Raw genomic sequence first — 71,486 nt, 5'->3', positions numbered from 1 at the left:
AAGGACGTTACATTTTCCGATAGATAAATTTGAATTAATTAGTATCTAAATTATTAAAAAAATATAAAACAATGATTATTGAGATTGGATATTGCATAAATATTTTCAATGAATACTTTAATCATTGTGAGAATCATTGGATATTACAATCTTGTGTGTTTATTGTGAGAACCTCTTTATATGAATATAATTCATAAATTTTATTGAACATTAACAAATAAATTAAATATATAAGTATTCAAATTTATTTAATTAATTTAGTAAATTATTGAAATTTATTTATTTAATTTTATATATATATAAACTCTTGTGTACAGTGCAGAAATAGATAGATGGGATCTAAAAAAATTTCAGTATAAAAAAAAAGAGAATATTTATAATTTACTTTCCTCAGGTGATGAAAACTTAGAACGGCGTTCCTTGGGCCCATTTGACGCGTGCATCTCTCACTAACGACTCGGTTTGTCAGAAATCAAAAGCAGAACTTTTGATAGGATGGATGGGACCTACAACAAATTAAGCCATATCCTTTTCAAAGATTAAGAGATCGAGCAGGATTTGGAACTAATTTGAGTGGAAAGCGAATTGATTAATCGAAGAAAACAATAGCAATTAAGCCATATATATTTTTTTCAAATTAAGAGATAGATAATCAGCTCCTGACCCAATTCAGTTTTCAAATAGAGTATATCTCAACAAATTAATACATTTTTCATAGAGCTATATATCCATGCGACTGAACTGATTATTACTTCGACGGGAGGGAGACATGAACAACAACATTTGAAACTAGCTAATTACATAATAATTAATGATAAAGAACACACCATTTTGATACGCAACTGGCTTTAATTTGATATATAGCTGCTAGCTTCGATTTTTCTTTGAAAACTTGGAATTGGGGAGAGCAATGTTTCTCCCCGTTCGGATCTTCTGGACCATTTTTTACAGTTCAGGATATGGTCCCTAAACATGTATTGGTGGAGATAAATAGTCTCCACCTATTTATAAATGGGGGCTATGTATTCCATCAATACATGTTTAGAGACCATCCTCTGGACCGTAAAAAACGGTCTAGAGGATCTGCCCTCTATTTCTCTGGACCGATTATTTTGGGTGCGTAAGAAAGCAACCGGATCCTCTGATCACCTTGTCCTGATCCACTCTTGGACCGGGACAAGGGAATTGATGGGAGACTGGCCCCCCACCAATGTAAAAATTGGATCATGAATTCATCTAATTTTTACAAACAAGAGGATCCGTCCCCGTGTAGGAAGAGTGGAGAGTTCTGGACGGGCCTGAGTGGCTAGATAGAATCATAGAAGTGGCTCGGCCCAACTGAATAAAGTGGCCGACAGCGTTCGGCCTAGCATATCTGTTTCGGCCCCACCTTTCCTATCATTTCCTCTGTTTTTAGGAGAGGAAAAGGAAAAATTAAATAAATAGGCATGCAAGTGAAAGAGAGAACGAAATATGTCTTTGTATACATAATTGTAAAATCAATGTATAAAAAATAACACTAATCCTCGTTTAAAAGCTTTTATCTCTAATTCCTTCAAACACGAGAATTCTTATTGATCGCGTCGTTGGAGAAGAAAAGAGGAGCATCAGACTACTGAGAAAACATCAAAGAAGAAAACAGAGTCGAGTATAGAATTTATTTTTTACCAAATCACAATATACACACATTTGAATCCCCACGAGTTAGTATTCAAATGGGTGATTGATCCTAAAATTTATAAATTTTAGGATTAATTTTGAACGGATGGTAAATATCTCACTGTGTGTCTTATCTCTCCTATTTTAAAGGTCGCTATAAGAAACATATTCCTCGTAATATACCTATACTATGGGACTATCTTGAGATGACGATTAAGATACAACTTCACTTTTTACTTTAATATATGTACATTTAAGCTCATATTTTAAATTTCGTAGATGATTAAAGTTTTATAATCAAGAAATGATTATCAATTTTATAAAAGATAGCTGCTTTTCTCATCCCGGCTGACATCCTCCCCTCCTCGGACCCACCACAAAATAGAATAATATTTATCCTTCTATCCTTTTCCTTATTCCTCATTCATGTTTTTTTTTTATTTTAATTTTTTAAAGTTTTGTTTTTTTAACTAATTTTATTTTTTATCAGTTTTATTTTTTGAATACATTTTTTATTATTTATTTTAATATTTGTTTATTTTTTTATCTATTTTAAAAGTTATTATTGGTAAAAATTTAAATAGTATAAAAATATGGATTAAAATAAAAATTATATATATATATATCGTTTTATTTTGTTTTGTTTTATTTATTAATTTTTGTTTTTTAAGCAGTTTTTTATAATTTTAATTCTTTTTAAATTTTTTTATTATATATTTATAATCTTTTATTTATTTTTTAGTAGTAGATTTTCGCACACACTCCCTTCCCAGTCCCATCATATTATTTACCTTTGTGCCATTTTTTTAAAAAAAATTTTAAGTATTTTCTCGACAAAAAAGTCATACTTTTGTTTTGTAATATGAGATTGGATCTTTTGTCCCTAATTTTCTCTGTCCTCTTATCCTACTCGTCGCCTCAAGCCCACTACCGGCAGCCTCTGGTCGTCGCCCCGACCAGAACTATACCCTAGGGGAAGATGAACCCGGGGGTCGCTATCAGGACGATCAACGTCGGAATTCGGCCGAATTTATGCAGGGGCTCAAATCGTCGACAAAGGAAAGTTTACTCAAATCCAGGCGAATTTCGGGGTTGATCGCGTCGATGACGACCGCATTCACCTTCCCCCTAGGATATAATTTTAATCGGGGCGACGGCCGAACGCCTCCGGCGATGCCGCCGCCGATGGGCTGGGGCAATGAGGGGGACACGGGGACAGGTGATATTGGGATAGAGAATTCGATAGCTTATAATCTTTATTTTTTAAAATAATAGATTTTAGGTGTTATTATTTATAAAAAATTTAAAATTAAAATACGGATAAAAAATAAAAAAAAAATTAATGAAGAAAATAATAAATAAAATTTATTTTAAAAAATAAAACTAAGGAAGTAAATAAAATTTAAAAAAAATAAAACTAAAGAAAGTAAATAAAATTAAAAAAAAAAAATAACTTGTTATTTTAAAGGGAGGGGTAAAAAAGTCATTTAACAGGGGTGAGAGAGGGGGGTGTGCTGTCAGAGGGGGGGAAGCAATTTACTTTATAAAATCTCGTGTGCACTGTGCATGTCTATCACAATCTTATCAAAAGATCCACGACCTTTGATACGAACGGTTACGGATAGACCCAGTTATAACATAGTAGTTAGAGTAAAGGGGATATAATAGTCAAAGTTAAGGTGAAATGATGGTCCAAGTTAAGGGAAAGTACCAGTTAGGGGGCCACTCGTAACAAGCCTTAGTTCCTCGTCTAGCACTAAGGCCCTTAGTATAAGGAAGCTTGACTAGTAGGTCGGTCAGACCAAAGGAGTCTAGCACTCTCCGCTTGTCATAAGACGTATATACCTGACTAGCCATCATCCATTCGGGTTCAAGAATGTCCCGACCGACCACAGGGTCGGCCAGGAATAAGATTCAGACAAGACCCAGGGACCTAGCACCTTGCTCTGAGTGTCTAGTATACAACCGGTTAAACATACGAGTCTTCACTGTTCATTCTCCCGTCCTCCTGTATATAGGCGGCCGGATAAACAACTGACTAGAGTTATAAGGCTCAGTATCCTTATCTTCGCCAAGTAAACATACAAGGCAAATCTCAGAAGAAACCTGCCCGAATTTTCAGAGTTCAAATATCACTTTAAAGACAAGCCTTCTAGTACAAAGACGATTGGATGAAAGTACCGATCAGGCCTCTCGGGGGCTCAATTCTCCATTCTTCAGAAACAAGTATCCTTGCATATGTTGGTCGATCTTAAGAACCATCTAAACCTAGGAGACTTAGTTTTCCATTACTTCATAATGAGATCTCCAACATTACACAATATATATCCAAACGATTTTAATAGTCAAACGTCCTACCATACTTAGTACTCTGCTCTCATATATACACCCGGTCGGCTAAATATCTGGCCGAGATATCTTCGAGGGGCCACATTGTTGGAGAATTGCAACGATTTTTCAAACACGAACAACTGTTTGTCAGAGAATATTCTTCTGTTAGTAAATGAGCATTTAATAGAATATTTCTTGAAGGTGACTCTACATTTTTCATTAGCCGAGACTTTATGACAGCATATTCCTTCAACCGTCTCATTAATGGCGTCAGTTACAAAAAGGGTGCACACAGGTAACGGAAGATTTCTCGGGCAGTGACTATACGCCTCCCAGAATATATATTTCCTTATTTGATAGCTTATGACACCCGACATTCTCTGTCACCTCATGATTGTGGAGTGTATTAAAGGTGATATATAAAGGAGGTTCTCTCCGATGATAAAGTATGCTTTAGTACTCTTTAATATGCTTTGAAACATTCTCACTACGCACATGCTTAGCTACATATCTTCTATTCAATTTCCCACTTGGGTATTACACTGACTTGACTGTCGGAGGACCTTCGCTAGATCCCCTTCCCTAGTTTTTGGCACTGACATTTGTCTGCATGTTTGAGTGTGCGCAGAGAGGATCTTCATTCCCATTCACTGCCCCTGCTCCAATCTAAAGTCTTTATTCAGTCAACCTCGCAGCCACCACCTGCCCAATGTGTCATCTCTCCAGCTTTCAAAAAGGATCATATTTGACATCGTCTATGAGAATCTTTGCATGAATATGAAACATAGGGATGGAAGAAATTGAACACCAACCAATTCCTCCGGTGGTTGGCCTTGTGTTGCCCTATATTCCACCAGTCAACCAACCGCCTATACCCTAGTTGTCTACTTATCACCGAGTGTTATTCCGCACGCCGCCTGAGCATATGGGATGAGAGGAGTGGCCCCAAAGATCGTCTTTTGGGTACGTACCTATTGAAGCAGAAGTTATTCCCTGTTGGGATGGCAGACCATAGGTGAATTGGAATTAAAGATCTGGGGCGAGATAAGAGGGTGGTCTATAAGAAGCGCTTGGGACAAGGCTCGTCGATGGAGCCGCACGGGTGGAAGATGAGGGCCTTGTACTTATTCTGGCAGGATAAGGAGGTTGCTCAGAAGGTGAAAGCCCTGTCAGCCGAGTCTATCGAGCGAATGTAGGAGGTTTCGGAGAGGAACCAGTCGACCTTAAAATAATGGGGGTTAACCAGAGGATGATCAATTACGATCAATTGTTTTCCCTGAGCAAATGAAAATGAAGGTGTACCAATAATGATCTACTCGGCCATTGGTCTCTCAGACAAAGCTGAAACATTCCGTCAACGCCTTTTATGTCGGAAGCTAAGAGGCATGCTAGAATCTAATGACTTAAGAGAGGCGACCGGTTGCAGAAGGCCACCTGAAGATAAAGATATTAGCTCTACCTCACGATTCTACAAGATGGCTTCACCTAGCTTGTTTAGGGTATCTTCATTGATCCTGTCTGAGAGTGAGTCGACAGACGCTAAGGAGGTGGCGCTCACGTTAACTAGATGTCGACTGAAGATGACGTGGACCTCCAACGAGTGAAGCCTGCAACCACAAGTGGTTAATGCCGAGCCAGGGAGGGGTTCCCCGGCGATGGCCCTCCGACGCTCAAGTCAGTCACCGACGGTAAATAAATGAAGTAGAGAAGCAAGGAGCAGCGTAACTATAGCTACAATAGTGAACATACCTCCGTCTAAGCCTAGGGTCCTTATATAGGGCTCCCAGGAGACGTGCGCACGCTTCTTGAGGTGTGCACGCTTCTCAAAGCATACCTGAAAATGACGTGTCAGAAAAGCGTGTCTAACGTCATACCTTAACAACCCGAGCATATCCCTAACGTGACAGTGGAAGCTTCCACCATATGATTCTCTGTCTGACCATGCCGCCTGTCGATGACACTGGCCCCTAGGAAGATATCGCTAACTGCCTTTTTTATCTTTTATTGGGCCGGGCAGGAGAGCTGCTCGACCAGTCTGTCGTCTGGGTGATACAATGGCCGGGCCGAGCGTCCGCTCGACCCATGATTTGTTGTCCGGCTCCAACCTGTCGGGCGAGGGAGCCCCGTCTGCCAGGTCGAGGCAGCGCCCACTGGCTAGCCGAGCGGGATGGCCACTCAGCCTTCGTCCCTCCATGCTTTGATCTTTATGAGCGTTGAAAACTCGGTGTCTGACCGAGATGTCAAAGTATCGGCCCAGCTACTCTTCCTGCTGATCCGGAAGGTAGTTCCCCCAATCGGACGCTTACCTAGGACATTGACCACTTTGACCTCCTATCGGGCGGGCCCTACCTTACCACCGAATCACGTGCCTTCCCCTCAAGTCTAGTCGAAGGAGACTGCAAGTCCGACTGACTAGACAAGTAACCTGGTGACCGATTGGCCGATCAACCAATGGGTGGGTTGAATCCTGATCGGCCCATGTAGGACTGATCTTTCTTTGCCGGTCGGCGCATTGAGCCCTTGTACTTGGATGTTTTTTTCCTCATCATTCTCGGAGGGGCACGAGTCGGGCGGTCAATATTGACGTAGTCTGAATTTCCTCGAAAAATGTGCAAATCACCCCCATTAAGGTCAAGCATGTGCCCACACCCATTAAATGCTGCCCTATGGGAAGGCGCCAGGTGTCGCTGCCGCAGCCGTCGCATGTCCGAGGTGACAGCTGCGGATATGACGTTTGGCAGTTCGAATTCAACGGCTGGATGTGCGCTTTGATTCCTGTGCCCTTGATCGGATGACTCCAGTCGGCCGAGCCATTCTTTATAAAGTCGCGGTGTCGGCTTCTATTTCATCATCTTGCGTCTGTTATGTGCTCCAGCGATTGTGCGTTTGCTTGCTCTGGCGAACCTCGGCTCTTTGCGACGACGATCCACTGTTTCCTGCGGTGGTCCTCTTCCGCCTGTAAGCTTTCCCTCTCCATTGCTACTTTTCCGTTGCTCCTTTTCCGCCATTGTTCCAGCGTTTGTCCAACGTCTGTTTTGCGTTTTTCTCCCCCTTTGTCCGTCGAACTCTTTGCTTCTCAGTTTCGCGGCAATAGCGAGTTCTTCTCAGCCTTCCGACCCAGCTCCCGATCTCTGGTATAATGCCATGGAGACTCGGTTCGACGCGGGCGACGTCGCAAGCCTGATAAATGCCTTTAACCTCCCTTCCGACCATGAAATAGTCATGGCCTCCCTGTCCGACCGGCCCAATGATCCGCCGATCGGCACAGTTTATTTCTGTTGGGACCGATTATGTAGCTAGAGGGAGGTGAATAGCTCGGTCTGCTCGTCGTGCTCTTCGTTGCTTGTTTCTTCAAAGATATACAACGGAAAATACAAAGAAAACAAACACAACGCTAACACTAAGGATTTACTTGGTATCCATCTCAAGAAGAGGTGACTAGTTCAAGGATCCACGCACTCACACACCCTCCACTAATAAAACACTCCTTTTCGGTAACTACCGAAGGCGGAGAAGCCCTACAAGTTCACACTACAAGAAGAAAGAAAAAGGGTACAAAATACAAGCAAGAGCTTACACGTTTGCACAAGGAAACCCTAACCCTAACTTTCTTCTTCAGCTGTAGATCCGCCTCTTGACTTGGAAAAACCTCCAAGAACCTTCAAGAACTGGCGATCTGAACTTTGTGGAGAAGCTGTGGAGTTGCTGTGAAGATCTGAAATGAAATATAGAAGTTGTACCGAAGGAATCGAATGCCTGCAGCTAAATATGATGCCAACGGTCGGATCCTGATTGATTGGATTGCTCCCAATCGATCGGGGAGGCTTTGGATCGATCGGTCGATCGATCCAGAGCGCCTCTGTGCTCTTGGGAAAACGCCTGGATCGATCGGCTGATCGATCCAGGGCTTATCGCGTGAAATCGCAGCTCCCAATCGATCCACTGATCGATTGGGGGCTCTAGATCGATCAACCGATCGATCCAGCGTTGTTCTGTGCGATCGCGCACTTGTCCCAATCTATCCACTGATCGATTGGGAGGAGGCTTATCGCGAAGACTCGCCCAATCGATCGGCCGATCGATTGGGCATGAGCCAATCGATCGACTAATCGATCTAGCTCATAATTTCTCCTAAAATCAAGTCTAAATCCTCCTAAACCAACATCTGGTCAACCATGACCTGTTGGTTCATCGTGCCTAGCATCCGGTCACCCTTGACCTGCTAGGACACCCTAACCAAGTGTCCGGTAAATCCCTTTGACCCACTTGGGCTTTTCTCCTCGTGCCAAGTATCCGGTCAATCCCTTTGACCTACTTGGACTTTCCTCCTCGTGCTAAGGATCCTGTCAATCCCTTTGACCTACTTGGACTTTCCAACACCAGATGTCCGATCAGCCTCAATCCATATGGATTTCCTCGTGCCTGGCTTTACTTACCAGGACTTCCTTCTGCCTAGCTTCACTCACTAGGTCTTTCACCTGGCTTCACTTACCAGGATTTCCTTCTGCCTAGCTTCACTCACTAGGTCTTTTACCTGGCTTCACTCACCAGGATTTCCTTCTGCCTAGCTTCACTCACTAGGTCTTTTACCTGGCTTCACTCACCAGGATTTCCTTTTGCCTAGCTTCACTTACTAGGTCTTTCCATCTGCCTGACTTCACTCACCAGGACTTTCTCCTAGCTTCACTCACTAGGATTTCCCATTGCCTAACTTCCCAGTTAGGACTTTCACCTGACTTCACTCACCAGGATTTCCTTCTGCCTAACTTCACTCACTAGGTCTTTCCATCTGTCTGACTTCACTCACCAGAACTTTTCCTAGCTTCACTCACTAGGATTTCTCATTGCCTAACTTCCCAGTTAGGACTTTCACATGGCTTCACTCACTAGGATTTTCCCCGTCAAGTATCCAATCAACCTTGACCTACTTGACTCTCCTTCACACATGAACAAATGAACCTGCAATCTTCATGTATTGACTATATGTATTGTCAAACATCGAAATCACAACATCAAGACTCGAGCTTGACTCAATTCAAGCTCAGTCAAACCGGTCAACCTTGACTTGGGGAATATTGCACCAATAGTTTCTTCCGAGACCAATTCGCGGCCGACCTTTAGTTTCCCGTCCACCCTTTTATAACCGAGGTATGCAACTACTTCCGTATCCCGCTCGCCCAGCTTGTCCCTAACTCCTTCCGCCTGTTGTGCGGTGTGGTAGTGTTGTTTCGAGTGCACAACATTCCACTGACCCCTCAGGTCTTCCACTACTTCTATTATCCCAAACAGTCCGAGCTGGGCACTTACCCTTTCCAATCTCGTATCGGTCTGGTCTTTTTTGATAAAATGTTCACTTCCAACAAACACTGGAAGGAGTAATTCTTCTTTCTGAGACTCCCCGAAAGGCCAAGCTTCCGGACTAAATGGCAGTTCGGGCTTCCCACTCAACCGGACTTGAAGAAGTATAAGGCCCGACTGGACTACCTCCATGCTGCCAACATCTTAGTCGGCCTGAAGTTCGACATCCATAAGTTATTGTCGGAGGGCATGATGTACATATTCGGGCTGAGTCCGACCCGAATAAAGCTCCTGAGCAGCCTAGGTATGAAATTTCTCAACCTTCTTCCATTGAGTCTAACTGATTCTTTTCTTCTTTTGCAGCCGACATCATGATGTACGCTCGGGCAGCCGGCATAATGAAGGCCAAGCAGGCCGAGATTGAAGCAGCTACAGCCAAGGAGATAGAGCTGCTCTGCTTGACCCCCGTCGGCTCACAGGAGGGTACAGTTAGGGAAACCCTAACTGTGGGTGAGGGGGCAGCCGAATGGGCGCCCAGCATAGGAGGGGCGGCTGACCCACGGCCGGTCCAAGAAGTGCCACCCGCCGTCCATACTGAGGGTTCGGGGTCCTCGGATGATGAGGTACCGCGTACTCACAAGAGACGTCGAACGGACGTGCCCTCCCGCTCCGCCACTTCGGCCATACAAGCTTCCACGGGGGGAGGCATCCCGTCTTCAGCCGCTCCCGCAACAGTGGAGGCTACTTCTTCTGACCGGATTCCATCTTTGGCTGAGCTACCAGAGTCGTTCGTCGTTCAGCCGATCACTTCTTTGCCTCCGGCCAGGCGGAAGGTAACACGGTCCGCTATTCTTCCAGTCCCCCCTGTCCAAGCTTCCGGCCCGACAACCTCTTATCAATCGGCGCCGAGCGGGTGACGATCCATCACCGCTACTCTTCGCTTACCGACGGAGGACCTTCTTGCGCCGGGCGACCAGCCCAGCTCTCCCTAGCATCAAGTCTATATTCGTGGTCAACTCACTCGTATCTGGGAGTAAGCAAGGGCACGAGCAGCGGTGAAACCCCCTGTTGCGCTCGTCGATTGTCATCTGGAAATGTCCACCGGGGTTAGTATTCTCAACTATCAATTTATGAATTACCTCTGATCAACACTAATGCTTGCTTGCAGTTCTGGGTGGAGAACATTGCCATGTGCCAGCGGCTGGCTCAAGTGGAGGACGAGCTGAAGAAGCTCTAGATTTTCGGAGAAGCCTCCTCCTCCCAGGGCTACCGATCGCTCGTCTACAGGCCGACCTGGAAAAGGCCCAACAACTTCTGTCAGCCGAGTAGCAGAAGTCAGCTGACCAGGCTAGTAGGCTGGGCCAGATTGAGGTGCAATTAAAGAATTACGATCGGAAACTCGATCTGGCTTCCACAAGAAAACAACGGGCCATCGCCGACCTGGAACAGAAAAATAAGGAGGCTCGGCAGTTGACCAAGAAGCTCAAGAATGCGGAGAACTCCCTGGTTGCCGAGCGGGAGAGTCATTCGGCTAAGGAGGCGGAGCATCAAGATCAAGTGAAGCGCCTTGAAGAGGATTTGGAGGCCTCCCGTGCTGCACTAACAGCCTACCAGGCGACTAAACCGGGCCGCTTCGCGGTCCTGAGACAACAATACCTCCGCTCGGACCAATTTCTAGAAAAGGTGACCAATCGGATTGTCCGATCGTTTGAGCTGGCCATCGACGCGACACTCGGCCAGCTGAAGGCGAACGACCACATCTCCGACGCCCTGTCTGGCAGTGATGTCAACCGCGTCGAGCTCCTCGACTCCATTCCCGACGAGGCCTTTGACTATATCGAGTGAGTGAGGGATTTGTAGGGAGTGTTTTTTGGAAGCCTTAAATGTATTCCTGCCGCTCGGCAGTGTTCGACTTATTATCAATGAAATCTTTTTGTGATTTTTTTTCATATGTTCGTCTTTTGGCTAGTATTTGGCTGTATAGTCCCGATCGGTTGTTACAATCGTACTTTCGTTATTGACAGATTCGCTAGGATCATACCTCCGGGGTTTATAGTCGCCGCTCGACTCTGGGGTTTATAATCGCCGCTCGACTCTGGGTTTTAACGTCTCCGTTAGATGATCTTCTAAGGCAGGAGTTTAAGGTCGCCGCTCGACCGTCGATGGAGACCTGGGTTTAACGTCGTCGCTCGACGATTTAGTGAAAACCGAGGTTTAAGGTTTCCTCTCGACTGTCGATGGAGACCTGTGTTTAACGTCGTCGCTCGACGATTTGTTGAAGACCTGGGTTTAACGTCGTCGCTCGATGATTTGTTGAAGACCGGGGTTTAAGGTCGCCGCTCGACCGTCGATGGAGACCTAGGTTTAACGTCGCCGCTCGACGATTTGGTGAAGACCGAGATTTAAGGTCATCGCTCGACCGTCGATGGAGACTTGGGTTTAACGTCGCTGCTCGACGATTTGGTGAAAATCGGGGTTTAAGGTTGCCACTCAACCGTCGATAGAGACCTGAGTTTAACGTCGTCGCTTGACGATTTGGTGAAGACTGGGGTTTAAGATCGCCGTTGGACCGTCGGTGGAGACTTGGGTTTAACGTCGCCGCTCGACGATTTGGTGAAAACCGGGGTTTAAGGTTGCCGCTCGACCGTCGGTGGAGACTTGGGTTTAACGTCGCTGCTCGACGAGAATTTTGGTAATCTTTCGTTTTTTATTCCAATCTTGCACTCAAAGGAAACAGGAAAATGGAGAGTACACCTCAATTACATTAGCGCACCTTTCATCCAACTCGGTACGGCTGGAGATGGTTCGCGCTCCAAGGACATTTTAGTTGCCGCCCGTTTTCATCCTCTAGGTAGTAGACGCCTAAGCGGAGCTTCTCCATGACTTTGAATGGCCCGGCCCACGGAGCTTCTAGTTTGGAGACGTCGGCGACCGACTTCACCTTCTTCCACATGAGGTCACCGACCTAGAACGACCTCAGGATTACTCGCTGATTGTAGTTCTGTCTCATCCTCTACCTATAAGCCATCAATCGAACGGCTGCTTTATCGCACGTCTCATCCACAAAGTCCAGTTCCAGAAGCCTCCGTTCGACGTTGTCTTCGTTGTAGTGTTGTATTCGATTGGATTCGACTCTAAACTCGACCGAGATGACCGCTTCACCATCGTACACCAGGTGGAATGGGGTTACCCCCGTGCCTTCCTTAGGGGTCGTGCGGATTGCCCATAGCACGCCGAGGAGCTCATTCACCCAGCTCCCTCCGATGTGGTCGAGCCGAACTCGTAAAATTCACAAGATATCCCGATTGACGACTTTAGCCTGTCCGTTGCTCTGAGGGTATGCTACGAAGGTGAAGGCTTGCTAGATGCTATACCCCTCGCACCACTCTTTGAGTTTTCGTTCGGCGAACTGCCTACCATTGTCTGAGATGAGTCGATGCGGAATGTCAAACCGACAGATGATGTGCTGCCAGATGAATTTTTGGACCATCTGCTCGGTTATTCTCGCCAGCGGCTTGGCTTCGACCCACTTTGAGAAGTAGTCTACGGCGACGAGCAAAAACTTTCGCTGCCCGGTCGTCATGGGGAAGGGTCCCACAATATCCATGCCCACTGGTCGAACGGGCACGACACAGTGGAAGCCTTCATCTCTTCGGTCGACTAGTGGGAGAGGTGGTGGTACTTTTAGCAGGACAAGCAATTAGCAACTGTCCGAGCGGCATCCTCCTGTAGAGTCGCCCAGAAGTACCAGGCCAATAGAATCTTCCTTGCTAGCGACCGACCGCCCGGATGCCCTCCGCAGAAGACTTGGTGTACTTCTCGCAGTATATAGTCGGCGTTCTCCGATCCGATGCATTTAAGCAGTGGCCTGGAGAAGGCCTTCTTGTAGAGTTGGTCCTCGACTAGGGTGAAACGACCGGTTCTCCTTCTCAATAAGCGAGCTTCCTCCCGATTGGACGACATAGCTCTTGATCATAGAAACTCTACTATGGCCATTCTCCTATCACTAGGGAAAGTGAGCCCCTCCATCCGATCAACGTGCGCCACCAAAGATACTTGCTCAATCGGCTGAGTAACGACGATCGGCAAGAGTGAACTTGCCAATTTGGCCAGATCGTCCACCGCTTGGTTCTCTACTCGGGGAATCTTCTGGATGATTACTTCCTGAAAGTTTGGCTTCAACCTTTCGAAGGCTTCGGCGTACAGCCTGAGCCATGTATTACTGATCTCGAATGTCCCAATCAGCTGCTGAGCGGCTAATTGAGAATCGGAGTGGATAAGAACCTTGCTGGCGCCGACATGTCGAGTAGCTTGTAGTCCGACTATAAGCGCCTCGTACTCAGCTTCATTGTTAGTTGCCTGATACTCTAGTCGAACGGACAATTGCACATGCTCTTCTTGTGAGGAGATAAGCAGTATGCTGATCCCACTACCCTGTCGGGTGGACGACCCATTCACATATACTTTCCAGATCAAGTCGAGTTCAGGGTTTTGTACCTCCGTGACAAAATCAGCCAAGGACTACGCCTTGATGGCCATTCGGGGCTGATATTGGATATCGAACTCGCTGAGCTCCGTTGTCCATTTGATCAACCGGCCGAACGCCTCTGGATTAAGCAAGATTCTTCCCAAAGGGTTGTTGGTCATCACAATGATAGTGTGAGCGAGAAAATAAGGACAGAGCCTTCGAGCGGCGAGTATTAATGCAAATGCGAGCTTCTCCAGACCGGTGTAGTAAGATTCAGCATCCTTTAATATATGACTCAAAAAGTACACTGGTTGTTCTTCGCCGTTCTGCCGATCCAGCGCCGAGCCGATAGCATGCTCGGTCGAAGACAAATAGATCCAGAGCGGTTCGTCGACAGTAGGCTTAGCTAGTACAGGTAGCGAGTTCAGATATGCTTTAAGTTCCTCGAAGACCTGGTTACACTCCTCATCCCACTGAAACTTGGTGGCTCGGCGTAGAATCTTGAAGAAAGGAAGGCTCTGGTCGGACGACTTGGAGATGAACCGTGATAATGCTGTTATTCAGCCGGTGAGGTGATGAGCTTCCTTCAAGTTTCTCGGTGGTGACATATCTTGGAGTGCCTTCACCTTGCTGGGGTTTACCTCAATGCCCCGCTCAGTGATGATATATCTCAGGAAGCGCCCACTTTTCATACCAACAGACACTTATGAGGATTTAACTTGATTCCATACGCCCAGAGAGTCTGGCAGGTCTCCTTGATATCTACACAGAGATCGGCGGCTCGGAGGGATTTAATTATTATGTCGTCGACATATACTTCCATGTTGCGGTCGATCTGCCGTCGAACACCTTGTTCATCAGCCTCTGGTAGGTGGCTCCTGCATTCTTCAGGTTGAACGACATTACATTGTAGCAATACGTACCGTCGGCAGTGATGAAGCTGACTTTCTCTTAGTCTTCATGGGCGAGCGACACTTGGTGATACCCTTGATATGCGTCCAGTATGCATATCAGCTAGCACTCGGCCATGGAGTCTACCATCTGATCTATCCTAGGCAAGGGATAGAATTCTTTTGGGCACGCCTTGTTAAGATCCTGGAAGTCAATGCAGACCCTCCATTTATTGTCCGGCTTGGAGACCAGCACCACATTGGCGAGCCAGCTCGGGAACTGAACCTCACGTATGTGGCCGACCTCCAGTAGCTTCTCAATCTCTGCCCGGATAATTATATTTTGCTCAGCGCTAAAGTCTCTCTTCCTCTGCTTCACCGGCCGAGTCTCCAGTCAAACGGGGAGCTCATGCTGCACGACGCTCGGGGAAATGCTAGGCAGCTCATGCGTTGACCATGCAAAGACATCATGGTTCTGCCAAAGGCATCTGATCAACTCGACCTTCTACTCGGCCTCCAGGTTAGATGTTATGAAGGTTGTCGCTTCTGCTCGGCCCAAATGTATCTGTACTTCTTCCTTTTCTTCATAAACTAAAGGAGACTTCTCGGTTATGGCACTTACCTCCAGCCAGGGCGTCTTCCGAACGGACTTTGCTTCCGTCTTGACCATTTCGACGTAGCAGCGCCGAGCAGCCAACTGATCTCCTCTTACTTCTCCGACCTGATCCTCCACCGGGAACTTGATTTTCTGACAGAAAGTCGAGACGACCGCTCGGAATTCATTGAGGGTCGATCGACCCAGAATGATATTGTAGGCAGAGGAGGCGTTTACCACGATGAAGTTCGTGGTCCTCGTCCTTCTGATGGGCTCCTCCCCAAGTGATATGGTCAACTTGATTTGGCCGCTCGGCTGGACCTCATTGCCGGTGAACTCGTACAGTGGGGTGGTCATCGACAACAACTCTCCGCGATCGATTTGGAGTTGATCGAACGCCTTTTTGAAGATGATATTGACCGAGCTGCCAGTGTCAACAAATACACGGTGAATGGTATAGTTGGTGATTACCGCTCGGATAATGAGGATGTCGTCGTGTGACACTTCAACTCCTTCCAGATCACTGGGGCCAAAGCTGATCTCTGGTCCGCTCACCTTTTCCCTACTGCAACCTACAGTATAGATCTCCAACCACCGAGCATAGGACTTTCAGGCCTGGTTGGAGTCCCCGCTGGTCGGCCCACCAGTGATGATGCTGATTTCGCCTCGTCCGATGTTACTTCTATTTTTATTCCTCCCGAGCGGACGACCTGCTTTAGTCGTGTGCGGCTCTGGTCAGATCGGCGTTTCTCCGATGAGGTTGCTGCAAAGATCTCCTTGTGTCTTCTCGTCGATCAAAACGATGATGCTCGTATCATCGGTCAGGAGAGGGGGACCGACGATGATAACTCCTAGGCGTCTGTTGGGTGATCGGGTTGAATCCACGATAGTCACGGGTGTTGTGATTTACAGACTGATGGAATGAGCAGAACAAAGGGGTCCATACCTTCCCCTTAGGTCTTCGTCGCTCGGCAGTAACATGCTGGACAATGTGTGGCCTTGCTTCCTGGTGTGAGCATACTCCTTCGGCTCGGGGCCCTCTCGGAGGTTGATGGATGATCGGCGGCCTTCGTTCGGTCGCCGAGGGCAGCTCGAGCGGTGCCTCCTTCCTTCTTGCTGCCTGAGCTTTCTCGACATTGATGTATTCGTTGACATTCTTCAACATGTAGTCGTAATCGCGGGGAGGCTTCCGGATGAGCGACCTGAAGAAGTCCCCGTCCACAAGCGCTTGCGTGAATGCGTTCATCATGGTCTCGGACGAGGCCGAGGGCATATCCATTGCCACTTGGTTGAAGCGCTGGATGTAGGCTCGGAGGGTCTCCCTCTGGCCCTGCTTTATGAAGAACAAGCTGACGCTTGTTTTTTGATAGCGTCTGTTGCTCGCGAAGTGGTGAAGGAAAGTCGTTCGAAAGTCTTTAAAGCTTCTAATCGACCCGTCCGACAACCTCCGAAACCATCGTTGCGCCGAGCCAGAGAGAGTGGTGAGGAAAACTCGGCACTTGACTCTATCTGTGTACTGATGAAGAGTAGCGGCGTTATCAAACTTACCGAGATGGTCGTCCTGGTCGGTCGACTCGTTATATTCTCTGATCGCCAAGGGAGCGTAGTGCCTCGGCAGCGGATCCTGCAGAATGGCCTCAGAGAATTGTCGGTTGATCCGTTCCGGCGACGAGTCAGCTCGGGGCGCTTTGCCCTTTCTTGCGTCCCGCACGGGAGCCTCGTCTGAAGAAGAACCCCTGCCCTGGTTGGCCTGAGCAATCTATGAGGGCATTTGAAATAACGCCCGGTGAAACGGAATAGGCACTGGTGGAACCTCTCTTGGAGTGTCGGTCGGCATCTTATTCTGTCCCCATATGGAGAGTTGCTCCAACCGATCTTCGTGGTGGAACCTCTCCTGGAAACGGAATAGGCACTGGTGGAACCTCTCCTGAAGTGTCGGTCGGCACTCCAGGAGAAACGGAATAGGCACTGGTAGAACCTCTCCTGGAGTGTCGGTCGGCATCTTATTCTGTCCCCATATAGAGAGTTGCTCCAACCGATCTTCGTGCGCTGCCCGACCCCCCGAGGCCGACGTCACTTGTTGCGCCAGCCGATCGGCTAGTGCCTTTTGCTGTTGCTGCTCGTCTATCTTTGCTGCTCATACTTGAATGAGCGCATTGAGCTCCTCTGGAGTGAGCGTCACGGTGTGGAGATGTCCAGCTTCCTCCATCTCCTCGGCTCGGATTCAGGTACGTTCCCACAAACGACGCCAAATTTGATCCTGTCCGAGAGTGAGTCGACGGCCGCTGGGGAGGTGGCGCTCATGTTGACTAGATGTCGACTGAAGATGGCGAGGACCTCCAACAAGTGAAGTCTGCAACCACAATTCATTAATGTCAAACCAGGGAGGGGTTCCCCGGCGATGACCCTCCGACGCTCAAGTCAGTCACCGGCGGCAAATGAATGAAGTAGAGAAGAAAGGAGCAACGTAACTGTAGCTACAGTAGTGAACATACCTCCATCTAAGCCTGGGGGTCCTTATATAAGGCTCTCAGGAGGCGCGTGCATGCTTCTTGAGATACGCACGCTTCTCAAAGCATACCTGGAAAGGACGTGTCAGAAAAACGTGTCTGACGTTATACCTTAATAGCCCGAGCATATCCCTGACGTGACAGTGGAAGCTTTCACCGTACAATTCTCTGTCTGACAATGTTGCCGGCCATGCCGCCTGTTGATGACACTGGCCCCTAGGAAGATATCGCCAACTACCCTTTTTGCCTTTTATTGGGCCGGACGGGAGAGCCGCTCGGCCAGTCTGCCGTCCAGGTGATACAATGGTCGGGCCGAGAGTCCACTCGGCTCATAATCTACCGTCCGGCTCCAACCTGTCTGGCGAGGGAGCCCCGTCTGTCGGGTCGAGGCGGCGTCCACTACCTAGTCGAGTGGGATGGCCGCTCGGCCTTCATCCCTCCCTGCTTTGATCTTTATGAGTGTTAGAAGCTCGGTGTCTGACCGAGCAGTCGAAGTGTCGGCCCGGCTACTCTTCCTGTTGATCAAGAAGGTAGTTCGCCCGATCGGACGCCTGCCTAGGACGTTGACTACTTTGACCTCCTGCCGGACGGTCCCCACCTTACCACCGGATCATTCATCTACTTGGATATTCTGGAAAAGGAAAGCTCTGGAAATAGTTGTTGTATATGTAATATTTTTGAGATGCAACAAAAATGGGAGAGGAGTCTTCATGCGAAATATGCAAAGAGGGAAAATATTACTTACCAAAGTAGGAGGTTAGTCCAATGTTAACTAGACTTAATCTGAACATATATATCAACTCCTCTTGAAGCAATACAGAGATATCAAACTTCAGGTCGGTTAATTTTAATATGGCCCTACAGAGGGAGGGCTCCCTGTCAAGATCACCCAGGGTTAGCATGGGTGGAGGGTCCTGTCACCAAGCATGTGGCCAAGATACCAAGGTAGAGATATGGATGAAAAAGTATTTATCCTTCCAGTCACTGCTTTAGGCGGGGGTCCTCTCAAAGAGGGTGATTTTCGGCCGAGTGTAGAAGCGAAAAACATCCTCAACTACTCGTTGAGGATAGAAAAAATAATGGAACGAGCGGGGGAAAGAGGAGCCCCGAATAGGCGGAATACGATGGCCGCTCCGTACATAAAATGAATGCATTGGGGAAATAATGATTGGAGGGTAATCTGAAAGTACTAGCTCACTTCAAAGAAAATAAAGGGATAGAGAAGCGTAAACGGTCCGAAACTTGTTCTTTGAAGATGGTTACATAACTAGGGGGTAGGTGAGGATGGTTTCGCTCAGTAGGTATGATTATGTGCATGGAATGGGGGATTCATATAAAAATCGGAGATGGTCTAAATCTATCCCTGTAAAACTCAATGCAAGACCAGAATATCATAAGCCGAAAGTAGCCATGGTAGAAGTCAAGAAGGGAGGTAAGAAAGTTTACCAAAGTTCATGAAAGAAAAAAGTTTGTTAACACTGATGAGGAAGAAGACAAAAGTGTTAGGATTTTTATGGGTTTCTAAGAAAACCCTTCAAATCCCCTTTTAATACGGATTGTTGGATCGCGGGGACAAAAAGGTGAGTTAACAATCATGGTAGTTAGATTAGAAGTTGAAGTGACGTGCATCTGAAGAACTGTGCGTGGACTGTTGTGCCAGAGGAATAAGGTGTGTGAACACGTATCATGAATCAAGAACTCACATTGATCTTTGCATAGTCACGTCAACGACCAAACCTCATCAGTCATTCTTTCTTCTTCGATTTAATAGGGAGGAGACATGTGATGTGCCTTTCAATCTCCACCCAGGTATACATATCCAGACGGGTCTAAGCATTCTCACCAGAGACATGACCAGGAAGGAAGTTCACGACTTGGGAACATCCCCAAAGCAGCCTAGTAGCCAGATTGCTTGAGTGTAGAAGTGGTGGCCCATCTATCTTGTTCAACTAGCATGGGAACATCCCCAGTTAGGAACACCCCCAAAACATCGTCCGAGCTACAAGAACTTCCTTTCCCATGAAATTATCCCCTGGACTCTTACTATCCCATGCCTGGATTCCTACTGTCTTAGACTATGAGAACCTCCTTGCCCGTGGAAGTCCCTCCTAGACTCCTACTATCCCATGCCACGAAAACCTCCTTGTCCGTGGAAGTCTCCCCTAGATTCCTATTACCCCGAGCCATAGGAATGTTCATTCCCATGGAAATCTTCTCTTAACTCCTACTATCACAGGTCATGAGAACTTCCCTGTCCATGGAGGTCTCCCCTGGACTCTTACTATCCTAGATTGTGAAAACCTCCCTACTCATGGAAGTTTCCCCTGAATTCCTACTATCTTAGGCCATGAGAACCTCCCTAACTACATGAGTCTCTCTTAGATTCTACCTATTCTAAGTTGAGAGAGCCTCGCTACTTGTGGATGTCTCCTCTAGATTCTCACCCCTTCAGTTATCCTATTTTATTATTCTCACTAACACCTCTCTAGCTAACAGACTATCGAGTGGTGTTGTTACCTAGGTTGTGAGAATGTCGTTGACCGTGGAGCTTTCCCAAGGATCCCAACACATATAGCTACCTTGCTCAGTCGTTCCTGCCAATCTTACTTGGATCAAGGCTTGGGTGGAAGGTTGATGGAACAATAGGGAGTGATGTGTGCTGATGATAGATAACAGTTTGTGAGGGTAAGAAGTCAACCCAGTGCAAATTTTTTGTACTAATCCATCCCTTTGAATAATCGAATGTGGCCATTTTCTTGACACAACAGGACGTGTCAGGCACACGCCTCCCTCTCCCTACCTAATCAGTACACATGAAAGTAAGAGGTAGCTAACGTAGAGGCCCAACTCAAGATTATATAAGCAGATGGGTGTTGGCTGAAGCAAGAGGCGGAAACTGAATTCAAATTCTACGAGTAATTCTTAGTCAAAGTAGTGGTTGACCAGCTCAACCATTGTTTTTCTTCTTCTTCCCTTTACTAGAGCAAAAGCCCTTCTCCAATGGAAAACACCTTTTCTTGCAGCTTGTAAAGGTTTTTTCCTAGTGGAAGGTCTCTTTCTTTTCTGCTTAACTCATTCTCTTGTAGGAGGTAAATCATATTTTCAGCATTGTGCTTACTTAAGATTTGGAGGGATAAAGCCGACACCATCGTTCCCTGTTGATTTATTTTGATATCTAAGATCGAAGGCTTACCTAGCTATGATGGAAGACTATTGGGGGCTAGTTTAAGTTTGGAACGGAAGAAGCTCTATCAGTGTCAACCCAACTTAAGTGGCATTTCAAAAGAAGAGGTCCAGAGTTGCGAGGAGGGAGATTCTGACCACAACACTATTTGACTAATCAAATCACTTGGTCAACAAACAAAGCTTCGAATGACCCAACTAACTTGATTGACTTGGTCAACTACATTGTAACTCTACCCATATTATATAAGGGCATCTTCAATGCAAGGTTTATGAGAGATTTATAAAATCTAAAAAACTGAATACAAAGTTTTGAATTATTGTAGAAGTGATGTTTGAGGTTTATAGTTTAAGAGCAGTAGTGAAAATACAAACATGCTCTTTTGTCTCAAATTTGATGCAATATGTATGAAGTCATCCAACTCATACTATAAATTGGATCATAAGAAAGTTTATTTAGAGCTTTAACTATTGAAGATATTTTAATGAACTTTCATATTGTTGATGTGACATATTAGGATCCTGAAAAAAACTCATTTAGAGCTCTGATCATTGGAGATCCCTTAATCTGTCATGCTTGTTCGGCCTACTTGACTCTTGAGCACATTCAACTTACTCGACTTATCGATCGAGTTGTAATCCATATGATTTGATTCGGATTAGGTCAAACAAATATATTATTTACAAAAAGAATAGTTAAATTATCCCCGGAATAACTTAGAAAATAATTATTCTTTTATCATAACTATTATAAGAAATAGCTATAAAAAAATTACAATAAAAAATAAAAATAATTATCAATGGAATCAGTAGAATAAGCAGTTGAATGACTTATTATTAGTAATTAATTTAGATGTTTAGAGTTCATTAATTTTGAAGACAGATGATTTTTTGTTTAATTCGTCTATCAGATAAACTCAAACTATAACTTATGGATACGTGAAACTAACCTTCGAGACATTCACTTATTCATATTCTCCAACAAGTTTACTTCTCCTCTTCAAGGAGAGGAACTCAAAGATAAGCATTACATATACACCATCTATTCAGTTGTGGCTGGATGGACTAAAATTCAACATAAATCAAGTCCATGACGATCCTTTCCTTCTCATCAGATTTTCACAAATGCAAGTTAGAGAGAACAGATAGAATAAAAAAATATTAAAGAGAAAATCAAAATTATTCCAATTTGACGATATAAATTTATGACAATTATGATACATACAATAAGAAAAAAAAAGAAGAGATTAACAATGTTAAAATAAAATAAAATAAAATTTATTTAAATTTAAATAATACGTAATAAGAAATAAAATCCAATGACATAGAAATAAATTAAAATAATATTTGATTGTTATGGCTGTTGTTGCAAGTAAACACACTACCTCATTAACTGTGAACAGTGTCTCAAACCCTAATTCACCTGCCTAGCTTCTCATTCTGTTGTTATACAAACAGCACGTACATCACCATTTTTTTTTTGTTCCTTTTTTACTCAGAAAACATATTAATTATCTCCCCAAGCTTGATCACAGAAACTGGCAGTGGTACCTTCCCACTCACTGTGTCACTGCCACCTCCCAATTCAACTCTGGGGCGCACCTCACGCAGCATTTTGAGGCCACAGGAGCATGTGAGATGCGAAAGTTGTCTGATCCTTTGCCTCAAACTGTAAACAACGCCCCCATTCAATGAACACACCTTCCAACCTTTCACTGTTTTGGAATGACCAGACCACGCATCAAACTCCCAAAGCTCACTTTTCTTTCCTTAACGGAAAAGCCACACCATCTCCCTCCCTTTCCTCCCTCTCCCATCACATCACACCCAACTTTACTATTCCACTCTCTTCTTCTTTCTTCTTCACAAAGGGAAAAGGAGGAGGAGGAGGAGGCGTCGCAGAGAGAGAGGGGAGATGGGGAGAGGAAAGATCGTGATCAAGAAGATCGAGAACCCAACGAATCGTCAGGTGACTTACTCCAAGAGGAGGACGGGGATCATGAAGAAGGCCAAGGAGCTCACTGTGCTCTGCGATGCGCAAGTCTCCATCATCATGTTCTCCAGCACCGGGAAGCTGTCCGAGTACTGCAGCCCTTCCTCCGAGTACGAAGATCTCCTTTTGAATTCTGTTTCTGTCGCCGATCTCCTCTGTCTGTCTTTCTGAAGAAAAAAGATTTGATTTTGCTTTTTTTTTTTAGAACGAAGGCGATTTTTGATCGCTACCAGCAAGTAACTGGGATCAACCTGTGGAGCGCACAATACGAGGCATAAACTCTCTGATCTTCTTCCTGTTCGGTTGATTTGTGTTCTTAAGCTTGATCTGGTTGATGTTTTTTTTTTCTTTCTTTGTTCTCAGAAAATGCAAAACTATCTGAACCACCTGAAGGAGATCAACAGGAACCTCCGCAAGGAGATCAGGTACGCGATCGAGGTGCAGTTAGATTTCGGTAGAGATTGTAGTGATCTTGAACTCTTGCATTGATGGCGGAGCAGGCAGAGGATGGGGGAGGGATTGGACGGCATAGGGATCAAGGAATTGCGCGGTCTTGAGCAAAACTTAGACGAGGCTTTGAAGGTTGTGAGGGAGAGGAAGGTAAGCAACTCAACTCGCATGTTTCTTTCTCTACTTTTTCGATCATTAAAAAAAATGAAAAAGAAGGGGGAAAATAGATAATTAATATCTTGTTTCTTTTACCGAGCACACCCTGTTTACTTACTTTTCAGCAAAATATTTGAATAATAATTCAGTGTTTCTTTGTGCTGAATGGCAGTATCATCTGATAGGAACTCAGACAGATACCTATAAGAAGAAGGTAAACACTGATTCCTTTCCTTTCCTTTCCTTGCCGATATTTATACTGTTTAATTTAACAGTAATTGAGGGTAAATCAGGCATTCAGTAACCAGAATACTTGAATGTTCCCTATTCGCCATAAGTAGGGTAGGGTTGTAAACGAGCCCAACCGAATCAAACTTAATTAACTCGGTAAACAGCCTAATTAGTTATTTAATTGTCTCCTTAAACCTTATTGGATGCAGTTGAAGAGCGCCCAAGAAGCACATAGGAACCTTCTACAAGACCTGGTAATTAGTTAGGATTGTTGTTGTTACTGAACAAACAATGTATTACGGCTATCATTATGGTTAGTTGCGGTTTGGACCATCTTCAGGAGATCGAAGGTGATCAGGCTGCTTACGGGTATGCGGTCGAGGACACGGGCAGCCAGGATGGTCCGGTGGTGCTCGCGGATGGTGGGTCGCACATCTATGCGATCCAAGTTCAACCCAACCAGCCCAATCTCCAAGGGATCGCGTATGGGTTCTACGACTTGCGTCTCGCTTAGTTAAGCTAATTACTAGTTATGTCATGGTATTTAAATCCACTTTGGAGCTTAAGAAACAGGTATTAGTAAGTAGTAATCTATGGCTGTCTGTCTTGTGCAAGAACTATTTAGTCTGTTTACTTCTGTGGTTGCTTTGATGTTTCCATGAATATTATCTCTGTGATGTTAATTTCTCTACTAAAATAACTTGTAATTTGAAAGTGGGAAAGAAGAGTTAAAATCTTGTTTACTTGGAAGGGGAGGGAAAAGAGGGTACCTGAAGCGCCTCTTTATGATTAGCAAAAATGAAATGGCCGACGAGTCAAATGATTTGATCATTCGGGCGCAATCTCTTCCAGGACACCAAACACGTCTCTTCTCCAATCAAACAGCCCAAGGCGCCAAAGCCCGACGCCTGGTTCAGCCATGTCAGGCGATTAGCAGTGGCGATGGGATGAATGCATGTCATGGCAATGATTGGGCACGGCATGATGACGATGATGGGAACATGCCACATGATCCATGATGCATTGGCATGAAACTATATTTATTTATTTATTTATTCTTAATTTGGCACGTTAAAATTATTTCGAGAACTTCACCTAGTTTACTTGGACGGACGCAAAGGAATCTCCCCCTTTAACTTTTGAGCCGTGTTTACTGCGGGGAGAGATTATGTTGGAGGACAAAGGACCACGGAAAGATAGCAGGAAGGCCATTTGGTGTCCCCCCATGAAGGATCAAGCGACACACATTGTCCTTCAATGAATTCCCTTCCAGGAACCCCATTCTTTTTCAAGTGAAAACAAAAAACAAAAATTATGGTGTAAATAATTGGGACAAGAAAAAAAAATACATGTCCTTCGGCAAACCCGATGGCTTTGATTATATATATAATGAAAATTTGTTTAGATAAAACAGGGTGTCGTTTTGTTGAGACGTCAGCGATCTTTACAGAAAAATCTAATATCCTCATCAATTAAAATATAATAAATTGATATTTTTATTTTGTAGGTTAGTTAATTATTCAATAATTAATCAATATTTTTTTATTATATCATTATTATTAATAATAGTTAAACAAATAAAAGAGTAAAAACAATAATTTATTTTAAATATGCAATAATTTATTTATATTAATGAAATTTAAAATCCAGAGGAAAAAGAGTAAAATTCTGGTGCAAGTCTTTCTTTATATCTTTTTATAAATTTATAATTTTTAAATATTTTTTAAAATAATAATAATTTTAAAAAGTTCCGAACTATAAACTGTAACTGTCTTAGATAATTAAGATTAACGATCAACCTATTAAGAACCGTTGAACCAACCATTTTGAACCGTCAAACTAACAGTCTCAAACCGCCGAACAGACAATTCCAGTCAAAATTCTTTCTAGGTTTATCTTGCATCATGATCATTTAGGCTAACTATGATAAGTCACACTAACACATCCATAAACAAAAAAGAGTTATATATCGAAAGCAATAGCATTATTCTACCATAGTGAAGGTAAAATAGGACAATCTATGAACACCCAAAGTTTTCAAATATATACATGTTCATGGCATAAAGATCTCCTTTTAGTTTAAACCTTTATAATTATGTTCATCTGCAAAGGAAGGACTTTCTTTTATGATTGTGATCAGCAAATACCGTTAGATATTGCTCATTCATTAAGTTTCATGGTCCTCATCAGAGATTACTGCAAAACAGAAACAAACTACAATGACAAAGTAGAAATCAAGCAATAGGGTTTTGTTTTTCAGACAATAGCACCAAAAAACACAGACTTTACCAAAACATTTCAGAAAGTTGGAACAAAAACAAAGCAGAAAAGCATACGATCACAGGAGAAACTAGAACATGAATCTTGGTAAAAACATATTGGCATCTGATTAAGTTCATGCTGAGAAACAAAAAAGTGGGAATAAATTAGACAACAATTGATTCACATCACTAGAAATCAAGATGTCTAATGAGCATGAAGTATCATTAGACGAAGAAATAATGTAGAAGATTAGAGATTTGTTATTCAATTAACTCCACAAACAACACTACAAGAGAGGATTCTATGCCAAATCAATTGAGTAGGACATAATAATTTCCCTTCTAAGACAAAGCAGATAAATAATCTTTGAAGTATGGCAAAAGTCCAAGTCAAGAAAGGATAAATATGTTTATATATCGAAATTTTCATATGCTAAAAGTCGTAAGATATTTAATGAGTTCGTCAATTTAATGAATTTTATCCTTTTGAGACTACATTTCCTCTTGAAATACTCCTGAGCGTCAAGAAATTAAAATTATCTTACTAATCCTAAGTCATCAATTCAGAAAAGAATAAAGAAAACTAATCATCAAAGGTTGTACATATGCTTTTGCAATTCATGGTTAACAATCACAATTGATTCAACTAGTGAATTCTATGTAAGCCATACCTAATCCTATCATACTATTGATTTTTATAGAATCTTCTAAAACACTTTGGATCATGTTCAGTATACCTCACTTCAACTTATCTAGCAATGTTCTTTGTAATCTACACTCAAATACAATTTAACTACAGTATCATTAATTATCGAATACAAAGGGCAAACTACAAATAGAATCAACATACTTGTTCTCTTGAATTCCTATTACATTTATAGTTTAGACTAAATGGCACACCACAATCACACAAACTCTATAAATTCCTTTACATGCAGTTAAGGGTTTAGGGTAAATTAGCATTATAAGAATTCATTCTACCGAAAATTCATCTAAAAGTCCAATGGTATGTTGAGGGCTGCCATATGATGCCTAAAATGAATTATCATAACATTTATGAGTAAATTGGTTCTAAAATCTATCAAATAAAAACTAACTATGAATTTTTTTTTAAAAAAAAACTATACCATCATTTTGCAAGAGAAACTAAAAAAAAAAGAAGAACTTCAAGTTGAAGTTTGATCTACTTGTATATATAATCAATATAAATAATAACTTACCTATAATGCTGCACAAATCAAAGGAAAACTCATTCAAAATAGATGCAATAAAACAAATGAAATAAAAAATATGATCAACAATGAATGCAGTTTAATGCATCAACACAACTAATATTCTTTCTTTATTGCAGTTTAAATAAAAATATAACAAGATAATTTATTCAGACTTTGATCAAATCAGAAAAATCAAGACCTACAACTCAAACAAGTTCATGTCATGTACAATATAATTGCTTCAGAATAGATGGAAGAAAAATAAAATTTAATGAGATTAATTAACATGTTCAACTATTGTTCTATCATGAAGGAATAATGCTCTACAGTGCCAAATATATATAACAGAAAAGCAGTAAACTTATAAAAGAAATTGAATGCACAGTCAACTCTATAAATTTATTTATTTATTTTTTATATTTAATATTTAATATTTATATAATATAAGAAAGAAATCTACTTACTTGAGTAGAAGCTTCATCTCTTCACTAGCTCTCTCTCCTGCTGTCAATGGAGATGGAGCTACTAACAAAGTTTAGTTTGTAATAGTTAAGAATGCATGAAATTTTAGAAGGTGAGATCACAAGCAAGCATGCATTATATGCATATCCTGCAAATCCCTTAAAACCTGGATTCTTCTCGGAAAATGTAAAAAAATATGACACCGAATTCTATGCTGACAAGATAGAGAATAATTTAGGAGGAGAGTGATCGATCGAGTAAGAGAAAACTAAAGCTTAAATGATTATTCCATGGATTACAGAATTGATGATATTGAGGTGCACAACAACAAGGAGAGCAAGATCAGATCGAGTGGACGTGGACCTGCTATAATTAATTTCTCAAGGTCTGTGTTGATGCGGGAAGAATTGCGTGCCGGCCATGAACGCGCTCAGCGGCGTCGGATACGGGTCGAACAGTTGGTCTACGGCCGTCGCATTAATGGCGGCGTCTCCGAGCGCCGCGGTGGCGGTTGGGGAGGAGGAGCCGGTGTCGCCGGGATGGCGGAGGTGGGGGTGGCGGGAGGATGAAGTAGAGGCTCCGCCAGCGGGATACGTCTCCGACGGCCCTGCCTCCGGGCCGTGGTCATAAAGGAGCCCTTTGAACACGTGGCCGCCGATGTTTATGGCCGTCTGGTAGGCGTAGACTTCGTCCCCCTCGTCGACGTGGCTCACCCGCACGCACCGGAACGACGCCGGAGCGCTCACCTCCGCCGGGAAGCTCTCCTGCAGCTCTCCTGCCCACCATTGCATTATACGCGTCGATTAAATGTTACCGGAGTAGAAAAATCAAGGTGTGGAATATGATTCGACAAATAGTGTTTTAGATTACAGTACAGCAGTGTTGATCGGACACTGCCTGCGTTGATGGGACGGAGAGGGGTGGAGGGGAATGGTAGTATTGGTAATAGTAGTCGGAAATTGTAGTACCAACCAAACATGGATGGGACAGCGATTGCGGTGGTGGGTCGCGCGCTGCCCGCTGTGAGCTCTCGCTGCCTCTTGGAGTTGGAAGGCTCAGTGACTGCGTTGGCGGCGGCGTCGCTGCTTGAGGAGGCGCGGTGGCGGTAGTGATCAAGCTGAGCGCCACCGGCGAGATTCTGCTGTCGCTCGCGGCGCCTGGCGGCGGGCACCCAGGTGCTCTTGACGTGGGTGGAGCAGGCGAAGCCGCGGCTCTGGCAGCAGGTGCGGCAGCGGAGGTGGACGCAGTCCTTCTTCGCCTGATTGCCGCAGTCCCGGCAGCTCACGCCGCCGCGCGGTTGCGCCTCGTCAGGGAAGACGCCCCCGCCGCCGGGGTAGATCTGGCCGTGTTGCTGCCACAGCTCGAACCCACGGGTAGCGTACCCAGCGGAGGCGTCCTCCCCCCGGCCGCCTCCGCCGCCACGGGGCTCATAAAGAAAGAACCCGCCTTCGGTCGGAGGGACTCCGCTTCGCGGCGGCTGATGACTGCCACCGGCGCCGCTGCCTCCTCCGAGAAAGAATCCTGCCATATCTCCGTCTCCACCGCCTTAATTATATCGCTGCATCCATCCCAGCGATAAAGAAGGCGAAGGCGCGAAGCGGAATGGTCGCCGTATGCTTTTGTTCTGCTGCTGCTTTTTTGCCCCGGAAGCGTGCTGCAAACGGCGGCGGTGGCAGCAGCTGCAGCGAGTGGAGCAGGCGACGCTGCCTGATTCTTCTCTCTCCGTATATAAATACGTATCTACTCCCCTTCTGCCTCTTAAATTTCTTCTCACTGTTGCGGTCTTCGATCCTCCACGGTTGTCTTGAAATCCGAAAAGGGAACCAGTTTGGGCGAAGCGAGAGAGATCAGAACGACGACAGACTCTGCTGCAACGCCGCCATCTCGACGGCTGTGGCAGCGGGATGGCCTCGATTACCGATTTATTGCTCCGCACCACCCTCTCCTTCCAATTCCCCTCTCTCTCTCGCTTACTTTCCCCAATCCCTATATCCCCTTCTCTCTCTCTCTCTCTCTCTCTCTCTCTCTCCCCTTCTCCCTCCGCACCTCCCTCTGTAATCGTGTGGCCGAAGCGTGTCAGCAAGCTCCTCCAGCTTCTCTCTCCTCCCTCCTCTCTCTCTCTCTATATCCGAAGCGTGTGAGCAGCTTCGTGCGAGCGAAGCGTGCGAAATTTTGAAAATACATGAATGTTTGTTATTTTTATTTCATTGAACATTTTGTATTATTTTAATTGTCAACATTTAAAAAATTACATTATACCACTTGTATTTTACGAAATATAAATACAAGAGCTTTCCCTTTTATTGAGTGTTTTATTGACTGCTTCTAAGGCAAGAACGTCGCAAAAGTATATTGAGAAAAGTATTTTATTTCTATTTTACAAACCAATAGGGCAAATGCAATAATACTTTAAACTATACAAGGCAAAATGAAATAGAGAAGTATTTTAAGATGGTTCTGTATTGCCTATTAGGATTGAAGATCATTCTAGAATTAAAATTATTCATTGAAAAACACCCTAAATACCTAAATACGAAACTTCTTTTGTTTGATTTTTTTTTTTAATTGATAGTTTTTTTTTTTTTTTATTTCTTGTCTTTCCTTTTGTATCGTTTGTCATTTTCATATCTTTTATCCCCTTTCCTTTCTTCTAACTAGATGGGATACATAAACAATTTATTTAGTACACACCTAAGCCCCCCGCATTTGGGCCTATCGAGTCGTGCACCCAAAAAATCCTACAATGAATCGCTTGTCCGATGGACCACATACTAGCATGGTCCACTCTTCGAGCTAATAAATATATTATCTCCAACTATTTGTTTTAATTTTATGTTTGCATTGTCAAATATATATTTAAAATGTAACATAAATTCAAAAGATGGGAATTTTAGGGACCGTCCTTCTCATCTAGTTTCCACACGGCTCCAAGATGTTTTGCATATTATATATAAGTCCTTAAACATCTAAATATACTGATTAAATAGATCCTTAACAACATATAACAATAGCAATACTATTTACTATCTTCTAGAGAGTTCAAGGGATAATTCCACCAATAATTGGTCACTTTAATGGTAAATAACTTGATTTTGAAAGATCATGTATCAAAGTGCAAAAGTCCTCTCAAGACCGTGTAATAATTGAGACATGGAGTGTTGTCATATGAAATATTGGGATTGAAATTCGACGTATTCAAGCATGTCTTCTCATATATTTTAGTCACTGCACTAATGACTGATAGTCACTTGTGATTTATCTTCTTCATATTAACTTAACTACGAATTCGCAGAGGTATTGGGACAAGCGAATCGTCTTTTGCAACCTGTATCAAAGTACAAAAAAAAAAAAGATAATATTAGTAGTATTTTAAAGGGTAAAATATTTTTAACCCCATGTATTTTCTATCAGGTAGTATTTTGCCCTCTTATATTTAAAAAATAAGATTTAACCTTCTTTTCACCAAAGCCGAATGTGAAAAAATTATAAAGGATAATTATGTCTGTTTTAAAGTTTTTTTTTATAGGCTTAAGAGAAAAAAAAATATAATGATTTATTAATAATTTACATTCGCATTTATTTCCTTTGTTGATATCTGAACTAATTTTTGACTGATGATTTACTAACTAAAATCATTAAATTATATATAACATTCAATAATATATAAAGATTAATACTTAATTATACAAATAAAAAAAATAATTTAAAATATATATTTTCGTTATTCTGACTGTGCAACCTTCGAATATAATATATAATAATTATTTTCTTCACTTCCCTCGAAATAAAATATACATTTTCATTGCCCCGGCTGCGCAACCTTCAGATACAATATATAATAATTATTTTCTTCACTTCCTCCTAAATTTAAAATTTTAGATCCGCTCCTGTCCATAATTATATAAGGTTCCGTGAAAATAAGTAAAGTATTTTCTTCGTCTTATTCAAATTCTTTTGCTCTCTCATGCATGCATATAAACCTCACATCTCAATTTACCATTGACTTGTCAGATAGGATAACACCAACAATATTAATCCTTAATTGACAAACTTTACTTTATAGGGCATTGAAAATGGATACACCAACAAATCAACATCAATTAGAGATCCGAGTGAGTGGTGAAAAGCACGATTACTGAATTCATTTATAATTTTTTATCATTTTATGTATATTTATTTCCTTATTTATATGATCCATGCATCTAATCAATTAAAAAGTCATGTCCAAAAACAAGTGTAACTATTTTCCATATTAATTTAATATAATTTTTTCTCTCTTAAAATTATAAAAAATATCAAAAAAATAGGACATAATTATGTTTTATAATTTTTTTATGTTTAACTTTTGTCAAACGAGACAACATAGTATTTGATAAAAAATACACAGAGTTATAGATATTTTTTCCTATTTTAAATTAAGAAAATCTAAGTTTACAAAATTATCCATCGATTCTTCGAATTACGGACTAAAGTTCCTTTGTCTTCTGTTGGAATAGGCGTCGACGATCAATCGTGATTTTGCGATCGCTTAGCTATGATTTTGCAGTCAACCCTCACTGCTAAACTCCATTGTGATTTCATGCCTATTTTGTTCAAGTGGTTGTCAATCAAATAAAGGACAAAAAAAAAAAAAAAAAAAACAAGACAACGAAAAGAAAAAGGTGTTTTTAAAAAGCGATACATGATTAAATAATTAAAAGTAAATGTGTAATATACGTATTTTAAAAAATTTGATACGTGCCTCGGTAAAAATTTCATAATTATATATATAATTATTATAAAATTAAAATTAAATCGACATAAAATATTATTAAAAATGACAATTACAAGAGTTTAAATACTGTTTCTATCCAGTCTTCTTGTTTGCCACCATCAACAGAAGACAGCGACGCGAAGCTGTGCGGCCGTCCGAGCTCGCCGACGGTCGTGACTCGTCTACGTGGCGGCCATCCCGACGTCCGGTGGCCCCCCTCCTCCCTCCCCTCCCCTCCGTGCCTGTCACCGGAAAACACGGTGCTTTTCCGCGCGTCGGTGTGGGACTAACTGGACCCCACTCCTCCCGCTCCCGCTCCCGTCCCTCCCCTCCCCTCCTTCCACCTGCTTCGTTTACCTGCGAGGACGGAAGCGGACTTCCCGGAGGAGCGCGTTCACGGACACGCATAGGCACTGGCACAGGCACGGCAAAGCAACTCCGCGCCAGTGTTTACCCGCGGATCTGGTCAAACGGAGGGCTTGCGTGTGGACTGGCGTTGTTTTCAATTCCCGTGTTTCTTTCGGAGGAATTTTGTCGATGAGTAATTCGACGCAAATCCCCACATTTAACGAACTGCATGGTTTTGGGGATCATCAGCAGGCAGCGGGCAGAGGAAGAGAGAGAAAGAAAGGGAGAATAGCTTCAAAAGCCGTGCGCATGTATAATAGATAAGGCTATGTACGTACACGTAGCCGCGGCGCATGTGAAGCCTATCAGCGTCATGGATTTGGTGTCATTTTGACCGTTGATGGAATATTGTTGGACAATTGTTTTCAAAATATCTCGAACTCCAATGTTCCGTTTACTTCGAAGGAGGAATGGTTAGATATCAACTACAATAAAACGGGGAAAAAATTTGGACAAAAATTAATTGGGCGTTCATCATCCACCAGGCCTGGTTCAAAAATTCTACATTTCTCAATTGAATTTATTGGTTAGGGTTTAAACCATAGCTAGCTACTATGCTTCATAGAAGTCAGTAATCTACTGCTATATATTATAATAATTACATGTTAATTTCTACATAATTAAATATAATCAAATAATCTTCCTTTAAAATTTAGAGTGTCATGAAATATCTTTCATTTATTTTACTCATTAAAATATTATACTATCATTCTCCAATAAACAAAATAAATATACAATAATGATACTTTATAAAAAGTTAGCTAGCAACTAGCTCCTATAAATTATAATAGTTAACTACTAATTTATACTTGGTCTATCGTGATAAGATAATATTCTTTTGAAATATAGTCAAGGCAATAGAGTATATATTTTTTTTTTTTCTCATTGAAATTGTTAGGACATGTAGAGAACTAGAAGGGTAAATAGCTTTGTTCGCTTCTTTGAACTTGATTTGCAATGAAAAATTTGAAGTAATACTAACACCTTCGTTTTAATTACTTGGTATCCACCTCCTTAAGATGACTAATATTTCAAAGATCCACTCTTTACTCTCATAGATGCACAATGAAAACCTCCTTCCAGAAGGCAAAGAAGCTTAGTACAAGCTCAAGTACGAGAATATAATAATAAAACAAGAACACAAATATAAAATACAATCGAGAACGACTTTTAAGGTTTACAATGAAAAACCTTACGTTACTTGCTCTTTTCTTGTTGTGGATTATCTCTTGGTGGATGGAAATGCAATAACATTATGCTCTGAAACTCCCAAGAACTGGTGTAAACAAGTGTTCTTTAAATCTTCATGAAAATTCTTTTTCTAAGTTTACTTCAACGTCTCCTAATCGATTGTCTTACTCCCAATCGATTGTTGTAGGATTAATGCACATGAGAGAGGGGTAAATCACATAATTTTAAGAACTTTTGTTTTTGTTTTGAAATTACATACGCAGTGGAAAACTAAACGATTAAGTAAAACAAAATAGAACGTGATCGGTTTACTTGATTCGGAGCTTTCGCCGATTCCTACTCTAAGACCCAAGCCCATCGGACCTATCGATGGGTAATTTACTAAATTCTCTACTGGTAAACTCCTAGCAGAGTAATTGAATACAAAAAAGAAGAAAAGTATAACAACCATACACTTTTCTTTTGCAATGTGCCTCCAACTAGACGATGTGCCTTCAGCCAATGTGCAAGGGTTCCTCCAGCATTGTTCATCTGAGGCTTAAAGTGTGCATTTCACTCTTGCAAAATGCATTAGTTCAAATAAAAAATCATACTCTGTAAAAACAAAGTTAGCACAATTAAATATAAGATTTATGAATTAGATCATGTCTTAACAATACTAGGATCTAGTCATGATCTCAGCTTATACTTCTAAAATAACTCTAAGTTGAACCAGCGCTTACAGTCCCATCGGGGCTCGTCCTCACTGGATTGCTCTCCTCTAGTGACTTACTTTCACTTAACATTTGTAGTCACTTGACTTGCATTTTGACCCATCGGGTCTTCTTGCAGTTGTCGAGTCTACAAATCCAACTGGACTTCGGCCAGTTGTCAAGTCCCGTAGACCCAGCTAGCCTTTCTGTCAGATATCATGTCACACCTTGACCAATCTGGACTTCGTGCCAGTTATCAGATCCTCAGACATAATTGGACTTCAACTTGATGTTAAGTCCTCTAGACCCGTCAATTCCTATACACCAACATATACAACTCTTTTCACTTAACTAATAGATTGGTGAGTCATACGAATCAATGTAGCAGCTTTTAATTAATTCAGAAGCTTTCTGTTATCGTGAAAATCTCTTAATCAATTCTAGCACTTACTGTGTGTTAGAACACTCTGGAAGCTAGAGGGGATAATTAGCTCAAATTGCTTCGTCTTGTTGATTTGTTACAGCAAAACAAACTCAAAGTAATGCTAACACTTGAATTGACTTAGTATTCACTTCCTTGAGGTGACTAATTCAAATATTCACACAATGCACACACTCTATTATGAAAATTACTCGTTCTCGGAAATAATCTGAAGGTGAAGAAACCTTATGCAAACTCACAGTAAAAAAAAAAATACACAAATACAATGAGAACTTTGTTTGATTTCTTCTTGCTTAGAAATGTCTCTTATAGACTCGGAAGTGTAGTAACACTTCGCCTGGAATCGTCCAAGAACCAGTGATGAAGTGTGGAGAAGAAGAGATGATTATTTGAATCTTCAAACGCCTTTATATCCCACATTAGTGTTCCCAATTGATTGACCTTACCCCTAATAGATTACCACGTCAGATCCAAATAAATCCAACCGTCTAAACATCATAATGGCTCTTTTCTTCCTCTCTTAATCGATTAACCAATCGATTACGCAGTGTAGGATCGAAAAGAATGCCAGAGGGGGGGGGGATATCGATCGCGAAAATCGATACCGAATTAATCGAAGTACGCAGCGAAAGAAAAAAAAATGAACCAATGCTAACAAATCGAGTTTTACTTGGTTTGGAGCCTTTGACGACTCTTACTCCAAGACCCACACTCGTAGAGTATTTTCGTTGGGAAATCCACTAACAGTTCGCAAAAAATTACAGGAGTTAAGTACAAGAACTGGAAAAAGCTACCAACAACAACAATAGAATCGAATAGTCTTGGTCGTCGGTTGTCGATGGAGCGTAGCAGTATTGCAGGAGCCTTTTCGAAGCACTGAGCAAGAAGAAAACTTGTAGTAGTTGTTGTTTTGAAGCTCCGGGTAGAAGGCCTTTATATAGGTCCATTTCGGACGCCTGGACCACGTGGCTCAGCCAACCAACGCGCTCCACGTCAGCTTGTGGATGAAGTTTTGGGTTCGAGCGCCTGGACTGACTCCGGGAGCTCAGACCGCTTGGGCACCTGTGACCCACCTGGGTGAGCTTGGTCTGAGCGCCCAGACCAGCTCCAGGCGCCCAGACCCCTTTTCTTCAGTAGCTTTCCCATACAGAAAAGGTTAGTCCTGGGCAACCTAAAAATAGATTTTTCACTACAAAACAGAGTTCACACAACATAATAGAATATGAGTAGTAATTAGATCTTGTCTCCCCGAGACCAAGATCTAGTCAAGGTCTCAACTCAAGTTTCCCAAATGGACCTAAACTAGATCGACGCCTATAATTTTCACAACGGGGAATGCGTCCTCACTGTATCTCTCCTCCAGTTGTTTACCTTTACTTACCACTTACAGTCACTCAACCTATCTCTGACCCACCAGGTCTTTCCGCCAGTTAGTCTACAAATCTAACTGGACTTCGGTCAATTGTCAGGTCCCGTAAACCCAATCGGACTTCTCGTCAGATATCAGGTCCCACGGACCTATCTGGACTTCGCACTAGCTATCGGGACCCGTGGACCTAGCTAGATTTCCCACTAGCTATCGGGCCCCACGGACCTAGCTGGATTTCAATTTGGTGTCATGTCCTTCAAACCAGTCAACTCCTGAACACTTGGTAGAAGCGTTAGACAAACAACTCATCTAGCTTTAATCTATTTGTCATACATCAAAATCAAATGTTAGTGCAACCTGCACCAACACGAGGCTTTTTAATCAATTGCCCAATCGATTTAAAAGCCCACTATTCACTCGTGAGCTTCTCCCAATCAATCACCTAATCGATTCACGTGGCTCAATCGATCACCTGATCTATTCAGAAGCCCACTGTTTATCGTGAGCTTCTCCCAATAGATTGGACACTTTCCCAATCGATTCAACACAGTAAAACACCGTGCCTTGTAAAAAACTCTACTTCAATCGATTATCCAATCAATTGAAGAGGGATGAATTGATTAGCAATTGATTCAGTGCCTCTCTGTTCTCGCGACAACAACCCCCAATCGATAACCTGATTGATTGGCTTTGGCCAAATCGATTACTCAATCGATTGTCCAATCCTAACTAACTGCACCCGAGTCTGAGTTTTCTTGCCCAATATCCGATTAACTGTAATATGTTGGGACTTCTTCAGGAGCTCCTCTCCGAGCGAGATGGCCAGCTTGGTCTAGCCGATCGACATTTCTTCGTTGCCCGTGAAGCTGTAAAGCGGGGTCGTCATCAGTAACAGCTCGCTCCGGTCAGTTTGCAACTGATCAAATGCCTTCTTGAATATGATGTTCACCAAACTCTGTGTATCAACAAAAGTTCTATGAACTGTATAATTTGTGATTATCGCTCGGATGATCAATGCATCGTCATGAGGAATTTCTACTCCCTCTATGTCTTTCGGGAGGAAGCCGATCTCGTGTCCTCTGGCTCTTTCCTTGCTGCAACCAACAACATAGATCTTGAGTCATCGGGCGTGCGACTTCCTCACTCGGTTAGAATCACCGTCGGTTGGCCCACCGGCGATCATTCCTAATTCTCCCCGAGCGACGTCGCTCTGATTTTCCTCATCTCGTTCTGATGGTTCATTTAGCTCGGCTGAAGCTCGGACAGCCCTATGAGGGGATTGATAATGGCATGGCTCAGTCGTCCTCCTCTCTTCTTCCCTTCGCTTCGCAAGTCGTCCCCGTTGTCGTCGATCAGGAGATGGTGATTGATGGCGATATCCTCGTGGGGTCGATCTGCTAGCTATCGACTTTAGATTGTAGCAGTCCCGCTTGTTGTGTGTCGTCGACTGGTGGAAGGAGCAGAAGAGGGGCGTCCATACCTTGCCTTTTGCGGCCTTCAGGCGATCAGCTGCCACATGTTGTGCGGTATGATTCCTAGGCTCTTGGTGGGCTTGGGGTCCACCCGATCAGGGCCCCTTCAGAGGTTGATGGTTGCTCGACAGTCTCCGTTCAGATGCGATTGCTGGCTCAGCAGGCGTCTTTTTTTCTTATCGCTTGGACTTCTTCCACATTAATGTACTCTATGGCCTTCCTCTGAAGATGTTCGAAGTCCCGTGGTGGTCTGCGAATGAGCAATTAGAAGAACTCCCCTTCCATGAGTCCCTGTATTAAGGTGTCCACCAACACGTCAGAGGAGACCGCCGGAATATCCATCGCTACCAAATTGAAGCGCTGGATGTAGGATCTCAATGCTTCCCTGGGCCCTTGCTTCAGGGCGAACAAGTTGACACTCGTTTTCTAGTGCCAACGACTGCTGGCGAAGTGATGAAGGAAGGCTGCTCGGAAGTCCTTGAAGTTGTGGATCGAGACACTTGGCAACCGTTTGAACCAATGTTGCGCCAATCCGGATAGCGTAGTGAGGAAGACTCGGCACTTCACCCCGTTAGTGTACCGGTGAAGTGTGGTCGCGTTATCAAACTTGGACAAATGGTCATCCGAGTCGGTTGCTCCATTATATTCTTCGATCGTCAGCGGTGTGTAATGCTTCGGCAAAGGGTCGTCTAGAATCCCTTGCGAGAACTGTTGATTGATCTACTCGGGCGAATCATCTTCCTTTGGCAATTTTTTTTGTGCGTTCCGAACGAGCACCTCATCTAAAGAAGATCCCCGATCTTTATCTGTTCCACCCCTCTCTTCTGATGGAGTTTGAAATAGTGCTCGATGGAATGAGATCAGCGCATAAGGGGCTTCCCCATAGGTGCGAATCGGCTTCTTGATCTGCTCCCGAGCGACTTTTTGGTCCGCTTGCTCTACTCATTCGGCCGACCAGCCTGTAGCTGATTTCGTAAGCTCTGGTGCTTAGCGCTCGGAAAGCACTTGTTGTTGCTCTACTATCTTAGCTGCTCGGGCCTATATCAGCGCGTCGAGCTCTTCTTGTGTCAGCGTCACCGTGTGGTGTCGTCTAGTTTCTTTCATCTCCTCATTTCGGATGCAGACTACGTTCCTGCAGACAACGCCAAAATGATCATGTCTGAAAGTGGGCGAGTGGAAAGTTGGGAGGTGGCGGCTTCACTGACCGGGCATAGACCTTGCTCTACTCTGCAAAACAGATGACGTCAGTGCCAGGTCAGGGAAGGGGTCCCCGGTGTTGGCCCTCCGACGCTCAAGTCAGTCATCGAAATGTAGAGCAGAAGCACAGCAACAGTAGAATTATGAACCAAAAGTAAATCACGCGTACCTTCTGTTATGATGTATACTAAAAGCCTAGCTTTTGGTATAAATATTTATCTAGAAATAAGAATCACATTCGTCAAATGTCGACATTTATGATAAATGTAGTTGTTCAATTAATTTATATTGTAGATAACATGGTGTGTGGTGTCACACACAGAGGATCATGTTATCAGTACCTTATAAATTATAAACAGTAGCTCACGACCAAGATGGAAAGGAACAAACCATTGGAAGGTCGTAGTGTAATTAGGTATTAGTTTATCTTAACTATATAATTGCACTAGTACACTTAGAGTGTATTGAGTAGGACCATTAGAGGTCGTTTCTTTTATACTGACTTTATAAAGGAACAAAGACCTCAGTTATTATGGAAGTGTGTACTCTTAATCCTAATATAATAACAAGCACATATATTTGATATTTATTTCTTTAATTTATCAATGGGTGAGATTTAATTCGATAACTCAATAAGTCCGATAAGTTGGGAAATGATATCACTTATAGTGTGTATTGTTGATTATAGAAGGAAACTGTGTCCTAGTAATCTAGGTTGAGAATGTCCCCAAGAGGAGCTCATAAGGATTGTCATGTTAAACCCTGCAGGTGGACTTAGTCCGACATGACGATGAGGTTGAGTGGTACTACTCTTGGACTAAGATATTTGACCCTGTCCGAATCGCTGAACCAACGGACGCTGGGCACGTGGCGCTCTCCTTGTTGCTGGCGTAGATCTCCGACCGGTCGTGCGATGCTCCGGCGCACCTCCAAAGAAGTCGGGCCGGGAGGGGGTTCCCGGCGACGACCCTCCGATGCTCAAGTCAGGCAAGTGGACAACAAAGGGGTGGCTTTGAATCTCCAAGAATGCGTACCTCCGGCGAAGTGTGAGACTCCTTATATAGAGCTGGGAAGGGGGCTCACGCACACACACCGAGGCTAATACGTGTCCTCAGCCCATACCTCAGTATGAACTTGTCAGAAAAGCTTACCTGACACCATGCTGCTACAGTCCGAGCACATCTTTGATGGGACAGCGGAATCCTCTGTCATAAGATCCTGCGTATGACCTGCTCGTCGAACATGCCCTCTGTCAGAAGATGTTCCCTTGCCCTCCTTTCGGTCCCTATCGTAGCCTCTTGTATATAGAGATTTATACCCACCACATACCCACCTTCTTACCCATCCAATGGGGTCGACCAAGCTAGCTTGGAACCCAAGCTAGGGTCGGCCAAGACCAAGTGGATGAGCCAAGTTGGTGGCCGGCCAAAGCTTGGGTCCCAAGCTTAGGTGGTCGACCACTAAAATATAAAAAAGGATTTTTATTAAAATTATTTCTTATGTGGATATCATGTTTTTAAAAGAGAGTTTAAAAAATTAAAAAGTTCCTTTTATAGCTTTCTACAAAAGATTAAGAGAAGAGATTAATCTCTTTCCTTATTTGTAGATTAAAAGGATGGTTTTAATTTTTGGTAAAAACTTTCCTTATTTGTAAATCATCTACATGTTTAAAAGAGAGTTTAAAATTTGAAATCTTTCCTTATTTGTTGATTAAAAGGTGGATTTTAAATTTTAAGAAAACTTTCCTTTTTAACCATGTTCATGATTTAAAAGAGAGTTTAAAAATTAAATATTCTCTTTTATAAGTTTCTACAAGAGATTAAGAAAAGATTTGATATCTTTCCTTATTTGTAGATTAAAAGAGATTTTAATTTTTAGAGATAACTTTCTTTTTATCCACATGTTTAAAAGAAAGATTTTAATTTATAAAATTTTATTTTTACCAATCATGAAGGGATGAAAATTATTGGAGAAGTTTTTTATAAATTTCTGGAGATAAATTAGGAAGTTTTAATTAATTAAAACTCTCCTTGTTTGTAGCTTTAATATGGCCGACCATTATAATTGATGAGAAGAAAATTGTTTTTAATTAAATAAATTTTCTTTTTCTATGGCAAAAGAATTAAGGAAGTTTTTATTAAATTTTCCTTATTTGCCAAGACCAAGGATTATAAAAGAGGGGGTAGAGGAGGCTTCATGGTGAACGACTCTATTCTATTTTTCCTCTCTTTTCTCCTTGGGTGTGGCCGGCCCCTCCTTTTCCTCTCCTCTCCTTTGTGTGGCCGAAACCTTCTCTTGGTGGAGATAGCTTTGGTGGCCGGATCTAAGGAGGAGAAGAAGGAGAGAAAAGAAGTCTCTTTTCTAACATCCCTTGGAGCATTGGTGGTGGTTGAATCTCTTCATCCTTGGAGGTGCTCATGTTGTGGCCGGACCTTGCAAGGAGGAGAAGAAGGTGCCTTGGTGGTTCTCGTCTCGGAAGATTGTTGCCCACACAACGTCCGGGATTAGAAGAGGAATACGGTAGAAGACCTAGAGGTTTTTGTTTGCAAAAGAAAAGGTATACTAGTATTTAATTTCCGCATCATACTAGTTTTATTTCTTTGTAAAAATACCAAATACAAGAGGCATGTGATTCTAGTATTTCGAATTAGTTTTCGATGTTGTGTTCTTTTATTTTTCTTTTCCTTGTGATTTGATTATTGTTTTTGGTTGACCTAAAGTTATTTAAGGAAATTAAATATTAGCTTTCCTTAAAAGGCTTTGTCTGGGCGGTGGTGGTTGTTCCCATATCTAAGAAGGCCATGTGCCTCGCCATGCAGTCCTGGAAGCCAATTTTGGAAATCAATATTTAATGGAATTAATAACCTAGGTGATTTGGATCGAACGTGTTAAGTTCCGCAGGAGATCCAAGTCTAAGCCTAAAAGAACAAATAAATTAAACTTAGGATCAAATGTGTAAAGTTCCGCAGGCGATCCAAGTTTAATTTAAAAGAACACATGGTAGCTAGGAAAAGGTTCAGACCTTTGTACAAAATTTTTGTACAGTGGAACCGTTAGGTTTTCCGAGTAGCAACCAACACCTTCGCTGGTGATGAACCCCCTTTATATAGAGTCTTGGTGAGCGACGTACATGCTCCTCGTGGGCACGTTATCCGATATGTTCGTGGCCACACCTCCAGCATGTTCGTGGTCACGTTCTCCAACATGTTCGGGGCCACATCCTCCACTATGTCCTATGGAAGGATGCCACAAGGACCACTATCCTGTTGCTTGGCCGAGCGGGTGACCCGCTCAGTCAGGACTGCGCTCTATCCACGGTCAGGTCCCACTACTTGGCCGAGCGGCTAGCCGCTCAGTCGGGAGTTCTCCGCTCTATCAGCTTCGGTTGACATTCCGTGGGGTCTGTGTAGTAACTTGCATTCCTCCATTCGGCCAAAATGATCCAGTCTCCCTTAGGGTCTCAATAATATGACCTAAGCACCTGCCTATGGTATTCTCCCGAGTCGGAAGGATTGTCCGTTCGAACAAGTCCCCCGCCGATCAGGCCCTACTTGTCCCCACCGGTTGTTGCATTTATCATCTGTTCGGCTCTTTGACATTTGGGCGTTGACTATCTTGACTTTGACCTCCACCCTGGCGGTTGACCTTGTGTCAGGTGGGCCTTCTCCTATCGCCGTATCAACTGTGCTCTCGTAAACATGTTTCAATCGATTACCCTAATCGATTGGTAAAGCTTAATTGATTGCCCCAATCTATTCCAAGCTCTTTTGTTCTTATGTGAAAACACCCCTAATTGATTGCCCTAATCGATTAACATAAAGCCTAATTTATTAACCAATAGATTCAGAGCTTTACTATACTTTGCAAAAACCTCCCAATCAATTGGAGCAGGTTCTAATTGATTAAGCAATTTATCTAGTCGATTGTCCTTAAGCTAATCGATTCCCAACCCTAAATTCTGAACTTGAGTTTAGAGTTCCTTTGCCCAATCCTAGAGTCATATGTGACTTGTTGGTACTTCTCCTTGCCTAGCATTCGGTCACCCTTGACCTGCCAGGCCTTTTTCACCAAGTGTTCGGTCAACTTTTGCCCCACTTGGACTTTTCATCTTGTACCAACTCCTGTTAGACTTCCAATCACTAAATGTTCGGTCAACCTTTGACTCACTTGGACTTTTCCCTTGCCCAGCCCTGCTAAGACTTCCACTGTCTAGTTTTTAACTAGGTATTCACTATCTAGCCTACTAGGACTTTCATTGTCTAGTTCCCAACTAGGTCTTCATTGTCTAGTTCTCAAGTAGGTCTTCATTGCCTAGCCCCGTTAGGACTTCCATTGTCTAGCATCACTCACTAGACTTTTCCGTTATATAACTCTCAATTAGGATTTTCCATTATCTAACCTCTAGTTAAGACTTCCTTAGACAAGTATTTGGTCCTCCCTTAATCTACTTGACTTTTCTCTAACATATTGTCAAACATCAAAACTTAAACTCGAGCTTAGTTAAACTGATTAACTTTGACCCCGAGGATGATTGCACCAATAGAAATATTGTTTTAACTAGGTTATCACTCTCTAATAAGCAAAATTAACATAAAATAATGACATTATTATAGAAGCTAGCAACTAACTGCTACCACTTGCTAGCATATACATGACTAATCATGATCAAATAATGTTTATTTTAAAATATAATAGATATCGTGGAGTCTCCTTCTTTTATTTTACTCGTTGAAATATTGTTTTGACCGTGTTAATTATGACTATCCATAAGCAAAATAAATACAAGATAATGACATTTTATATAAGTTAGCAACTAGTTATTACACGTTAATATTATAGCATTTATCTGCTACTTATACACGATTAATCATAATCAAATAATATCTATTTGAAATATAATGGATGATTCCTCATTTGACTCATCTAATAATACATTAATAACAAAATAAAATATACAAGAAACTGAGTTTATCAGAGTGTATGAAATAAGGAAATATGTCTTTGAAACAAGAAAATGATGGAAAAAACTATCTTGCAAATAAGATAATAAAAAAATTTGCGACTGAAAAAAAAAGAAGTAAAAAACAACTAAACCCGACGTTGGAAGGAAAAGTTAAACCTTAAATCGAAGAAGGGAGGACGAAGATAGAATGTTTTCAGGTTGAAATACGGTCTAGAAATATAGAAATTTTAAATCATATCTACATTAAGGGTATTCAGACACTTCAGACGTCTATTACGTTTTTTGAAAAATGGATGCCTATCTAATATTTTATCAAATAAAGAGTGCCCTATTTTTTAAGAAAAAGAATATAGAAGGAAAAATATTAATGATTAGTTTCAATAATATTTTAACAATAAAACAGAAATATGCCCTCCACCAATGGGCATGCAGGGGCGTACATGTCAACATAATGCGTTCGTTATATACACAAAGACAGTTGACTTTGTTTTATGAGCAAAAATGACATCCACATTGTTGATTTGACTTGGCATGGGCCATCCTTGCATCATGAAATACGACATTTTTGAATCGCAGAAAATTTTGATATTATTTAAATCACTTATTTAAATTTCATAATATTCTAATTACGTATTATATTACTATTTAATAATATATCCCTTCTAACCTAAAATCAAATTAAGAGGGTGTTTGACTAAACTTATTAAAAACAGTTTATAAATTCGTACAGCTTATAAGTTATTTTAGGAGCTTATAAGTTGTTAGGTCTTATTTTAAAAATAAATTGTTAAAATGTTTAGGTGAACTTATTACAATCAACTTAAAGATATTGATGTGTTTGATATTATAAGATCTTTTTATTAATAAAATTACCAAAAAAGGTATAATACTATTAATAGAGTGTTTTGAGATTTTTATTAATAGAGGGTTTTGGGCGAATTTCTACACCGGGGGAGAGAAAATTAGAAAGAGGCGTTGGCGGAGAAGATGACACAATGTTGGAAGAAAAGTCGGCGGAGATAAAAAGATATTAGGCTTATAAAAATTTATGGAGGATAACATAGGGATTTATGAAATTATATAAGGATATTTTAGAGAAACAAATTATTAAAATAAGATCTTTTATTAAAAAATAAGGTCTTCCATACTTTTTTAAAAATAACTTATAAGCTCTAAAACAACTTATTTTGACAACTTATAAGCTGTTTGAAAAAAAATTTACCAAACAAATTTGAAGAGCTTATAAGCTCCAAAATAACTTATAAGCTATTTTATTATTAGAATTTTTTTTATTAATCAATCAGTTATCTAGAGTTCGAGACTCAACAACGACATATAATTAAAAAAATTTCTCATTAATCAATCGAAGATTTAGAATTCGAGATTCAACTATAACGTATTATTGAAAATTTTTCTCATTAATCAATTAGAAATATAAAACTCTCTTTAGTCTCACATCTTAGAATTGGCAGCACTGTAAGCAACAAAATTTCTATAAATACTTTGGACCGACAATATTAGAAAACATATCCTAGCATTGCACATACTTATTTATCTTTGGATTTATCAATTTTTAGATAGTATAGATCCATTAGTTAGTTTTAGATGTAACTGGGGGATAAGCTTAAAGAACTACAATCACTTAAAATTAAAATAAATGTACTCATGAAAATCTCTTTTATATATCTATGACTTTAAATGTGAATTTGATATTCTAAATTGAGAGCAATAAAATTTTGAATTAGTAAAGTAAAAATTTAAAGATATACTCTCAATTTGATTTATTATTCTCAATTACACTATTAAATTTGGATCGAAGGGTATAAATATATTAAGTAGATTTTAAGTTTTCAAGAATATCAAGTTTTGACTGATGGACTTAGGAAAAATATTTTAGGAATATGATACATAATTTGAATATTAGGAAAACTAAATATATAATTTAGATAACATGTGTGTTTTAAGTAAAATATACACTATTAAATTTAGATCCAAGGGCATAAATATATTAAGTAGGTTTTCAAGAATATCAAGTTTTGGTTTAAGTTTTGACTGATGGACTTAGGAAAAATATTTTAGGAATATGATATATAATTTGAATATTAGGAAAACTAAATATATAATTTAGATAACATGTGTGTTTTAAGTAAAATATTAGTTTCCTTAAATAAAATTTATCTTAAATTTTATATTTTAAGTAAAAAAATTATAAGTTATGTTCTCTAAATTTAGATTTCGTGAATAATATTTTTTTAAATTTAGGGAATAAAATTTATTCTCTAAATATTAAAATATTATTTAATTTGGTAAAGAGAAAAAATATAAAAGGAATAGATAATTTAGTGAAAAAAATTCATTCTCTAAATATTAAAATATTATTTAATTTGATAAAATGAAAAAAAAATAAAAGGAATAGATTGGATAATAAACAGTAAATATTACATAGGGAGATAATAAAAATAAGAAAGAAAAAAAATAAAAAAGAAAGATAATAAATATTTTTAGGATAATTGATTCAGTATATAAGTGGAAAATAATTATTTAAATTTAATAAAATGATGATTTATTTTAAATTAGATAGATATTAAAAAAAAATGAATGTGAATACTCTACGATATTGCATGCAGTATACATGCATCCTCCATAATTTTATTTATTTATTTTGGTGCCACAAATTAAAATATTTAGGAAAAATCTAACCCCTCGGCCTAGATTTGCTTTTACCTCATGTGGATCTTCCTTGTCTCCATGCACTGAACCATGACATAAATACTCTTATCTCATGCACCTAGAAATCCACACTAGATTGCACTGCTCGATGCCGCGTCATCATCATTAGATAACTATGTTGAATCATGGGGGAAAAAATACTTGTTCTCTTGCTTTTTTAATAAAAAAATCACCTTTCAGATACATTACACTTAGCCTAATTTTTCTTTTTTTTTATTTTTTTGTTTTTTTATGTTTTTTTCTTTTTCTTTTTACTATTTATTATAAAAGCACTTTCTCTGCCATCATTTTTTTTCTATAATCCTTTCCTATTTTTTCCTCGACTAAGGGTGTAAATAAATTAAATCAAATTAAATATATAGAAAAATTTAATGTTGAAATTCGATTTGAAATATATACACTCGAGTTTGAGATCAATTTAAAGTTTGAAAAATTTTAAATGTTGTATTTGAGTTCGGTTTGAATTAGGGGCTCGGCTTCGAGTTCGACTCAAAATATTCGAATTTATTCATGAATTATTCAAATTATTGTTCGAAAATAGGTTCGAAAGTCTCAAAATTTATTTATTTAATATATATTTAATTTATATTAATAAATATTAAAATTCACAAGCGGCCCAAATAATATAATTTGGACTCGAGTTCAACTCGAAAAAAAGTTTGAACATATTCGAATTTGGCTCGATTCGATAAATTCAAATATGAATCAAACATTTTTTGAACCGATTCAAAAAGCTCACGAACCAGACTCAATTCGTTTGCAGCCCTATCCTCGACTTCATCCATTAGCTCATCCAACTATACATACTTGAGAAATAGAACCCAATATAAATTGCCGTCTATTAAAATTCCATTATATATATTTCAAATACTTAACCTATTAACTCAAATCTGCCTAAATACCACAAATAGGGACAGAGCCAGGAGTGATGACGGTAGCATTCCTTCTTAATTTTTAAGTATAAAAAATATATGAGATATAGAAATAAAGAATGAAAGAAAGGTAAATGGAAGATAACGATATGATCACCTCCTCTCATAATAAATATATACATTTCATTATCTCAATATAAAATTTCTGATTCTGTCTCCGATGACTGCTTATATCCAATACTTATGCATGTCTGTCAACTCAGGATCCAAACAAGATTTTCATTAGCCGATACTTATTCGATGCTTAATTATTGAAAATCCATTTTCATTAGCATTCTTTTCGAGCCCTAGCTCTATTCCCCACACAAACTAACCATTGCATTGACTCATTACACTAAAAGATGATAATCATCACACGGGACTGTTCAAGTCTAATCCATATGATCTAAAAGAGAGATAAATTATGAGCAATATAATTCAGTATAATGAATTTTTATTATTTTTTATAATTCAGATATTTAATTTTTCGAATCGATTAATTCTGTACGTGATTAATTTAACTCTACAAAAATTTTCCATTAGTCATTAGATTAAATCGAGAAGTACTTATAAAAATCTATCCAGATACCTAACATCCTTAGATCCATTTTCCATTGGAAGAAAACTTTATTATAATATATCGCACTTGAAATTTCGTAAAATTTTTGATTATTCATTTAAGGATCCATAATGGCTTTTGTACAAAGAGGGGATCAGGTGAGATCCCGTCGGCATTTAAAGGTGAAAGAAGAAGGAGGGCAATTAGGCACACTTGACACCTCTTCCAATTTAAAAATAAAAATGGTCCATGATACTACAAATCTAGGATTCCCCTCCTTTTTGTGTAGTTTGTCCAAGGTGTTGGAACATCTTGAGACCATGTATTCCCACTATTGCACCTAAAGATTCTAAAATGTTAGATTAGGGCTAGGGTTATTAAAATATGCATGATTCATTATTATAAGTGAAAATTTAGTTCCCTCTCTAACTTTTCAAATATAATAGTGAAAAACATATCAAGAGTGTTGTGTGTAAAACATATCTCATCATAAAATAATATAAAAAATTTATTGCTAAATAGTTTTTTAAATTTGTTTTTTTTTTCCAATTTTTCTATAATTCCAAAAATATAAAATGTAAGATTTCATCCCATTGCGCAATGGGCCTTTATCTGATTTGGGCCCATGTACAATCTGATAACAGGACCATGAAATAAATTAAATCGCAGTGACAGCTGTATTATTAATTCCATGAAATAAATATCTCAGTTCTGTAAAATATTCATTTGACTCCTCGACGACGAGCCGACGAGCCTTCCCCGGCGAAATGGCCCGCCACTCCTCCATTATCCTCCTCCTCCTCCTCCTCCTCCTCGTCCTAATCCTCGCACCAGCGGCCGCAGATGCCTCCATCTCTCTGCGAAGAGCGCCGTCTGTTCTACAGCGAAGGGGAGGAGGCAGGGGAGCTGGCCGCGCTTCCCCTGCTCCGGCTCCGCGCCTGCTGTTCAAGGGGAGTCGTCCGGGCGAGTTCAAGATACTCCAGGTGGCCGACATGCACTACGCCGACGGCAGATCCACCGGCTGCCTCGACGTGTTCCCTAACCAGACCGCCACCTGCTCCGATCTCAACACCACCGCCTTCATCTACCGCGTCATCCGAGACGAGACTCCAGATCTCGTCGTGTTCACTGGTACGCTCCCTAAAAACGCCCATTCTTCCTCCTATTTTACCTTAATTTTATCTTTCGCTTTGTTTCTAGTGTTTGTGCGAGTTACCGAGAAAAAACACACTGGCAGTGTTTTTTTATTGTGGGACGGCTGTGATTGTTGATTGCTGGAAAATGACATTCTTGCTAAGATTGATAGAGTATACTAGTCCAGGTGTGAGAACCACTTCTTTGTCCTGTTAAATGGATTAACAGATTTAGGGTTCCCATTACTGATGAAGAATATGAAAGCAATGGATACCACTCCTCTTTTCATATGCCCCATTACAGCTTGAATCATAGTGGGATATTCAATAATCTTAAAATTTTATATCGATAAGATCAGAATAATTGTTTTTTTTTTTCCTTTTTGATGAGCTATTAAGAACATGAGATCAGAAGCTTTGTCTACTGCATGGTAAAGGAGTCCTCTGCTGTTCACTTATGTTAACCTTTAACACAGTCACAGTTGGTAGGTTGCTTGGAAAATAAATGCGTTTGGTGGCTTTGTCTACTTGATGGTAAAGAGAGTCTTCTGCTGATGGCTGTCATTAAAGTTCGTAGGTTGGTTGGACTAAAATGAGTTTGGACATTAGACAAATCGATACATTAGCTTAATATGAAGTTCTAGGGTCAGGTAAAGAATTTCAAATTATCTCAGAGTTAATGTGAGCTAACCTCGTTAATTTGGAACAAATAATTTTTGGATTGGTTTGTAAGGATACCATGTTCAGATTGTGTCAATGGATTGAATTGGTGATAGGACATTCATGTTTAAATTTTGAAAAAAAAAGTAGCAGCTTAGTCTTTTCCAATCTCAAACCAGGCTCCACTGATGCAGAAATTAGAGTTCAGTGTCGATTGTTCAAAAATGTCCAGACCACACTCCTTCACAACCCATTATACCAAAATGCCATCTTCAAAAATGTCCAGCACAGGTTTTACGAGCAATTTGGTGAAACAACTTGATGAACAAAAAAATTGCCAAAATAGTATTTTTATACAAGAAAGTATACCAAATAAATTTTATTTCAAGCATTGAGTGTGCTAAAAATGCCAGAAACAACATTTCCGCACAAAGTGATTTACCAATATATATAAAAGTAGTTGAACTTTGTAAAAAGTAAATGTATGCAAATGCAAAATTATTTGAGCTTACTAAAAAGTTCTTTATTTTCAAAAGTATCTACTACTCGTATCAATTTCACAACATAATACCTTAATACTTCATGCTACGTGAAATCAATGTTATGCGTTGTTCTTTAAGTACTGTTAACCCACATGCAACATTCGGTTCACTGATGACAAAATTTGATCAGTGATTAAGAAACAGAATTGTCCATTGTAACAGACTTTCCCATGGATTTGTCTTTCCCAGCGCAAGTAGATATTTTCCACAATAAACCCTCCTATCGATCATAAATAAGGAATAGGTCATTTTGATAAAATCTTGAATGACCTTTGATTAAAGTAGCAATAACCTTCAAGATTGTGACCTGGTATACCTAGCGAAAAAATGTTGGCTATATCATTAATAAGGTATTCAAATTGATTCTCTGTATATGTATGGCTGAATGCATTACCTGTACCGAACAGGTGACAACATATTTGGCTTTGATGCAACTGATGCTGCCAAATCTTTGGATATGTCATTTGAGCCAGCAGTCAGTCTCAAGCTCCCATGGGCAGCTGTCTTGGGTAACCATGACCAGGAGTCTACCCTATCCCGTGAGGGTGTGATGCGCCACATTGTCAGTATGCCCTATACTCTTTCGAAGCTCAACCCAAATAGCTTCGATATTGATGGCTTTGGTAACTATAATTTGGAGATTTATGGTGTGGAGGGCTCATCACTGTCCAACAAATCAGTACTCAATCTCTACTTCCTTGACAGTGGTGATTACTCCACTGTCCCCTCCGTTCCTGGGTATGGCTGGATCAAAGCCTCCCAGCAAGTTTGGTTTAAGCAAACCTCCTCACGCCTGCAGGTATTCAAACAAATAGAACCCTTGCTATATTATGATTCACAATCATCATGCGATGAGCCATGTAGTTATTTTTATATTGTTATTGCATATTACAAGCTATGGTATCTGCTTCAGAAATCTCAAAGTTCCTACAAGTATATCATGTTAGAACTAAGTTTATTACTACTGATTATTAACCCAATTGAGTGATGTTCCGGATGCAAAACGGCACGCCTGAGAACCTTGTTTTGAAGTGATTGCATTTTGATCACTTTGGAATTTTATAACAACCTGTTTAGTCTTCGATTGCACATGCATTTGAAGCATTCAGATATTTTGCAGAAAGAGTATATGAGGAAACCAAGTGCACAGAAGGAGGGCGCACCAGGCCTCGTCTACTTCCACATCCCATTGCCAGAATACAGCAGCTTTGATGCATCCAATTTTACAGGGGTGAAGCAAGAGGGTATCAGCTCTGCATCAATCAATTCTGGGTTTTTCTCAACATTGCTAGAGGCCAGGGATGTTAAGGCCGTTTTCACTGGGCATGATCACCTGAATGACTTTTGTGGAAAGCTGACTGGTATTCACCTTTGCTATGCTGGTGGGTTTGGTTACCATGCGTATGGAAAGGCGGGGTGGTCAAGAAGAGCGAGGGTGGTGTCGGCGTACCTGGAGAAGACAGTGAATGGTGAGTGGGGAGGGGTGAAATCAATCAAGACATGGAAACGCCTGGATGATAAATACCTTTCCACCATAGATTCCCAGGTCCTTTGGAGCAAAGGAACGAATGGTAAGCTCCTCTTCTTCTACTAATGCTGCTTCCGTTAGTGCACTGACCAAGCAAAAAGCGAAATTCTGTACCTGAACAAGTTCCTGTTCGTTAGAAATTTTACAAATTAGTCAACACTTAATGATTTTCTCTACTAACATTCCGTTACTAGAACTCATCTGCTCAATTCCAATTTCATAGAACATGAAGATGTAGAATGACTGTTGAACAGAGGCAACAAAACATGTCTGCATTGCAACCTTCTAGCTGAAGAATACCCTTAGTTTTAAGTTTTGAATTTCTTCTAGCTTCTCTAAATTGCATGGTGAAGCACAAGATCATGATTTGCCCCATCTATGGCAGAACAATTGAACTGTTTCAAAACATAAGCTTACTCACTCACAGTTGGTACTAGTTTTAGATTGAATAAAAATTGCATTATAATAGTTTGTTTTCGATATGGATCTCTACTCACAGTTGGTACTAGTTTTAGATTGAATAAAAGGTGCATTATAATAGTTTGTTTTCGATATGGATCTCTACTCTGATTCATGAAAAGAAATCACAAAACAATTATTTTTTTTACTTGTATCATGTTCAGGTAGGCGTAGAAAGAGAACCTCTGGACATTGAAGTGTCGCCAAATCTATTCCCACAAAAGAATAGATGCTTCAGGAGTTGCCGATTCTGGCAGTAAATAAGACAGCTCTCCCTCTGCGAAGAACAATGAGAGGTTTGCAATCCTTATTTGTAGTAATCGCCTGAAACACTCGTGCAGATGGAAATAGAAGCATTACACTTCTCTGTGAAATTTGAATGATGCGATAGTAGTTGATTTACTGCATTTTAAAACTGTAAGCAAGGATTCACAGCATATCATAAGACTTTTGGGGAGCAGCTGGCTTGAAGTCATAACAGACCGAGCCAAGTCTAGCCCGACACACTACGAAAATCGACTGATCAGGCTCGAGCTGTGTTCAGTGGGAACTAGCATCGAATCTTAGTTGGACAATCTTGCACTGCAAACTCTAGTTTACTTCTATGGAAAGTGGGCATAGGATTCTCCACTCCTTTTGTTTCTATTGATGCTAGAAAATAATAGTTCCAAGTCATGGACTCTTATGCTTCCTTGGAAAAAGTATTAAAACACACGGTTTCCCCTTCTTTTTGCCAATCTCCTTTCATGAGGTGATGGCTTTTGCATCAATTCTTTAATACGCATATCAAAAATAAATAAATAAATAAATACAAATTATCATTTGTTATATTCTTTCAAGTTGTTATTTATAATGATAATTAAATCGAAATAATACAAAGAAAATTAACATAAATTTAGAAACGATTTAATAGAAATAAATACAAAGATTAAAATTTAAATTTCATTAGACTTTTTTTTAACTAATATTTAGTTAAATTTAAATATTAACATGATGAAGTTGAGTTTCATTAGACTTCGACCAATCACAACCATCTTTCTCTCCAACGCCAGCTCATTAAGGCAACGCTTCCCCAAAACATACCCATCTCATCGGACCGTCGGAATTTCGCCTACCTTCTCGATCCACCGTCCGATGAAGATCTTGATGGCGTCGCCTCGTGGACGCGGCCCTCACGCCAAAGCGCCTCGATAAAGTATTAGAGAGAGAGACGCCTCTCTTTCGCTCGCCCTTTCTGTCGCGCGCGTTAGGGTTTCGGCGAGGTCGACGACGGCTTCCATGGCGCAGGAAAGCAACCGATCGAAGGGCATGGTGAAGTGGTTCAACGACGTCAAGGGGTTCGGATTCATCACCCCGGACGACGGCGGGGAGGATCTCTTCGTCCACCAGTCCTCCATCAAGTCCGATGGCTTCCGCACCCTTGTGGAGGGCGAGGCTGTTGAGTTCTCGATCTCCGAGAGCGAGGACGGACGCACTAAGGCCGTTGATGTCACTGGACCCGACGGATCTAACGTCCAGGGCGGCGGGAACGGGGGCGGACGCAGGGACGGGTTCGGCGGCGGCCGCGGTGGTGGATCGCGCGGAGGAGGTGGGGGGTACGGTGGTGGAGGGTACGGCTTCAACGGTGGGGGCAGGAGTGGCGGGTGGAGGGGCGGTGGTGGATATGGTGGGGGCGGTGGTGGATACGGTGGAGGCGGGGGTGGATATGGTGGCGGCGGCGGTGGTGGCGCATGCTACACCTGCGGCGAATCTGGTCATATAGCTAGAGATTGCTACCAAGGAGGCGGTGGTGGTGGCGGCGGCGGCGGCGGCGGCGGTGGCGGGGCTTGCTACAACTGTGGCGAAACTGGCCATCTGGCGAGGGACTGTTACCAGGGCAGCGGAGGAGGAGGAGGAGGTGCAGGTGGCGGTGGCGGTGGAAGGTACTCCGGCGGAGGCAGCGGGGGTGATCGATCCTGCTACAACTGCGGTGAAATGGGGCACTTCGCTCGGGAATGTCCCGGCAAGAATTGAGTGGTGATCTCTTTCTTGCTTCGTCTCCTTAGCATTTTGCTTATCTGCTATAATGGTTCCATAGGCTTCATGCTGGGTTACTTTTTTTTGTGCTGTGGGATGTTTGCCCCTTCTCTATGTTTGGTCTTTTCGCTGGTCTTGATGGATTGTGTCTTATTTTGGGTTCTGCAAACAAAGTTTGGATGATGTATAGACTGCTGCTAGTCTTCATCTTTTTTTCTTAAGATATATACATTATGCTGCCGTATATTGTTTGTTCTACTTTCTCATTGTGATCTTCTTGCTGTTTCTATACACATTGTTCGTTCACATGAACTATAATTTAATCAATTCTAGTCTTCATACGAGTTTTGTGAATGCTAAAATTTTGACACGGGATGTTAACGTGCTGAAACTTGTATTAACTGTAACAAGCTTCATTGATAATTCATGAAGTTGTTTACTGCTTGAATGAATTTCTTCACAGGCTGTATTAGTTTAAATACAGCGATAACATGCACCAGTAGCTTTAGATGAACACGCTTTGCTTGAGTAAGATGCTGAAGTGATGTTTGGTTCTTATGGGGTTGTTATAAAGGAGATTCCTTTATTGATAATGCTGTATTCTTTTTTGTGTTTGTCTATGTACTTGGCTTTGTTTTGACGCTGGAATCTTCTGAATACGTGGTTGTGATGCATTATGCATAGTAATTAGCTTCTTTTGAACCTTGTTATTTGTTACCTCTAGACTTCTATTGAATTATCTTTGTTATGGCACAAGCAAGAGAAAAAAGGTGTTTTTGGTTGGTTGATTTTTTTTTCTTTTACTTTTCATGCCATGATTTTAGATTTGAATTTCATTGCAGAAACAACTATGTTTGTAAATGCTATTTGTTTTTTTCTCTTTTAAATTTTCCATGTCACCATTTTAGTCCTCTCACTTAAGAATCCTTTCCCTTGAAGGGATTTGTTTTATATGTTAATTGCTTTTTTACCTTTTTTATAATTTCCATGCGTGATTTTGAACCTCTACTCTCAAAGAAGAATTAGACAACTACATTCCACAAGTCATGAGTTGTGTAGGTTGGTTTCTTTTTTTTCCCTTGCTTCTTGCATGATCCAAAGAAACTTTTTGTTGTTTTCTTTTTCCCGTTTGTCATTATTCATGCATGATAGAAGCGTGAACTCTTGAAGAAGGAAATTGCTTTTTGAATATTCATTTTGGAATATCTGTTGTCATTTTTCCTTTTATATACCTCTTGTATTCTTGTCTGTTCTCAGTGAAGACTTGATTAGTAACTCGTGGTCTTTTTTGAAATTTTCCTGCAGCTTTCTCTCCTGAAAATTCTGATTGCTATTTCTTGTTTCATAATATAATAGTGGTTTGATTGTACCTTGACTGGCCTGATTGTTGTGGTTGCTAAACATTTACTGCCATATATTTCAAATACATTGGTAACTTTGAATTTTGAATTCTATTAGAGTAGTTGTTTGAATGGGATGACCTTTTGCTAATGAGTATTTTGTTGGTAATGAATTGTAGCTTTGATTGTTCTAGTATGTTTAAGTTTACAGGTAGGTAATTATCTGGTGTCTACTACTGAAATCCAGATCCCACTCTAGGCATAGTGAGGAAAATACTCACCTTGAGTTTCAATATCCATGACACGGACTGTTTAGTTGCATCCGTCTTCATCTGCAGATAATCCAGTAGTTCTGTTGATTTTTTTTTCTCTTGTCAAATTTGAAGTTTTTTCCCTGCTCTGTTTACATTTTCTCGTATATACTAAATGCGTTCAAAACATTTATCTTACATTCACTCTTCGCTTGTTGCTACTGAATTTTATCAGATTTATTGCCTGTTCTACTGATTACTGAAACTATGTGAACTTAAAGCTATCAAGGTTGCAACTTCAGTGTTGTTTCTTGTCACTTGTTCAGATCCTCACTCTGTCCTATTTCTTTGTCTGGTCAAGTGCACTCTTCTTATTCACCCTTAATCATTTCGATTCATTCAGGCATCCTCATTCTGCTTTATTTCTCGATCTGGAGCGGGTGAGTTCAGGATTGTGGTACAAAATCTAAACATAGCATATATGATTTCTTTTTCTGAAAAAAACAGAGAGAAGAAATTGATGAGTGAACTCCTTGATCTTCAGTGAAGGTCTGAGTGAAATAGTCTAGGGACACAACCCGGTGAGCCATACATTCTAGGCCTGCTCACCCATTTCAGGATTTTTACCTGGTGGGCGGTTCGTGGGTCAGGCCATTGACATTCACTTTTATGATACCTCGATTATTTTTTAAAAAATAATATATTATCTTATTAGCTAAAGAAAATATAATTCCTACAACAACAAAAAGACAAATTTGGTATTGCCATCCTCCCCGAGTCCAGGTCACCCTCCCCCCGCACCAAAAAAGAGCCAGCAGCGGCAACCACAGCCGACACGATCCCAACTTGACCAATCCATCTCACCCTTTTCGCCTTTTACGCACCTTTATACCCCCAGCCACCGTGGTCACACACACCTTTCCCTATTCAATTCCCTCTCTTTCCAAACCCTAATCCATTCTGAGGTCAATCCCCGCTCACTTTGTCTCAGCAAAGGAAAGATGATAAGCTTCTGCCCCCTTTGCCTTTCCTTTGACCTATCACTGCTCCCTCGTTTACATTCTGATAAGAGACCTCGAGCGATTAATAGTGCGAGGTGACAGCACAGGAAACAAGAAGAAGAAGGAAGCTTCTCTAAAGCTTTCAATTTTTTTTTAACAGACTGGCAAAAAAAGAGAAGGATTTGCCTGCGTCATCACTTATCCACTCCATGCAGCTTTACACGGCAGATTGCTTGCATGCAAAGCATTTAATTTTCCAACGTACCGTGACTTCATTCATCCTTACTATCCTTACACTCAGCCAATGAGCGAGCGTGAGGTTGCATCGCACCGTGCCTTCTGATGAAAATTTTTATTTTTGTTTTTTTTTAATTCTCTAATATCTTTCTTTTTTCTTCCCTCGGTAGAAACTTGGGTAAAAAGGGAAGATCCTTCGGCCGGAAGTCGAAGAAATAGTAGAGGACGGAACAGCACCCGATTCGTTCAGGGCCCCGCAGTCATTGACCAATTGTAGCGTCGGTAAAGTTGTGGGAGGACAGAGCGTTCGGGAAAGCTTCGCGAGGACGAAGTTTGACATTCTCCGGTCCCATCTCGGCGACCTTCTTTTACACACGTGGCCGCCATGCGAGAATCCAGACTTTTCAACGGACGGCTGACGCTCTTCCAATCATTTAAACAAAATATTCCGAGTGACTACAAGAGCACTCTCAAATCTTGCTAAAATCTCCAGACGCTCCTTCTGATCTGTGTTTTCTTACGCGGGTACAGGAGCACTCTCAATTTTTTTTTATTAATCTATACTGATTATTTTTCGATATTCTACCTTAATGAATTTAAATATCTTAAATTCATTATTTTTTCCCTTTTTATTTATAGTGCATAATATTTAACTAGATAATGTTTCTTTTATGCATTTTTTTTATATACCACTTGAGGTTTAAATAACTGAGAGTAGAGATATATCTTCGCAACAATGGACTATTAAATATTAGGTATTCTTTTAAATTATTATTTATTATACGCCTCACAATCCTATAGTCTAATAGTTATACGTAGAGAAATAAATCAGAAAACACTAAGCAAGTCATTATATAAAAAATATTTTTATCGATTTTATTAAAAATTAACTTTTATTTATTTTTATAAATGTATCGTATAATAATCAACTCAACGTAAACATTAACTACCATTATACGCGAAAGGTGACCTTACGTCCATTTCAAATAGTACTATTCCTTTAGTGACCTTATCCCTAAAACACCTCTAACATTAGTCTATATTATTCACATGTCTTTATGCAATTACTTTTACTAATTTAGCAGTATATTATTTTTTGCCACATTTGTCATGGAGAGAGATAATTATTTTTTTGACTTTTGATATAAGTGATTATCTTTAATGATGAGATGTGCTTATTACTTTTTTTTTATTTAAGATGATAAAATAAAACCTTTTCGACAATAAAAGGACAAAATATGAAGGAAAAAAACCTTTTTGACGATGTAAATAAACAAATACTACGTTCAATTGCTTAAGATAAGTAAACAAGAAAAAGGGAAGCATTTTGTTTCTCTCCTCTCCTCTCCTTTCCTCTCCCCTCTCGTAAACAAGATCCAAGAATCCATGATCAAATAATTCACTCCTTATTACGCGCTAATCCTCACTGTCTTCCATTAATGTCATTAGAACCGTGTTTAAACTTTAACCCCACGGTTTAACCCTCGGCCTCTTTCTGTCCTTCCCCTTCGCGTATAAATCCTCAACGCCATGGCGAAGAAGTCGCCGCCAATCTCCACTTCCTTCCGTTCTTCATCGCATTCCTAACCAAATAATCTTTGTTGCTTCTTGAGTAATCATTCGCGATCGGCGATCGCTCAATGTCTCGCCATCCGATCCTTTTCTTCTCTGTTCTGTTTATTCTGCGATTTGTTTCAGGTAATTTGTGGATTTTGCGAAGGATTTGAGTTGAAGTGGCTGCGATTTTAATGGCGGAATTCGTGGTTTGATTGCGCAGGGGAAGGCGCGGCGACGTTCTCCTTCGTGAACCACTGCGGCGACACCATTTGGCCAGGCGTCCTGTCGAGCTCCGGTAGCTCTCCGCTGGAGAGCACCGGATTCGAGCTCGCCGCGGGCGAGAGCAGGTCCCTTTACGCCTCCTCCGGTTGGTCCGGCCGCTTCTGGGCTCGCACCGGCTGTGTTTTCGACGCTTACGGTAACGGCTCATGCGGCACCGGCGACTGCGGGACTGGCAGGGTGGAGTGCGCTGGTTCGGGGGCGGCGCCGCCCGCCACTCTGGTCGAGTTCACGCTCGGCGGGGAGAAGGATTTCTACGACGTGAGCCTGGTGGATGGGTACAACCTGCCGGTGGTGGTGGAAGCGGCGGGCGGGGAGTGTCCGTCTACTGGGTGCTTGGCGGACATAAACCGGCGGTGCCCGGCGGAGCTCAGGGCGGGGGATGGCGCGGCGTGCCGCAGCGCGTGCGACGCGTTCGGGCAGCCGGAGTTCTGTTGCAGCGGGGAGTTTGGGAACCCGCAGACGTGTCGGCCGTCGGCGTACGCGCAGATGTTCAAGGCGGCGTGCCCGCGGTCCTATAGCTATGCCTTCGACGACGCCACCTCCACCTTCACCTGCTCCGCCGCCGGAGGAGCGCAGGCCTATTCCATCACCTTCTGCCCCGAATCCTCCACAAGGTATTACTTTACTTTGATCATTTCACTTTAGTCCTTACAGTTTAGTTTGATCCAAAAGTACCCTTAGAAATTTTAGAATTCAATGTTAAGGTAATTTTAGATTATTTTAAAACTTTAATATATTTTAAAATAATAAATTTCAGGAATTTAAATGATTTTATTTATTTTTACCTTCTACGCCTTTTGAAAAATCAAAGTATTGATTCCTAAAATAGCTCATCTAGTAATGATTGCTTAACCTCGAGTTCATACCGTTGGATCAAATAAAAAATACATCAAAAAATATGAAATATTAATTTTTTTTATTAATTTGCAGTCAAAAATCCACCAAAAACAATACCCCTCCAAAAACTGGAGGAGAAGGAGAAGAAGAAGAATCGTGGCTCGCAAGTCTCGCCATCGGCAACGCTAACCCTTCCAGAATAGCAAGAAGGAAAGAAATAGTTTATTCAATTATAAGTCTCCTCCTGTATTTTTCCTTATTTTGAGGGTGCAGTTGTTTGTTTGACAATTAGGCAAAATTTCATTTCAGGCCTGAAGAAGTTTGCTTACATTTGTTTTTTTCTCAAGGCGCTATTGCCCTTTCCAATAATGATAAAAGAAATTAGATATTTTACATAAAATCCTTCTTCATACTAATTTTATCAAAGAACTGAGGAGAAGAAGACCTGATGCCCCCTTCCATAATAGAGGGATGTAGAAAAAAAATCATTGGGTAAAAAAAGGAAAGAAAAAGTAATAGAAATCAATTACCAATAAAATTTTAGTTAGTGGCGACATATCCTTAAGACAAGATCAATAATTAGTCATAAGCATACAAGTAGCGGTAAAGTAGAGAAAAATCCCCAATCACAACTTAAATTTTGCACGCAATCCCTACTCATAGAAATTTTATTTCCACTCCCTGCATGTAAAGTTTTATTTGCTTCAACTCCCTCATACAAATATTGTGACCTAATTACCCCCCAGATTTTTTAGGTACAAAAGGTCCAAAAATAAGTATAATTCCTCTTAAATTCAGTACTTTACATTAGAATCGAGTATATTTTCTATTAAATTGAGTATTTTTTTTCTGTTTTAATATAATTCCTCCTAAATTCAGCACCATGTAAAAAGAAAATCTAGTATATTTTCTATCCAATTAAGTATCATTTAAAAAAAATCTAGTATATTTTCTATCCAATTGAGTATCATTTAAAGAAAATCTAGTATATTCGAGTATATTTTCTATTAAAATTACCCTTCATATTTTTTAGGTATAAATAGTCTAAAAATGAGTATAATTCCTATTAAATTCAGCATTTTAAATTAGAATCAAGTATATTTTCTATTAAATTAAGTACGACTTTTTTCCTATTTAATATAATTCCTCCTAAATTCAGTACCATTTGAAAAAAATCTAATATATTTTTTTATCCAATTGAGTATCATTTAAAGAAAATCTAGTATATTTTCCATCAAATTAAGTATCATTTAAAGAAAATCTAGTATTTTTTTCATCCAATTGAGGTGGAAAAAGAATCGTACTTAATTTGATAGAAAATATACTGGATTCTAGTTTAATGTACCAAATTTAAGAGGATTTATACTCATTTTTAGACTTTTTATACTTAAAATATCAAGGGTAATTAGGTAAGTATATTAGACTAGGGAGTGAAAAAAAAAAATAAATTCCAATAGGAGTGCATGCAAAGTTGTGTTGCCAATGAAGACTACATGCAAATTTTCCCAAGTAGACAATCCTCACAACCTAGCTAGCTCACAATGACAATTGCAAGCTCAAGTAGACAATCCTCACAACCTAGCTAGCTCACAATGACAATTGCAAGCTCATGAGCAAGCCGTGGCTCGTGGGTAAGCCATGAGCTTGTTGTTGGCTCGTGAAATATCGTTTCATCAAACTTTAATAAAAAATAATTAAAAATCCATCTTAAATTAAGCAAAATAAACTTAATTTTTCATGGATTGTTGTGTTCATACTGATTTCTCTAATTCATGGTCAAAGGGCTTCAAAAGCATCACTATTTGTTTTCCTTGTTTGAAAATGAGAGGTTTATTCCTTGTTTGAAGATGATATAAAAGAGAAGGTATTAGATGTGTCCTAACTCTTAATGGCTTCGGTAGGATTCTTATTCTCTATGTTTAATAACTACACCTACTATTTTTTTTTAAACTTTATTTTGTCCATAAATTATCTATAAGTTAATTTATCATTCTGCAATCGATAATTCACATTAATAAGTTCATTAACTATATAATATATGTTGGCCTGCTTAATTTTTTAATTTGTCTTTTTATAAATGACTTATAAGACTTATCGTATAAGCCATCCGAAATTATCAACTTTTATCAAATGAACCATATAATACCTACTCATTTCTTGCAAGTTGTTTTAAAACTTAATGATTGACGACTAAGTTAGTTGTCTTCATAATTCGGGCTTAGTCTAATTTTATGTCCAACTATAATTAATTTTGGAATTAATAATTATTTTTTATTTATAACATTTTCCAAAAATGGAAATTATGAAAACAAATGTATTGTCATATATCTCGTTCATCGGCCAATGCGGGCTCCACTAATTTCACGAATGCCTTTGAAGGTAAACTTTTGAAATATAAAAAATAATATCGATATTATAAAGATTTACATTGGTCATATGACGAGTGGGCCCAATTATGTTATCTAATAGTAATAAAGGTAGTGTTTGGGTGTTAATAGTAAGAGAAGAATTGATGAGTTTAGCTGGCACCGAGGATATTCTCTAGTACTCTTATTCCCTGTGTTTCTCTTCTCTTCTTGAAATACCACAGTCTACTTGAAATTCCAACAATCGACCTTCTCTCTCTTCTCTAATAGCTATATCTTTTTTCCCTCTTTACGAGTCCACTCGGATGCTATCATTTAGACTTAGGATATTATCATATTTATTTATAAGGTCGAAATTTAGCATGTTTAAGTATACTTTCTTTATATTTTAACTATTATATTAATGATTAGTAGTCATCCATGATTTATCTCCTTTATATTAATTTAAAGAATGATTAGCGGGGGCATCGGGAGAGAGCAAATCACCTTTTTTTATTGCAACATTTGTTTTCCTCTTCACGCGTCCAGGATGTACCACAGATGATAGGCACATAGTATCTCTAGTGTAATAGTCAGAGGTTAATTATCAGGAACTGACGCCTAACACTTGGGTATCTATATTTACCTCATTTTATATCCGTGTAGCCGACACTTGAGGGTCGTTAAGGTAGTGGATCTACCTTTTTTTATTTTCCTCTTAATTGCCATGAAGCACAAGCCAACAGTACTAATCTGTCTGAAAGCGATCAGAGATGGAATGTCGATGAGTTGCTGGTGTTTACGCTAGATCTCTACGAAAAGGTCATAAATAGGGAGCCAAAGATGTCAAAAAGTCTCCCATTAATGGTGCCTATAAGGATGTTAGAAGACAGGAAAAAGTAGATGGAATGTTAGAGGGATGACCAGGGGTGCCTCGACCTTCCACTCCAAAGCTCGAGTTAGTCTCCGACGATCTCAAAAATGGAGAAGATAAACAGTGCATGAGAATAATGAAACATGAGTGTCTATAGTAATGAGTATCTAACCTACCTAGGCCCGTAGGGCAAACCTTTTTATAACATGAAAGAGTAATGTGTCACATCCGTGGCTATCAGAGGAGATAATGTACTTCTGATAAAATATCATGTCTTAATAAGGAGGGTGTCCTATCGTTGTATCAAGGGGTCATATCATCCATATCTTGTACTGTGGAGATCTTATGGGAATCACATTATGTCACGCATACTACTCCACGTGTTTGGATACCCACGTGCTTTAACAACTCATGTGTAGGATCGAAAGAGTGCGATAGAGGGGAGGGGGGGGTGAATATCGCTCTTTTCAAAACTCTTTTCTTTTTTTTAAAACAAAGTAACACAACGGAAAATAGAGACTCGTTTCGGTTATTTGGTTCGGAACCTACGTCGACTCCTACTTTAAGATCCGCGATCCTTGATCGCACTGTTGAGCAATTCACTAAACTCTTATTTCCGAAAACCTCAGAAAGAAGCAGTGCGTACAATGAAATGAGTAAGATAGTAACAGTCTACTATCTTACTCGTAAATAAGTACAATGCAAGCTTTAAAGTAAATGTATATCGACACTATATGGGAGATGAAGCTTGGTCGACACTTGAACGAAGTAGACACTTGCTTGAAGATGGGTTGCAGAGCAATAGCACGAATAGAGAGTTTCCACAGCGATGAACAGACAACTTCGTTGTATTCTTTAGACCTCGAGTTCCGCTTTTATAAGAATCCGTACTGTTCGGTCGACCGATCCTTGGGTTTGGTCGACTGAACCCACTCCCTGCCTTCTTCATTGAGATCCAATCCTTGGGCATTAATGATGTTTAATGGTTCACTCGATCAACCTCTCTGTTCGGTAGACCGAACAGTGAGCTTCCCCGTTCGTCGAGATTCTTCATTAATGCGCTTTTAATGGGATGATCGTTCGGTCGACCGATCCCCAGGTTCGGTCGACCGATCAGCCAATCTTCCATATGTGCTTCTGATCGATCTGATAGGTGCCACATCATTAGGGTTCGGTTGATCGATCATCTGGTTCGGTCGACTGATCAAGCCTTGATCGGATGTTGCTCTACTTTGGTCTGAACTGTCTCTAATCTGAGTTAGCCTTGTTCGGTCGACCGATCCTCCTGTTCGGTCGAACGATCAAGCCAGACCTGTAAAACAGAGTTATACAGAATATTCCTACAAAATAGAGATTAGCATATTAATATAAATAATGCATGAGTAATATTAGATAATATAACTGTCTTAATCTCAACTTGAAAACTTTCCCGGTTTTTTCAGTTGAATTAACGACCTTAGGTTGTTCCTTTCAGGAACACGACCTCACTGTCGCTCCTCCAGTTGCATACCTCAACTTACCTGCCAAACATTGGTCCTCCATACTTGTTTGGACTTTGCCTGCTTAGTGTCTGATCGCCTGATCCACTAAGACTTTTCTTGCAATACTACATTAACCAACAACAATAATAGAAATACAAAATATTATGGTAAAACTTGTTGGTACAATATCCTTTGGGCCAGGTTGACCAAGCTTGAGTTGGCTCAAGCTTGAGTCTTGATATTTGAGTTTCGATGTTTAACAATACATGGAGATTGCAGATGTAATTGTCTGATTGAGGAGATTGTTGATACAATTCTCCTTTGGTCTAGAGGTGACCAGTTTGATGTGAAGAAGAGTCAAGTAGGTCAAGGTTGACCAGATACTTGATTGAGAAAGTCTTAACTGGATGTTAGGCAAGGGAAAATCCTGGTGAAAGACCTAGTGAGTGAAGCTAGGCAGTTGAAAAATCCTGCTGAGTGAAGCTAGGTAGGTGAAAGTCTTGGTGAGTGAAGTCGGGCAGTGCAAAAATCTTGGTAAGTGAAGCCAGGTGAAAACCCTATGAGTGAAGCTAGGTGAAAGTCCTGGTGAGTGAAGCCAAGTAGATGGAAAGTCCCGATGAGTGAAGCCAGGTAGATGGAAAGTCCTGGTGAGTGAAGCCGGACAGATAGAATGTCCTAATGAGTGAAGCTAGGCAGATGGAAAGACCTGATGAGTGAAACCAGGTACATGGAGATCCAGGTGGGTCAAGGTCGACCGGACACCTGGTGTTGGAAAGCCCAAGTAGGTCAAAGGATTGATCGAATACTTGGTACAAGAAAATCTAGATGGGTCAAGAGTGATCGGACATCTGGTGGAAGTCCAAGTGGCTCATGGAGGACCGGACACTTGGCACGAGACTATAAGTCCAAGTGAGTCAAGGTTGATCGGGCACTTGGCACGAAGGGAAAAGTCCAAGTAGGTCAAAGGATTGATCGGACACTTGGCAAAGAAGTCCCAGCAGGTCAAGGTTAGCCGGATGCTAGGCACGAGGAGTCCCAACAGGTCACAGTTGACCATATGTTGGGCTTGGGGGACCTTAGACTTGACTCGAGCAAGCTAGGGTTGGTTAATTTGATCAAGTGATCAAATTGGACCGAGCCCAATCGATCAGCTGATCGATTAGGCATAGTGATGCGACAAATGGCAACCCAATCGATCAACCAATCGATTGGGCTCCCCAATCGATTGGGGGATGATTTTCTCGCTCGATCGTGAGAATGCCTAAATCGATCGATCGATCAATTCAGGCACTTTCTACAGAGCACAGAAGACGGTTGAATCGATCAGCCGATCGATTCAGCCTCCCCAATCGATCATCCGATCGATTGGGAGACGACTGTTGTGCAGGATAAAGCTTTGGCGAGCGTCTTCCTCCGTAGTTCTTCCTCTCCACTTCTACCGATCATTCTCACAGGCACACACCAGATCTTGGAGGCTTATAGAGGAGTGTTGGTGCACTTCCAAGTAAGTCAAGAGGTGTATTCAAGCAAGAAGAAGCAATCTAGGGTTTTGTAAATCTTGTAAGATTTGTATTATATAAGCTTGTTTTTCTTTTTTCTTGTATTGTGAGTTTGTATAATGCTTCTCCACATTCGGTAGTTACCATAAAGGAGTGTTTTCATAGTGGATGAGTGAGTGAGGGCCAGATCCTTGGATTAGTCACCTCTTCTTAAGGTGGATACCAAGTAAATCTTAGCGTTAGCGTTGTGAGTGCGCTTTGGGTGTATTTCCACTGCAGATTATCATCATCAAAGCAAGCAACGAGTACGCGATGAGCTATTCACCCCCTTCTAGCTACAAATTAACCCTAACAAGTGGTATCAGAGCGAGGTCACTCTTTGCCGGAATCATCGCTGGAAGGGGCAATGAGCTAGAGGGAGAAGAAGTTGAAGCAAATTCAAAAGTCGAAGACTTCATCAAATGGCTCAACTTCAAGATGGAATTCCAAGATAGACTCAGATTCAACACAAGGGTGCTTCCACCATTCGTATCCACAAGTTTTGATTCTTGGAAATCAAGAATTGAAAATTTCCTTATGATAGAGATAGAGCAATGGTTTGCTCTAATGGAAAGCTTCAAAGCTCCAAAGAATTCAAAAGGCAAGATCCTCAAGAAGAGCAAATGGAGCCAAGAGAAAATCCAAAGATGGGAGGCCAACGATAAAGTGACCAAGCTATTGGTCAATCTATTGTCAAGCAACATCTTAGAGCAAATTAGAGAATTTGAAGATGTTAAGGAGCTATGGAGCAAATTGGCTAAAATCCATGAGGTTTACTCCACTGTACCAAATCAAGAGAAATTCAAAGAGGGCAACTCATTGGATCAAGACCAAGAGAAAGAGGACTCCGAAGTTGAGAGATGCTCAACATTCGAAGAAGAAATCTAAGAAGCTTCATCTTCAAAAGAATGCAATGCAAAGGGCAAAGAGGGAGCATACTCTTTATTCCATGTACAAGATGAAGAAGTCTCCACCTCTAGGATTGAGGGAGAGCGACATTCGGTGACTCCGGACCAAGAAGAAGGAGAAGCTTCTACCTCCGGGTCAAGTGAAGAAAATGAGGCATCCTCCAAAAATCAAGAGACATCAAATGGAGGATCAAGTGTCATCTTTACACGTGAAGGTATAAGTTGTTCAATTAAAAATAAAAATCATATTATATATTTTGAGTGTAGGGAACATGGGCACTACAAGAGTAAGTGTCCTAAATTGGCCAAGAAGAAGGGTCAAATGGCACCAAAGGGCAAGGAGAAACCCAAGGAGACCGTCCCCATAATAAAGAAGAGCAAGGAGCACATTGTGTGCTTTTCTTGCAACTAAAAAGGATATTACCGGAGCCAATGTCCAAAGGGAAAGAAATTGGTCAAAGCCAAGGGTGGAAGCACAAGTCAAGGGGAAGTTTCTAAAATAAAACCCAAGGTATCATTTATTGAGTCTATCCCTTTGAATCATGATAAAAGCATGCTAGTTCTAATTTATATCATTTTAATGCTATTTACCATAAAAATAGGAAGTATGATAGCATTAAAGAAAAACATGTAGCTCTTCATGCCAAAACCACTCAACCTAAGGCTAGAAAGATAGATAACAAATTAGGAAATAACTCTAAGGATTTTAAATATGTGCCTAAGAAAAGGAAAAATCAATGTTTTAGTGAAAAATCTAAGTTTGAGGAATTATGGAAAGAAAATCAAGTCTTGAGGTCAAGACTTGATAAAATGGAGAGGATCCTTAGAAAAATAATGAATAAAAAACCAGGGTTCAAGAATAAAAGCCTAGGCATAGGAAACCAAAAGTCATCCAATGACCATAAATGTTTGGGATACAAACCTAAAGCTAAGAATGATGTTCTTTCATACCATAGGGTTCCATACAGCTATGGAACCAAATCTAGGTCTAGGAGTCAAGTCAAAGATATAAGAGAAGTTATCCCTAGGAGTATTTTTGTAACGACAAATGTGACTAAGACTTCTAAGAAAGTCACAAAAAAGGTCACAAGGGAAGTTATCCCTAGAGTTGACCTAGAGAAAGTGATCAAGGCTTCTAAGAAGTCTAACAAGGTCATTAGGAAGGTATCAAGGGAAGTTATCCCTAGTGAATACCTTGAACATCCAAGGATTACCAATAGGTTTTGGGTTCCTAGGAGCATCTTCTCTACCCCTAGATGGGTTAGAGAGTGTCAACTCTAATTGGAAGGGTAGTTAACCCAACCTGTTGGAACCCCAAGATTATTTTTGATATGATCAACCAAGTTAAATTAGGTCTTATTATGTTATGATCTCTGTGTTTAAGTGTGTAGGAGTATAGAGCACAGAAAGTCGAGCGGAAGACGCAACTAGCGAGAAGGACGACACGGGAGACAACCGACGGGCTCAGTGCGTCCGAGGGACGAGATGCTGCGGAAGAGTACATCGGTGGACAAGAAGGACGTGTGCGATGTTCAAGGGACGAGAAGCCGGAGCGGAAGCCTGCTCGAGGAGAAGGCCAAAATTAGGTTCGGGTGAGCCTTATTTCTGTTGGTCGAAATCACCCAGGCGATTAGAGCAGCGGAAGAGCTAGAGAAGAGCTATGGAGCTGCTAGAGGCACCTTTAACAAGAGTTGAAGGCGCCTCCGCGACCTTCAGGCTGAAAGCGCCTTCAACCAGCCATGGAAGGTGCCTTCCATGGCTATGGAAGGCGCCTTCGACCAAGCAATCTGGTCGTTGGCGGAAAGGATAAAGTTTTATCCTTTGCCTCACTGGAGGCGCCTTCCAGCCCTATGGAATGCGCCTTCAGCCTGAGGATAAGTTTTTTCAGGGGCTATAAAAAGACCCCTGGACCTAGGAAAGAGGTAACAACTTTTGTATTGATTTTCTAGTAATAGTCTGAGCTGTTAACGAGTGTAAGAGGCTTCTCCGCCTTCACCGAAGGAGATTCATAAGAGCTTTCATTTGGCTTGGATTAATAACCACCTAGGTTGTAACCAAGTAAATTCTGGTGTCTCTTTTCTTTAGTTTCTTATTGGTTCTATTTTACTTGCTATTGCTACTAACCTGAGTTGAAAGATCAAGAAGGTGTTTAGCTTTTGTGTTTCAGGCAACTCAACCCTCTCCAGCTGGCCTAACCGGTCCAACAAGTGGTATCAGAGTCAGGTTGCTTCAGGAGGACTAACCGCTGAACGAAACACACGAGATGACCAGTTCAAGCATCCACCCACCAAAGTTTGAGGGGGACTTCACCAACTGGAAAAAGAAGATGGAGGTATTTTTCATGATTGATTTTGATTTATTTTTAATAATGGAGTTTGGTTTTGTAGTACCCGAATGTAAAGATAAATACCACTGGACCAAAAAGAAGCAAGCTGATTTCGTGGCAAACGACAAAGCAGAGTTCCATCTACTAAGCGTTCTACCGCCACAAGAATTCAATCGGATTGGAGCCTACAAGTCCGCGAAGGAGCTATGGGAGAAGTTCCTGGAACTACACGAAGGAACCTTGGAGGCGAAACTCGCAAGACGAGATCTGCTCAGAAACCAGATCAACAACATCAAACTAAAATAAGGAGAAATAGTTGCACACCTTCATTCAAGGATCAAGGAGCTCATCACTGGATTCACGAATCTCAGAGAAAAGGTAAGTAACCGAGATTTGCTAAGATAACGCATTCTCTAGCACAACCTTGATTAATCGATTGGGGGTTAGTTTAGTCACCTCTTCTTGAGGTGGATCCCAAGTAAATTCTAGCGTTAGCGTTGTGAGTGTGCTTTGGGTGTATTTTTGCTGCATATTATCATCATCAAAGCAAGCAACGAGCATGCGACGAGTTATTCACCCCCTCTAGCTACAAATCAACCCTAACAAAACTAAACTTAGAATCACCATGATCCGCTGGTCCGGTCAACCTTGATTGGAGTTCACTCCTCCAAGACTTCTCGTTACCTAAGGTTATCTCCCCATAGGATTTTTCTCCATATATCTTCACTCACCAGAGCCTAAGGTTATCACCCCCTAGGGTTTTCTCCACCTGACTTCACTAACCAAGACTCAGTATTCAGCTACTCAGGGATCAGGTCCTCCAAACCTATCGAATCCACCTGCCTTCCACGATCTACTGAGATTTCTCTTATCTCAATATTCGGCTACCCAGGGATTAGGTCATCCAAACCTATCGAATCCACCTATCTTTCACGATCTATTGAGATTTTCCTTGCTTAGCCTGCAACTAGGACTTCCCTTGTTTAATCACAGTTACGACTAGTTACTCGATTGACTTCCCACCCTTGCCTAGCCACGACTAGGACTTTCCATGATCAAGCTCCATTAAACTTACTTAAACATATTTGTCGGATATTAAAACTTTGGAGGTCGATTGTACCAACATCATGTATTATGATAACCTACATGGGGCCCATGTGTTGTTCTGGATATTTGAGCCTAGGAGAGGTGTCAGGTCAAAGTGGAGGTGAGTTGGAGCGTTCAAGTGGCAGAACTGATCGAACATGAGTTGGATATTCGATCTGGTAGCCAAGTCTCTGGTGTAGGATCAAAAATACACTAGAGGGGGGGGGGGGGAGTGAAGAGTGTCCATCGCTTTTTATAAAATTACGAGAATACACAAAGGAAAATAAACAAAGAATCAAGTGCTAACATAGGTAATTTTTACTTTGTTTGGAGCGTTCGACGACTCCCACTCCAAGTCTCACACTCGGTGAGTGCTTTCGTTGGGAAATCATTATAAGATCAAAGAGATTACAAAGTCTAAATATACCGACAATAATAAGAAGTAGAAGCTTGATCGTAGGCTATCAGAGTAGCCTTTCAGTATCGTTAGAGCCTTCTCAGAGCATTGCACAAGAATGAAAGTTGTAGCGAATAATGTGTTAAAGCCTCTAGTTGAAGGCCTTTTTATAGGTCATTTTCAGGCACTAGGACCACACCCGAGTGCTTGGAATGCTGATGGCATGGATGCGCCTCGGTGAAACTTTATCTTCAAAACCTTATCCTTCTTGGAGAGCCTGGACCTATTTGGGTGCCCGGA

At 41.0% G+C, this 71,486-nt stretch overlaps 5 protein-coding genes across 6 annotated transcripts; 4 read left to right on the top strand and 1 right to left on the bottom strand.

Annotated features, from left to right (window-relative positions):
• Nucleotides 1-22,532: 22,532 nt before the first annotated feature.
• Nucleotides 22,533-24,461, top strand: LOC122047691 (MADS-box transcription factor 16-like). Its single transcript, XM_042609123.1, has 7 exons — nt 22,533-23,037; nt 23,133-23,199; nt 23,291-23,352; nt 23,428-23,527; nt 23,706-23,747; nt 23,974-24,018; nt 24,105-24,461. The coding sequence occupies exons 1-7, from the start codon at nt 22,850-22,852 to the stop codon at nt 24,276-24,278; spliced, it is 678 nt and encodes a 225-aa protein (XP_042465057.1). The 5' UTR covers nt 22,533-22,849; the 3' UTR covers nt 24,279-24,461.
• A 3,498-nt stretch (nt 24,462-27,959) lies between these two features.
• LOC122047690 (protein SHI RELATED SEQUENCE 1-like) lies at nt 27,960-29,814 on the bottom strand. Of its 2 annotated transcripts, none has more exons than XM_042609121.1 (2): nt 28,674-29,812; nt 27,960-28,476 (listed from the first exon to the last, which is right to left on the bottom strand). In XM_042609121.1, the coding sequence occupies exons 1-2, from the start codon at nt 29,227-29,229 to the stop codon at nt 28,082-28,084; spliced, it is 951 nt and encodes a 316-aa protein (XP_042465055.1). In that variant the 5' UTR covers nt 29,230-29,812; the 3' UTR covers nt 27,960-28,081. The 2 variants fall into 2 exon arrangements, with proteins under 2 accessions (XP_042465055.1, XP_042465056.1); XM_042609122.1 differs by having other exon boundaries at nt 28,186-28,476; nt 28,577-29,814.
• Nucleotides 29,815-49,101: 19,287 nt separating this feature from the next.
• LOC122047688 (probable inactive purple acid phosphatase 29) lies at nt 49,102-53,422 on the top strand. Its single transcript, XM_042609120.1, has 4 exons — nt 49,102-49,519; nt 51,131-51,522; nt 51,844-52,294; nt 52,875-53,422. The coding sequence occupies exons 1-4, from the start codon at nt 49,156-49,158 to the stop codon at nt 52,904-52,906; spliced, it is 1,239 nt and encodes a 412-aa protein (XP_042465054.1). The 5' UTR covers nt 49,102-49,155; the 3' UTR covers nt 52,907-53,422.
• Nucleotides 53,423-53,906: 484 nt separating this feature from the next.
• On the top strand, nt 53,907-54,984 carry LOC122047687 (glycine-rich protein 2-like). The gene has a single exon (XM_042609119.1). The coding sequence runs from the start codon at nt 53,989-53,991 to the stop codon at nt 54,721-54,723; it is 735 nt and encodes a 244-aa protein (XP_042465053.1). The 5' UTR covers nt 53,907-53,988; the 3' UTR covers nt 54,724-54,984.
• Nucleotides 54,985-59,085: 4,101 nt separating this feature from the next.
• Nucleotides 59,086-60,624, top strand: LOC122047686 (thaumatin-like protein 1). Its single transcript, XM_042609118.1, has 3 exons — nt 59,086-59,253; nt 59,333-60,008; nt 60,325-60,624. Exons 1-3 carry the CDS (start codon nt 59,196-59,198, stop codon nt 60,494-60,496), a joined length of 906 nt encoding a protein of 301 aa, XP_042465052.1. The 5' UTR covers nt 59,086-59,195; the 3' UTR covers nt 60,497-60,624.
• Nucleotides 60,625-71,486: the final 10,862 nt, after the last annotated feature.

The sequence above is a fragment of the Zingiber officinale genome, chromosome 2B (assembly GCF_018446385.1).
Source record: "Zingiber officinale cultivar Zhangliang chromosome 2B, Zo_v1.1, whole genome shotgun sequence".
Classification (NCBI taxonomy): domain Eukaryota; kingdom Viridiplantae; phylum Streptophyta; class Magnoliopsida; order Zingiberales; family Zingiberaceae; genus Zingiber; species Zingiber officinale.
This window is presented reverse-complemented; position numbering and strand designations above follow the sequence as displayed.

Coding starts and splice junctions, on each gene's coding strand:
- LOC122047691 (XM_042609123.1), top strand. CDS start 22,850: ATGGGGAGAGGAAAGATCGTGATCAAGAAGATCGAGAACCCAACGAAT. Junction 23,200..23,290: donor TGTGGAGCGCACAATACGAG/GCATAAACTCTC, acceptor CTTTGTTCTCAG/AAAATGCAAAACTATCTGAA. Junction 23,748..23,973: donor CAGATACCTATAAGAAGAAG/GTAAACACTGAT, acceptor TATTGGATGCAG/TTGAAGAGCGCCCAAGAAGC.
- LOC122047690 (XM_042609121.1), bottom strand. CDS start 29,229: ATGGCAGGATTCTTTCTCGGAGGAGGCAGCGGCGCCGGTGGCAGTCAT. Junction 28,477..28,673: donor CGCTGTCCCATCCATGTTTG/GTTGGTACTACA, acceptor AATGGTGGGCAG/GAGAGCTGCAGGAGAGCTTC.
- LOC122047688 (XM_042609120.1), top strand. CDS start 49,156: ATGGCCCGCCACTCCTCCATTATCCTCCTCCTCCTCCTCCTCCTCCTC. Junction 49,520..51,130: donor AGATCTCGTCGTGTTCACTG/GTACGCTCCCTA, acceptor TGTACCGAACAG/GTGACAACATATTTGGCTTT. Junction 52,295..52,874: donor TTGGAGCAAAGGAACGAATG/GTAAGCTCCTCT, acceptor TATCATGTTCAG/GTAGGCGTAGAAAGAGAACC.
- LOC122047687 (XM_042609119.1), top strand. CDS start 53,989: ATGGCGCAGGAAAGCAACCGATCGAAGGGCATGGTGAAGTGGTTCAAC.
- LOC122047686 (XM_042609118.1), top strand. CDS start 59,196: ATGTCTCGCCATCCGATCCTTTTCTTCTCTGTTCTGTTTATTCTGCGA. Junction 59,254..59,332: donor TATTCTGCGATTTGTTTCAG/GTAATTTGTGGA, acceptor TTGATTGCGCAG/GGGAAGGCGCGGCGACGTTC. Junction 60,009..60,324: donor TGCCCCGAATCCTCCACAAG/GTATTACTTTAC, acceptor ATTAATTTGCAG/TCAAAAATCCACCAAAAACA.